This window comes from Antechinus flavipes, chromosome X (assembly GCF_016432865.1).
Source record: "Antechinus flavipes isolate AdamAnt ecotype Samford, QLD, Australia chromosome X, AdamAnt_v2, whole genome shotgun sequence".
NCBI lineage: Eukaryota > Metazoa > Chordata > Mammalia > Dasyuromorphia > Dasyuridae > Antechinus > Antechinus flavipes.
Genome location: NC_067404.1, coordinates 61,405,438 through 61,477,526, shown reverse-complemented (window position 1 = coordinate 61,477,526; position 72,089 = coordinate 61,405,438). Strand labels below are relative to the sequence as shown.

At 40.4% G+C, this 72,089-nt stretch overlaps 1 protein-coding gene across 1 annotated transcript; it reads right to left on the bottom strand.

Annotated features, from left to right (window-relative positions):
• Positions 1–14,722: 14,722 nt before the first annotated feature.
• Positions 14,723–68,617, bottom strand: LOC127543148 (sodium/hydrogen exchanger 2-like). The gene is made up of 7 exons (XM_051969168.1): positions 68,221–68,617; positions 64,567–65,030; positions 63,787–64,037; positions 32,558–32,775; positions 25,004–25,200; positions 19,314–19,403; positions 14,723–14,855 (listed from the first exon to the last, which is right to left on the bottom strand). Exons 1-7 carry the CDS (start codon positions 68,615–68,617, stop codon positions 14,781–14,783), a joined length of 1,692 nt encoding a protein of 563 aa, XP_051825128.1. The 3' UTR covers positions 14,723–14,780.
• Between the last annotated feature and the right edge of the window lie 3,472 nt (positions 68,618–72,089).

Here is a 72,089-nt window from a genome sequence, read left to right as displayed (position 1 = left end):
GCCCGTATGGAGCACTTTTTAAATAGTAGCGTTCCATCAGTAACTCTTCTAATACTTAGGATGGGCTACTGGTGCTTTCACCTTGGACCTGAATCATTTAGATTTGGGGCCTTAGTAAAAGTGAGGTCAACCATGTCCTTAAGCATAAGATATAAATCAATGGATATAAAGCATGGAATCAGTGAGAAGCAACGCACTCATACGAGGTACTCACTGGCTGACTGAGTGGAAGGAACCCAGCCATCACTATTGTCTGGTTGGCTAATACAGTCAGAAGCCAAAATTTTACCAGCATAGATACACTCACTCCACCAATACAGGCTGGCCCATCTCATGACAAGACTCTCTGCACTTAGCCCAAGACTGTATTCAAGGCCCTTCCAGCTTGATAGAACATACAAGAGGTTCTATTCCTCGGATATAATCTTTCACAACTGTGTATCATCTCTGGGCCACGATGGGCCTTTGGAGGAAGACTTTGCTAACTGCAAACCCCAAATTCTTCTCTAATCATTGACAAAAATTCCTTGAAACTTTTACCAAGAGGAAGAAAACCCAACCTCACAGCATCATAGGAGTACCACACTCCCAATTTAACGCACCTTCAATGTGAACTGCTCTGCAGAAGAATTCTTTCTTTTTCTCCTTTCTCTCTCCTCCAGTCCCACCATTTTCCCTTTTCATTTCTCTCTCCCTTAACCATCATCCAGAAAAAAAGAGTAAAGAAACCCTTGGTTCATCCATTATTTCTGTCCCCCTTCCCTGCCAAAAAAACATCAACAAACTTATAAAGTTCTAGTCATGTCTAGATGGAAGTAAAAAGTAACTTCATTTTTATTTTAATATAAAATTTTTTAAAAACATTAACAAAAATTTAAGTACATTTGGACAGTGAAAGAGATGGATTTTTAAAAGAATCTTTTGGAGACTTCTCCATATAGCTAAAGACCTCACAGCCCTTTTAGATGCTTAACAAGGAAGCTGAGGTAGGAGAGAAGGGCAACACAGCTCCCAAGAGACAACTTTCTGCCCTTTCTTTTAGTGGCTGGGTCTGTGGCTATTTCTATTTTTCCAAAGGCCAGGAGGCTGAGATCTTTGGTTGGCACCTGTGAGAAAACAACCCGAATCTTGAACAATACTTACCACTGAGGTACACTGGCTGGAGGATGGACCAGTTGGCCAGCTTCCACCAGTTCAATGGCGTGTTTCCTCTCTAGCTTTTCATACAGGAGCACGATGCTAGACTTGGGCTGGTCATAATCCCGCAGCAAAATCTTCTGCAGATATTGGCTATTGAAATACTCCAATCTGCTTACGCAGCAAAGAAAAAAATGCTAAGAATTCATTGGCCCCTGGCCCCAGAAAAGTCTTTTAGTTCAAGTCAAGTCAGTCCCCAAACATTTGTAAAGATCTACTGCGGGCATGAAGGGAAAAGGAGGTACAGTCTCTGACATCAAGGTAACATGGGCTAAGTGGAAAGGAGCAGAAGGCCTGGATTCAAGAGCCATCTCTGCCACTTCCTAAACAGCTACATGACTTTGGCCGAGTCACTGAATATCCCTTGGTCTCAAGTCCACATCTGCTAAATTAAGACTGATCTTAGCGAGGGGACACACCAATGACACATAGAAGGTGGCCACAGGAGAGGATTGTGGGATTGAAGAACATCTAATCCAACTCCCTCATTTCTGAGATGAAATAACACATTAGAAAGGGAAAGTGACTTGCCCAGAATCACTAAGTTGGGAAGAAGGAAAGCTGGGATTCAAACCCAGATCATCCTACTTCAAATTCAGTGGCCCCCACTACAACACTCTGTGGCTACTACCACGTCTGAGTTTTGTACTATCTCCTTACTGACACCCCCAGGGCTACTATAATGCTCTGCCAGGAGGATTACGTGCTTCTATTCTCTTCCTCATCCAAAATGTCTTTCAAACTGGTGTGAGAATATTTTTTCTCATGCATACAACTAGTTACTTCTCTGCTCAAAAATCTTTTTTTTTAATTTTTATTTAATAATTACTTTATATTGACACTCGCTTCTGTTCCGATTTTTTTTCCCTCCCTCCCTCTACCCCCTCCCCTAGATGGCAAGCAGTCCTTTATATGTTGGATATGTTGCAGTATATCCTAGATACAATATATGTTTGCAGAACCGAAGAGTTCTCTTGTTGCATAGGGAGAATTGGATTCAGAAGGTATAAATAACCCGGGAAGAAAAACAAAAATGCAGATAGTTCACATTCGTTTCCCAGTGTTCTTTCTTTGGGTGTAGCTGCTTTTGTCCGTCATTTATCAATTGAAACTCAGGTCTCTTTGTCAAAGAGATCCACTTCCATCAAAATATGTCCTCATACAATATCGTTGTCGAAGTGTATAATGATCTCCTGGTTCTGCTCATTTCACTTAGCATCAGTTCATGTAAGTCTCGCCAGTCCTCTCTGTATTCATCCTGCTGGTCATTTCTTACAGAACAATAATATTCCATAACATTCATATACCACAATTTACCCAGCCATTCCCCAATTGATGGGCATCCATTCATTTAAAAATCTTTTAACCCCTTATTACATCTGGAAGAAATATCAACTGCCCTCTGCACGGCATTCAAGGCCCTCTACAATCTGATACTACCTTCCCTTTCTAGTCTCAGCTCCTGGTACTCTCCTCTACACTCTCTACTCCTATTCAAAAGGCACCTCCCCCATGTAGCCTTCTCTAATGTCCCACTGTGCACCCCTGCCATGCACTTACCACATATCATTGTGGGTTGGGCTTATACTTGATGGTGCCTTATAACCTGCTAGACTGTGAACTTCATGAGAGAAGACCACATCTTTTAGAAACTGTGTATATTCCCTAGCTCCTAGAACAGTGATATTTGTGGAATAAAAAGCAAAACAGAGAAGATTTGGAGGATGAGACACTTGTGGGCTAGGCCCAGATAGCAAATTATCTTTAAATGTTCTAATTTGGCTAGTCAAGCTTCACAAGTACATACCTGAGAATTAAGCTGAAGTTCTAATTTTTAAAAAAATATATAAAAAAATAAAAATAAAAATAAAAAATAAATATGAGTTTGATTTTGAACACTGAACGACAACCCTGTCCCATGTGAAAAAGAGGTTTGGTATTGTGGTGGGAATAAGCATTTATTAAGCACCTGTTATGTACTAGACAGTATACTAACTGTGTTAAAGCATTATTTCATTGATCCTCACAATCCAGAGAGGTACTATTAATTCCCCCATTTTATAGTTAAGACAAATAGCAGCTCTGTGACGTGTTCATGGTCACACAAGCTAACACATATCTGAGCCAGGATTTGAACAAAAGTCCTCCTGACCCCAAAGCCACAATTCTATTTTTTATTTTTCTTAATATTTTTTATTTTCCCCGGTTACATATAAAACAATTTTTTTACATTTGTTTTTAAAACTTTTGAGTTCTAGATTCTCTCCCTTCCACCCTCCCCATTCATGTCCCATTGAGAAGGTTGAGGTGAAGTTAACATAAAACATTTCCATAAAAGTCATGCAGTGAAATAAAACATTGATCCCCTCCCCCCCAAAAAAATCCTCAAGAAAAATAAAGTAACACAAAGTATGCTTCAGTCTGTATTCAGACAGTCAGTTCTTTGGATATGGATAGGATTTTTATCTTAAGTCCTTTCAGAGTAATCTTGGATCATTATATTGCTGAGAATAGCAAAGTCATTCACAGCTGATCACCCTACAACATTGCTATTACTTTGTACACAGTACATTTCACTTTGCATGAACTCATGGAGGACTTTTTTTTTCTGAGAGGATCCTGCTCAGCATTTCTTAGAGAATAGTATTCCATCATAATCATAAACCAAAATTTATTCAGCCATTTCCCCAACTGATCGGTATTCTTTCAATTTCCAATTCTTTGCCCTAAGAAAAGATCTGCTATAAATATTTTTGTACATCTAAGTTCTTTTTTTAAAAAAATTTTCATTGTAGCTTTTTATTTACAAGATACAATGCATGGGTAATTTTTCAGCATTGACCCTTGCAAAACCTTCTGTTCCAACTTTTCCCCTCCTTCCCCCCACCACCTTCCCCAGATGGCAGGTAGTCCCATACATGTTCAATATGTTAAAGTATATGTTAAACACAATATATGTATACATATCCATACAGTTATTTTGCTGCACAGGAAAAAATTGGCTTAGAAATAAGGTAAAAATAACCTGAGAAGGAAATCAAAAATGCAGGCAGACATAAATAGAGGGATTGGAAATGCTATGTTGTGGTTCATACTCATTTCCCATAGTTCTTTCACTGGGTGTAGCAGATTCTCTTCATTACTGAACAAATGGAACTGATTTGGTTCATCACATTGTTGAAGAGGGCCGCGTCCATCAGAATTGATCATCATATACTATTGTTGTTTAGATCCTGCTCATTTCACTCAGCATCAGTTCATGTAAGTCTCTCTGGGCCTTTCTGAAATCATCCTGCTGGTCATTTCTTACAGAACAATAATACTCCATAACATTCATATACCACAATTTACTCAGCCATTCTCCAGTTGATGGGCATCCATTCATTTTCCAGTTTCTAGCCACTACAAACAGGGCTGCCACAAACATTTTGGCACATACAGGTCCCTTTCTTCTTTAGTATCTCTTTGGGGTATAAGCCCAGTAGTAGCCCTGCTGGATCAAAGGGTATGCACATTTTGATAACTTTTTGGGCATAATTCCAGATTGCTCTCCAGAATGACTGGATGCATTCACAACTCCACCAACAATGCATCAGTGTCCCAGTTTTCCCGCATCCCCTCCAACATTCATCATTATTGTTTTCTGCCATCTTAGCCAATCTGACAGGTATCTCAGAGTTGTCTTAATTTGCATTTCTCTGATTAATAATAATTTGGAGCATCTTTTCATATGGCTAGAAATAGTTTCCATTTCTTCATCTTTGACTATTTATCAATTGGAGAATGGCTTGATTTTTTTTATAAATTAGAGCCAATTTTCTATATATTTTGGAAATGAGGCTCAGAACCTTTGACTGCAAAAATGTTTCCCCAGTTTATCGTATCCCTTCTAATCTTGTCTGCATTAGTTTTGTTTGTACAAAAGCTTTTCAATTTGATATAATCAAAATTTTCTATTTTGTGATCAATAAGGCTCTCTAGTTCTGCTTTGGTCATAAATTGCTTGCTCTTCCATAGGTCTGAGAGGCAAACTATCCTATGTTCTTCTAATTTATTTATAATCTCATTCTTTATGCCTAAATCATGAACCCATTTTAACCTTATCTTGGTGTACATTGTTAATTGTGGGTCCATGCCTAGTTTCTGCCATACTAATTTACAATTTTCCCAGCAGTTTTTGTCAAACAGTAAATTCTTATCCCAAAAACTGTGGTCTTTGGGTTTGTCAAATACTCAGTTATTATAGTTATTGACTATTTTGTCCTGTGAACCTAATCTATTGCACTGATCAACTAGTCTATTTCTTAGCCAATACCAAATGGTTTTGGTGGCCGCTGCTTTATAATATAGTTTTAGATCTGGTACAGCTAGGCCACCTTCATTTAATTTTTTTCATTAGTTCCCTTGAATGTCCTGACCTTTTGTTCTTCCAGAGGAATTTTGTTGTTATTTTTCTAGGTCATTTTGTTGGTTTTTTCATAAAACCATAAAATCAACTCTTAGTTTTATTTATTAATTCAATAGTTTTTTTTTTACTTTCAATTTTATCAATTTATCCTTTTAATTTTAGAATTTGAAGTTTAGTATTTGATTGGGGGGTTTTAATTTGCTCTTTTTCTAGTTTTTTAAGTTGCAAACCCAATTCACTGATCCTCTCTTTCTCTATTTTATTCAAGTAGGTCTCTAGAGATATAAAATTTTCCCTTATTACCACTTTGGCTGCATCCCACAAATTTTGGTATATTGTCTCATTGTTTCATTCTCTTGGTGTAATTATTGTGTCTATGATTTGCTGTTTCACCCATTCATTCTTTAGGATGAGATTATTTTGTTTCCAATTACTTTTTGGTCTATTTACCCCTAGCTTTTTGCTGAATGTAGTTTTTATTGCATCGTGATCTGAAAAGAATGCATTTACTATTTCTGTCTTTCTGCATTTAATTTTGAGGTCTTTATGTCCTAATATATGGTCAATTTTTTATAGGTTCCACAAACTGCCAAGAAAAAAGTGTACTCCTTTCTATCTCCATTCAAATTTCTCCAAAGGTCTATTATACCTTGTGGTATTCTTCTTCTTTTGCTATAATATATGATCATTCTCTCTGGGAGCAGGTTTCTCAGGGAAGGTTCTCTGGAGGTAGCCTTAGTTTCAGTTTCAAGTAAGTATTACTTCAAAAACAGTTAGGAGTTAAAATTCAGTCCTTTATTGTGTCCTTCAAAGTTTTGAGCTTCAGCCCCTAGCTCCCTCCGAATGTCTCCAGCCAGCACAAAGGTGGACTATGGAATGAATCTGTCTCCGCCTCCAAGAGTGCAATGGCTTCTGTCCCTGGCCCTGAGAGCTTCTTGCTTATATGCTGTACACTGAGTACACACCAATCATTATTTCACAGGGAAATCATTATTTGTTGTAGGATTAAATCAATTCTAAACTAGATTTAAACAGTGTCTCCTCAATTCCACTTAGTACCTTGTTTCAAGTTCTGGCCCATAACATCTCCTTGTAGGATTGATCAATCATACTGAACCATGCTAAATTAGGTAATTATTGTCTCTATCAATTCTAATGACTTAACACTTTGTAAGGATTCCAATATCTCCCGCTTTCTTTTGATTTAGAACATAAGGTGGTCATGACCTCCCTGACTTCTCAAGGAGGTGAGAACCCCAAAAAGAAGGTGATCACGCTTTCCCTGACTGCTCAAAAAAGGAGTGGAAAATACCATAAAAAGAAGGTGGTCACACCCTCCCTGACATCTCAGGAAGGGAGATGAAAACACCAAAGGAAATGGGAAATCAAATCAGATTAGCGGGTTTCTGAAGGGGCTCATTTGAAATAGGTACACATAAATCCATCAATATGGGAGGCATTACACATAATTACATAAGCACATAGCAATACAACACAGGCTAGTAGTAATATAACAAATAACATGAATCAACATGAGAGTTTATACATATCTATAAGTCCTAGAAATAGTCCAAAAGGAATCCACTGTCTCTTAGTTCATGTGCCAGGAATCCAATAATTCCTGTAAGTTTTGAAGTACTACAATAGTCTTATCAACAATTTTTCATCTCAAGAAATCCAATGATTCCTGCTGGTTTTCAAGTCCTTGAAACAGTCTCATCTTGTGTTAGGGAATCCAATGATTCCTGAAGATTTTAAAGTTCTTTTAACAGTCTCATTGTCAGCCATGCTCTTTCAGTGTCGGATGTTTCTTAACTCTTCTCCTGTTTTGAGGTTTTTCTCTTTTTCTGTTTCTCTTGATGGACAAGGCGAATACGGCTCGTTGGCACCCATCTGATTCCTTCTCCATCTGTAGAAATGCAAACAAAACCTCTTCCCCAAGCAGTTAACCTATCTGGTCCCTTCCATTCACCACTTTATGGACCTCTCCACATCACCTGGCGATTATCTAAAGATAGTGGAGATGCTTGCAATGGACGCTGCTCTTCTGGTGGGTTATAAAACCTGTCTGCTGGAGCCAGTGCATCTTTATCAAAAATTTAAAAATTAATGGTATAGAGAACTAAATTTAGAAGTTCTCTAGGGTTACCTGTGGCTCCCCATATCTTTTGTTTTTGGAGGAGCGTCTTAATGTTTCTCTTTCTTCTCTCTACAGTTGCCTGACCTTGAGGATTAAAGGGTATGCCAGTGATGTGTAAACTCTTATACTGTGCACAAAAGTGTTCAAAATGTCTAGAAGTATATACAGGTCTATTATCTGTTTTTATTTCTTGTGGCACACCCATAATTGCAAATGCTTGGATGAGGAATTCAGTGATCACTCGGGCTGTCTCTTTTGCTGCTGGTACTGCAAAAGTGAATCCTGAAAAGGTACCTACCACAACGTGGATAAAAGACAGACAACCAAACCATGAGGGTTCTTCCCTGGAGGGAGGGTAGGAGCATGGAAAGGAAGGCAAGCTTTACAGCTTTTTACTATGCTCCTAGCTTCCTCTTTTGTTATCCCAAATTGTAAACGCAAAGCTTGAGCAGCCTGATGGTATTTAGAATGGGATTCCTGGGCCTCCTGAAATAAAGGAATACTGGCTAATGTAGTTAAAAGGCTATCTGCCCTTGAATTTCCATCAAAAATAGGACTTGGAAGTCCACTATGTGAGTGGACATGCAAGATATAAATCTTTCCTGGATGCTTTCTCACTTGCTCCTGAAGTTCCTTAAAGAGCTGATATATATTAGAAGCTGCAAATTTTATTTGGGCTGTGGCACTTCTTTGTATCACACCTACTGAATAGGCTGAATCAGATATTATATTTATATCTCCTTGATAATAAGTAAGAGCTAGCATGATTGCATATAATTCGTTCTGCTGAGTGGACTGAAAAGGAATTCTGACTACTCTCTTTATTGTTAAATCATGAGAGTATACAGCACAAATATTTTGTCGGGATGCGTCTATAAAGATAGTTGGTCCTTTAAGAGGAACCTTAGAAACCTTTTCCTCAAAAATCCATTGCCAATTATTTAACACTCTTGTTATCTTTAATGGAGACCCATGTGCAAAATTTGGAGCCATGGCCAATAAAATTTGCCATTCTGGGATGGTCTCGCAGCATACATTAATTTGTGCGTTAGTATAAAATGTGTATATTTTGTCAGGTCTTATCCCAGATAATTGTACTACTCGCTTAATAACCTTTAATAAAATTATTTAATAAAATTAATAAATTTAATAAAAATAAAAGGAGGCCCAGGAATCCCATTCTAAATACCACAAGTACTAGGTAAGGAATAAGGCTTTGTTCTGGTTGTGCCGGGAGGTTCACCCACTCTATCACACTGTCTCCTTGATGAAGGACTGCTGTGGGTGCCTCTTTTGTAGCAAAAACTGATATTTCCAAGGGTTTTTGAGTGACTCTTTCAACCACATTGGATAAAGCTAGTTCAACTTTTCTCAAAGCCTCTCGAGCTTCTTTTGTAAGCTGGCGTGGTGAATTTAAAACAGTGTCTCCTCTTAAAATGTCATATAGAGGTTGCAATTGATTGGTAGTTAAGCCTAACACTGGACGCATACATTGGTTATCTCCTATTAATTTTTGGAAATCATTTAAGGTGCTTAACTTCTCTGTTCTTAAAGAAAGCTTCTGTACTGTAAGTGCCTTAGGAAATACTTCATATCCTAAATATTGAAAAGGAGCATGTCTTTGAATTTTTTCTGTAGTGATATGAAGTTTGTAGTTTCTTAGTGTTTCTATGGTCTTTTGTAGATATGCTTCTAACATTTATTCCTCAGGTGCACACCCCAAAATATCATCCATATATTGTAACAATATTACTTTTGGAAATGCTTTTCTTACTGGAGTAAGAGCAGCAGCAACATACATTTGGCACATAGTAGGGCTATTTTTCTTTCCCCGTGGCAAAACTATCCATTCATATCTTTTATAAGGCTCAGCTAAATTAACGCTGGGCACTGAAAAGGCAAATCTTTTCATATCCTCCTTATCTAGAAAGATAGAATAGAAACAATCCTTAATGTTTATAACCCAAAGAGGCCATTTTCTAGGCAACTGAGTAGGAGATGGAAGTCCAGGCTGAAGAGTTCCTATAGTTTCCATCTATTCATTTACTTTTCTTAAATCAGTCAACGTCCTCCATTTTCCAGATTTCTTTTTTATAACAAATACTGGGGAATTCCAAGGACTTAGAGAAGGTTGTAAGTATCCTTGGTCAAGTTGCTCTTGCACGCTATCTACTAAGGCCTGAATTTTATCGCTTGTTAAGGGCCACTGTTCTACCCACACTGGTGTATCAGTTTTCCACTGAATAGAAACTGGTGAGAGTGCTGGCAGGCCTACAACAACAGCCCTGCCTAAAAAGCCGAAGTACTTAATTGTAATCCTATCTGCTATAAAATGTCTCTTCCCCACAGATTGATGGGGATTTTTTCAACCACAAAAGGAGTAAAAACTTCTGTTTCATTTTCAAACGTCCATTTCATAGGGGCAGCACTAACTTCTGCTGCTATTGATCCTCCTACACCAGACATGTAGGTGTCTGACTTAGTCTTTGGTCAGTGACTGGGCCAGCTGGCACCTCTAATGACTGTACAATCTGCACCTGTGTCTACCAATCCTTCTAACGGTATTCCATTCACATAAATAGTGAGCATAGATAGGTCAGCTGTCACAGCTACAGTCTAAAATATTCCTAGACTCTGCTACTTTAAGTGAGAATCTGGACAACTATCATCAGATTGTCTATTAGGGGTATCTAACAGTAAGCCTGATGCTACTACTTCTCCTGATTGATAAATCACAGGTTGTCTACCTGTGTTAGTAACTGGGATATTAGCTACAAATTCTCCAGTTTCCCATATAAGTGTATGGATGAACACTGTTTTGTAAGCACTCTCAGGAGGTAAAATGGTCAAGCCTACTGTGCCTGGAGGCAAGGGATCCATAGGCCGGACAGGAACAGATTTCACCTCTCCAGGGGATATCTCAGTAGTCTCTACTGCATACAACTCTGTTTTTTCTAATTGCAGTCCCTTTTCCCCTTCTGATTGCCTTTTGGCTGATTGATTGTGTAATCTCTTTCTTCTATTTACCTCTTTAACTTCATTCTTATTTGTTTTGTGGTTTGATTTATCTAATTCTGAGAGTGCAAGGTTGAGATCTCCCACTATTATAGTTTTGCTGTCTATTTCTTCTTGCAACTCTCTTAACTTCTCCTTTAGGAATTTAGATGCTATACCACTTGGTACATATATGTTTAGTATTGATATTGCTTCACTGTCTATGCTACCTTTAGCACGATACAGTACCCTTCCTTATCTCTTTTAATTAGATCTGGTTTTGCTTTTGCCTGATCTGAGATCAGGTTTGCTATCCCTGATTTTTTTTTATTTCACCTGAAGCATAATAGATTCTGCTCCAACCTTTTACCTTTACTCTCTATGTATCACCCTGCTTTAAATATGTTTCCTGTAAACAACATATTGTAGGATTCTGACTTTTGATCTAGTCTGCTATCCACCTCCTCTTTATGGGAGAGTTCATCCCATTCACATTTATGGTTAAAACTACTAATTCTGTATTTCCTGCCATCTTATTATCCCTAGATTTTACTTTTCTTTTTCTTTCTACCCTTACCCCCCCTCCCCAGTATTAAACTCAGGGGTACCACTTGCCTCACACAGCTCTCCTTCTTTAGAATCCTTCCCACCCGCTTTGAGTCCCTCCCCATTTCTTATACCTTTCTCTTTTTTTCTGTATTCCCTTCTATTTAGCCTACTCTTTTCCTTTTCCCTTTTCCTCTCCCACTTTTTAATTAGGTAAGAAAAGTTCCTCTGTAAACCAAATATGTCTAATATTTTCTCTTTGGGCCAAATCTGATGAGCGTAAGATTCACAAAATATTCTTCCCCCTCCCTTAATTCCCTCAGATATGATAGGTTTCCTTTACCTCTTTGTGAAATGTAATTTCCCTCTCTTTACTTCCACTTTTCCCTTTTTCTGATACAATCTCCTTTCCACTTCTAATTCCTTTTTTTAAATATTATAACAGTAAAATCAAATTCACATTCTTTATGTATGCCTGTAACAAAAATACAGTTCTCAAGATTTCTTTTTATCTTTTTGTGCTTCTCTTGAGTCTTATATTTGGAGGTCAAATTTTTTGTTTAGTTCTCATTTTTTTCATTAGGAATAAATGGAATTCACCTGTTTCATAGAATGTCCACTTTCTTCCCTGGAAGAAAATGCTCAATTTAGCTGGGTAGTTTATTCTTGGCTGCATTCCAAGTTCTTTTGCCTTTTGGAATATCAGATTCCAAGCCCCTCAATTCTTTAATATGGAAGCTGTTAGATCTTGAGTGATCCTTATTGTGGCTCCTCGGTATTAGAATTGTTTTTTTTTTTTTTCTGGATGTTTATAATATTTTTCCTTAGTCTGATAATTCTGAAATTTAGCCACAATATTCCTTAGAGTTTTGATTTTAAGGTCCCTTTCAGTAGATGATAGATGAATTCTTTCAATGTCTATTTTACCACTCTGTTTCTATAACATCTGGGCAGTTCTCTTTGAAAATTTCTTGGAAAATAGTGTCTAGGCTCTTTTTTTCATCATGGTTTTCAGGGAGTCCAATAATCCTTAGATTATCTCTCCTACATCTATTTTCCAGGTCTGTTGTTTTTCCAAGTAGATAGTTAACATTTTTTTCTATTCTTTCATTTTTCTGGTTTTGCTTGACTGATTCTTGATGTTTCAACAAATCATTCATTTCCATTTGTTCAGTTCTGATTTTTAATGAGTTATTTTCTTCATTAATTTTTTTTTACTTCTTTTTGTATATGTCCAATTGAGTTTTTAAATGAGTTTTTTTTGTTGTTGTTTTTTTTTTTTTTTTTTTTTTTTTGCTCTATGGAATTTTTTTTCCATTTCACTAATTTTTTTAATGAGTTATTTTCTTTTTCCAATTCACAAATCCTACTTTCCTGGGAGTTCTTTATCTTTTCCAATTTGTAAATTCTGTTTCCCTGGGAGTTCTTTACCTTTTCCAATGCACATTTCAGGAAGTCATTTTCTTTTTCCACTTTATCAAATCTTTCTTTTAATGAGTTATATGTCTTTTCCATACTCTCTTGCAAAGCTTCTCTTTCCTTTCCCCATTTTTCTTCTAGCTCTTTTTAAAGATCTTTTATAATTCTCCTAGGAGAGCCTTATGTGATGGGGACTAGGTTATATCCCCTTTTGGGGTTTTGTCCGGAGACTGTCTACTATTAGTCTCCTCAGGGTTGGAAATCTGCTCTCTTTCTGTATAGAAGCTATCTATAGTTAGAGCTCACTTTGCTTTTTTAATCATTTTTTTAAAAGCCCTTGGAGTCTGCCTCCAGGGCAAGGAGGTTCTCAGCTTCTTCTACAGAACAGGGACAGATGGACAGTAGCTGTCTTGCAAATGGGCTGCAAAGAGCGACCAAGCTATGGGAGTGTGACTGCCCTGGGCAGAACTCTGCTATGCAGAAATGTGACTGCCTTGAGCAGAGCCCCAACCCTACCCCTTCCTGCTGTGCAGAAGTGTGACTGCTCTGGGCAGAGCCCTATGCTGCAGAATGTGGTTATGCAGCTGGGCTGTGGTCATGCTGAGTAGGTGTGGCCAGGTCTGTGAAACTCTGTTGTTTTGGGGTACACTCTACCTTTATTAGCATTTGTGTAACTTCTCTGCTGATCTACTGTTTTGCAACCAAAGTAGAGCAGCCTATGTGTGGTAGAGTCTTCCCGGCAAATTCTCCACCTGCAGAGACTGCACCCCGCCCCGCATCTGCTCAGCCTGTGCTTGCTTCCGCATTCTGCCTCCCTGCCTGTGTTGACCTCTTCCCGCCCAATCAAGACAGACTTTTTCTGGCGATCTTCTAGATTATCTTCAGCTGGTAATTTGTTGTGCTCCCAACATTCATGGATTCTACCAGTTAAGCACTATTGTAGAGGCTGAATTTAATAATCAGTAGTGAGGGTAGAAGGGAGCTCAGAATGAAGCATGTTTCCTCTCCACCATCTTGGCTCCACCCCCTACATCTAAGTCCTTTTCCTTTTTTTAATATCTCTTTTCGGATTCATGCCTATTAGTGGTATTGTTATGTCTAAAGGTATACATGATTTTATAGCCCTTTGATCAAGTCCACCATCCTAGGCCCTGGACTACCCTTGAGATGCCTCAAGAAAAGGAGGGAAGGGCTTAGTAGATACTGTGGAAATAAAATACTTCTTCCTTAGCTATAAGGGGTGAGATGCCTTTTCATACCAATAAATGCAAGACATAATCTTCACACCCAAGAACTAAAGGTGGCCTAACTATTCTTTTTATTTCAGAAGAGGGCATGAAAGGGGGTGGGCAGGGGGTGGAAACATGATCTCAGAAAGCCACTGAACTTGAAACTGTCAACAGACCACTAACTTTACCCCTAAGAACATAACACTTTCTGCCTATTGCTTCAGGATGGGCACATGATAAAGAAAAAAGTGGCTCTGTCACTGGACTCAGGTTTGTAGATCTCCACTGTAATCTATAATACTTTTTAAGAATTCATATCTTCTGAGCAATGGAGATGTAGGTCCTGAAAAACTCAGAGGCTTATTAACCTCTCCTCTTCCGGCCAGCTCAGCTAGCTGGCCACATAAAGTCATAAAGAAGTGGATCAGAAGTAGCCAACATCTCCCTGCTGGCTAGGCCTCCTCAACCCAGAAGCTGTGCACATTGGGACCAGGCCACCAGCAAGCCCAGAGTAGACCAATAATGAAAACACTGCAGTAGGGTTTGGAATCCAGTGGAAAGTGGGTCTGGAAAGGGTCAAAAAGGCCTTGCTGAGAGTTTGTGTGGCAGCCTGTTGGGATTTGGTGGCCCAATTGGGTCACCAATCTGGTGACCATCATACCTTTGGGGATAAGGTAAAAAAAAAAAAAAACAAGAGAGTGCACTATCTTTGTTTGAGATTGTGACCTTCATAATACAGGAAAGGAATAATGCTCAGTCCACCCCAGTGGAAACAAAGAGAAATATTCCTAGGTTTCATCTTTTTTTACTTTCTATACATGTATACAATTGTATTTCTGGCAGCTTCTTACTTGTCTTTCCAGTAATACTGTCCCCAGTGTCCAGATATATCTTCAATGCCAGCCAGCAAGTGATCCAAGAACTGAAAAAGAAGAAAGACTCTATACACGCAGCATGAAGGAGGAAATTAACTAACAGTCAAAGAAAGGAGACTCTACCTTAGAGGCATGAAAGAGCACAATGCTTCATATCATCATTATCACCCCACCACCACCACAATCACCATATCATCATCATTGTCATCACCCCACCAGGATCATTATCATTATAAATAGATACTTGTAGAACACCTGAAAGTTAGCAATGGACTTACATACATTGCAGCCTCACAACCACCCTTTCTCTCTTGCCTATTTCCAAGCCCTACCCTATTATAAGGAATAGATAAGAAAAAAAGATGGGAATCTAGCTGTCAAAGGAAACGGAGCTCTAAGGAGTCACTAATCATCTGCAAAAAAGCAGAAAACCAAAACAGAAATGCCAGTTAGGCCAAAGTCGTAAAAGGAACCACTGTTGATCCAACCAGTTGGAACTAACTCTGTAATCATAAATAAAGATGGCACTAATGGTCATCCTGTGAGCATTACAGATCCTCCATTCTAAATATCAATGTGCATTCTGATCAGCAACATAAAACCAAAACATCAGTTCATCCACTCAAAATACACTGAGAACCTACTGTGCCAGCATTCTACCTAAAGGACTATGAGGTAAGGGACACAGTCCTTGCTTTTCGGGTGCTTAGAATCGAGTTGAAGAAGCTCATATATAATTTCAACTAGAGAACAAAAATAAGTGCACAACTGTGTACCACAAACTTTAATAGCTTACACTGAGCTCTCAGACGGTCTCCTTGATGTCAAAACTGCCTCTACTAGTACAAACAGTACTAGAACTAAAACATCCCATGTCAGTCTCTTCCACATCACAACTCAAATTCACCTCATGTGATCTAGTCAATATATGATGTGATACCATGTTGTCATAGATTCCAAATGGAAAAAGTCATTAAAGGCCATTTTATCTAACCTGTCATTCCACAGAGGAAAGCCCTGAGCACCAGAGAAGTCTGATGATTTGTCCAGCATTACTCAATAGTCATGCCAAAGGTGGGACTCAAATCCAGGTCTTCTAACACAAAATCTAGTGCAATTCCATGCTTTCCCACTGCCACCCCTGCTACATCAAATAATGGATGTCTTTTTTTGGTCCTTCCTCCTCCTTCAGTTGCTGCATTAAATCCACTCCCCCAACCTCACTCCTGTGTGTCCTCTTCTCTCCACTCACACATTGGATTCCTATGTAATTCTCTGTATTTCATATATGCATGTACAGGCATTATTCTGAGAAGGAGTTCCAAAGGCAGCATGATATTACAAAGGAAAACAAGCTCTGATCTAGGCAATCACTAAGGTTTCTTCCAGCTCTGAATGGATGGCCCCATGTCCCCACCTTTCAATGGGTTCCCACCATCTGTATGATCAAATACAAACTCCTCTGGAATTTAAAGCCCTTTCCAATGTGTCTTCTACAAACCTTTCCAACTTGATTATGTATCACTGCACTTCAATCCACTACATTATTCCACAACAATCTATGGTCTTGCCAAAGTGTGCTGGTAGCTATCCCCAATGTGGTGTGCCATCTTCTGTCTCTGGAACTATCCATCTTCTGGTTCTCAATGTTCATTCAAGAATCAGCCCAGGTGCTATCTCATCTTGGTAGCCTTTCTGGCCCCAAGCCCGCAAAACAGTCTTTCTCCTCCTTCAAATTTTCCCAGCATGCTTTGTCTAGATCGCTCCTCAATGCTAATCATCCTCATTTCTATACATGTTGTGTTCCATCAAGGAAACACAAGATACCAGAAAGCATCCTTCTTTCATCCTTCATCTCTGTGGCTTCACAATAGAAGCAAAGTAGACCAGAAGTTAGAGCCAGCCTGTGAGGCAGGGAGACGTGAGTTTAAGTGCCATGTCTTCTGACAAATGCTAGCTGTGGGATTTAGCTGACCCCTGAGTCCCTCTCGCAACAATCTAAAGTGCTAAGTTGTAGAATATTTCTGGTTTGCACAGATGGAAGTAACATCCCATCTGGGAGGTGCCTACACCTATGAAATCACAGACTTGAAGAAAACCCTCCACCCTTCACTGGCCTCCTGCCTTTTATGAGCATGCACATCCCTCTTAAGGTCCTTTCTTAGCCTTTTTGTCCTAAAAATGCATATGTGTATAAGCATATATGGATGTGCGTATATGTATGTGTGTGTGTGTGTGTGCATGTGCACATGCACATACGTGCTGAGGGAAAGCAGAGGAAGAGAATGAACTTCAAGACAGGGTCACAGGATCAAATAATCATCAAAAAATACTAGAAGAAAAAGGAAACTCAGAAGTCAGCTAATCCAACCTCTCATTTCAGAGATAAGGAAACAAACTCAGAGGGGCCAAGTTACTTACCCAGGTTCACTAGTATCTGAGGCAGGATTTGAACTCAGGTCTTCCTTACTCTAACCATTGCCCCCCTAGTGTCTCAAAAGAGATCTGTGTCCATCATGAGACACAATCCATGACGTGGAATTCAGAATTTCATGTTGTACCCACTGAACTAGCTAGGCATCTTGAAGGAAATGAATCTGAAGCTTGACCCTGAAATGAGTAGTAATCACAAAGAACGATGGTTTTGCAACAGAGCTGGATTCAAATCCTGACTCTGTTACTTACTACCTCTTGTACCCCTGTGCAATTCACCTCACTTCACTGAACCTCACTTTCCTCATCTCTAAAATGAGAGGGCTGGATTCTTAGATGAGCTCTCCATCTATACAGATGACCTCTATAGCTTTACACATGAGGTCTAAGGTATTCTACCTACAGGAAATAATATAAACAGAGGCGTAGAGAATGAGAATAAATAGGATCATAGGGCAGAAACCACGAGATGGACTCGGAGGCCAAGGATCATATGAAGGAGTAAGAAGACAAAATGTTGGATTGGCATGGGGGCAATGGGTGGAAATGAACTGGCTGAAGTTCTTGAACACCAGTGGAAGAATTCAGGCATGATCCTAAGGGCAAATTTTTTACTTTTGGTTATAGGAAAATGCTTCTTTGCCCTAACCTTTTGTTTTGAAACTTTTTTTCAATTTTTATTTGGGGTAGGGAGGAGAGGGCACTGTGGACCTGAGATTTCACCAGTCTGAGAGATTCCCAGGACAGAATGCAAATGCATTTGCCTTTGACTCTCAGAGAGTTCCCTGGGCTACTGAGAGGTTCATTGATTTGCCTGTGGTCAGAAGGCTAGTGCCAAAGGCTGAACTGCTAAGCCAAACAGTCCTGGCTCCAGGGCCACATTCTAACCACTAAGCCATACTGCTTGTCAAAACTGCCATATGGCAAAGTAAGGATAAAAATGACGAGGGGTCGCATACAGACAAGGATACAGAAGACTAGGTCACATTAGATCTACTATGCCTATAAATAAAAATGACTTTGATTATATCAAGTCATGAGATCAGGGCCACAGACAATCATATTGCAAATTCATCCATTATCAAGCACTGTTCATAAAGCATTCACTGTGGACCAAGTAATGTGCTTAAGTCCTGGAGAGACGAAGCCTTCAAAGGTTCTGAATGGACCAAAATAACAGAATGCATTGGGCTGTCTTCTACGTAGAAGATGCCTGTATCTCCCATCTAATCACTTCTAGACATCATTAAGTAATCAGCTGTCCTAACATTGCTAGTTATCAGAATTATATTAGTGAGACTTAACACTTGCATGTGTTGGGAAATACTATTATAGGACTGAAAATATGTCTAAAAACCCCAAAGGCTTCTAAAGTCTTTGAATAGAAGTCAGAAGGCAAGCTTCACACGTTTCAAGGGTGAGGGATTCCCTCTAAACCCCCAGGCTCTGCTTCAACAACCCAAGGAGGTCCTGAACTCATTCTTTGTATTTGATAACAGATAACCCATCTCCTATAAAATTCCACACATGAAATCCAATTTCTTTGAGGAACTAAAGTTAACTGTCATATATTGCCTGGCCTGAATATTCCCCGACACTTTCCCTGGGTTCAAGAGCAGACATGAAGCACGTGATATGATGCCAGAATCTTTTGTTGTTATAAAATAGCTCGCTCAGACAGCATATTTTGTAATCTTATTGCTTTAACCTTTCACTCTGTAGACATTATTAATAGCACAGAATATCAGCTCTGCCAAAACTTAAACACATTAAATAAAGTTTTCCAATTACACAAGGGCTAGATGGGTCAGCCTATAAGTGGATGATATTCCAGAGCAAATAGGAAATGATATTGAACCTCAAATCACAAAGAAGTCAAGGCTACCAAACTTCGTTCCCAGCTCAGCATGGCTGCGATAAACCCTAATGCACACGGCTTGGAAGGGGAGTTCCCCAATTTTGCAGAGTACAAATGGACTCCTGATAACAGCCACCCCTTCAGGGGCCCAAGACTTTTCCTAAGAGGAAAAAATCCAAGCACTTAGAACTCTTAAGTTGCACAAATCACTTACTCGAATATGAATCTGTTCACTCACAGTTGGAGAAGTTTCTCTTCCTCTGGTCACGTCTAGTAAGTCAACAAGAGGTCGGATGGTCATTCCCTGCAACATGATAGCATTTCAGTAAAATATGAGGTTGTCGAGGACAGGAGCAGCTTCATGTGCACAAGATCTGCCCTCCAGCAGGCCTGCTCACTCACACCCTCTGAGCTCCAGCCACACTGATCCCACTGGCTTTGCCCTGGATCCAACATTCTACACGCTGGCACCATGTCTTTACACAGGCTCAACCCCATGCATAGATTCCACTTCCCTTCCCTCTGCCTCATAGAATCTCTACGTCCTTTCAGAACTAAGCTCAAGTACCATGAAGCCTTTCCTGATCCCTCCCAATTGTGAGCATCTTCTCCCCCAAATCACTTAGCATTTGCTTTATGTACAATTTTTGCTTAGCTATGCATGTATGGCTTTCTTCCCAAAGAATCAAATGGTCACTGAGGGTAGGTATTGTATGTCTTTTCCTTGGCATCCCTAGTAACTAGGATAGTGCCTGGCATATGGTAGATGCTTGACAAATGCTTCTTGTATTGAACTGTGTTGATTAGGCAGTTAATGCCCACTTGTAAAACTATTGAATACACAAAGTCAAACATCTTTCACATGAATTGCCATTTTGAATTCCACCCTTTGTTGTACTTTCTCAAGCAGCATGTATGGCTATATGTATGTATGTGTGAGAAAGAGGGAGAGGAGAGGAGAGGAGAGGAGAGGAGGAGGAGAGGAGAGGAGAGGAGAGGAGAGGAGAGGAGAGGAGAGGAGAGGAGAGGAGAGGAGAGGAGAGGAGAGGAGAGGAGAGGAGAGGAGAAGGGAGGAGAGGAGAAGGGAGGAGAGGGGAGGGAAGGGGAGGGGAGGGGAGGGGAAAGGAGGGGAGGGGAGAGGAGGGGAGAGGGGAGGGGAGGGGAAGGGGAGGGGAGAGGGGAAGGGGAGGGGAGAGGGGAGGGGAGAGGAGAGGAGAGGAGGGGAGAAGGGAGAGGAGGGGAGAAGGGAGAGGAGGGTATGTGTGTGTGAGAGTGTGTGTTTTAGCTGCACCTTGAACAGAACCCTGGATATAGTCATCAAATCCAAGGATGGCATTTGGGGAATGGTGAGGGCACAAATGAATAACATGGAAAAACCCTGAGGTCTTTTTCCCCGGAAACGATGACATGTTAAGATATGGGAAGTAAGAGAAACCCATGAAAATTTGGTAAATATGACCTGCAGTTTATAGGACAAATGGAAATAATGAGGGCTTGAGAATATCAAGTCTTCTATTGTGGTTCAGTCATTTTCAGTCATTTCTGACTCTGGAAACCCTTTTGGAACTTTTTTTGGCAAAGATACTGAATGCTTTGTCATTTCCTTCTCCAGCCCATTTTACAGACAAAGAAATGAAGGCATATAAGGTGAAGTAATTTGCCCAGGATCACACAGCAAGGAAGCATCTGAGGCCAGATATGAACTCAGAGAGAGGAGTCTTCCTGACTCAGCAGGATGGCATCCTGACACCAGGACTACTCCAGCACCACCCACTTGCCCCCAAGAGGCTTCTGTCCTGATTCAAATTCTACCAGGGATGTTAGCAGGCAGGTGATTTTGTCATGGAATGACTCCCCTAGACCAGGCACCATTTTGGGTGGCAGGAGTCCAGCCCTGTGGTTAAAGGGAACTCTCAGTATGGGGACTACTCCCATCAAAGCAGAGAAGGAACTCCTCTAGAACCAAGTCTTGGAGAACTGTTTGGGACCCTGGAAGACCAAGCAACTCCTCCAACCAACATGTGTCAAGTGTAAGGCTTGGCTGCAGCCTTCCTAACACTCTACTAGTCCTTGCACACTGCCTCTCACCTACAAACCTATCACTGTGGTGGACTCTCAAGGGAACTGCTACCAAAAAACCCCACGAACTTGCAATTTTAACAATCACATGGGTCCAAGCCAAATCGTTGCCCCCGAGTCTGGGTGGGCACCAACTCTAAGTGTGAAAATCAAACTTTCTCAAAAAAAGAATGACATTAGAAACAAATGAAGACTTAGAATTTGTGCTGAAATGGCCAGATTTTTATTGGCAGCAGGGGGGCAAGGGCAGGGGTGTTTTAAAGTCTCTTTTCCTGAGCTTCTTGTGATAAAGTAGAAAGGCTATGAGTCTGGTCTCTAAACTGATATTCTTAAAAACTGACTTCCTAAGGACATACGCCTGACTGTTCCTATGCAATACTAATGAGATGGCAGCTGTCCAAACAGAACTAGGCTACAGGATGAGGGGCCCGTGAATTACAGTGATAAAAGAGCTCAAGAGTTAGAGGACTTGCATTTCAGCCTAAATTCTGCCTCTGACTTCCTGTGTGACCTTAGCCAAGTCACTTTGGCTGACTGTAAAATAAGGGGGCTGAGCTGGATGAACCCTGGATGATGAATTTGTATGTATCTGTAAATACTGAAGAATTAGTCAAAAGTATCAAGTCAAAATAACCACATAGAAGTATTAGGACAGTGATTCTGAGTAACTTGCAGGGGAAGGTGGGAACATTCTTTCAATTATGAGACCCTACTAAAATCATTTTGCAATTTGGAAAATTATTATATGCTCTTTTATTGTGGGAACAGCTGATTGTTAATGATGGCTGTCAAGGGCAGCTATGAAAAGTGCTCATGGCTTGAGAGAGGGAATTGGTGGAATGAGGGTGGGAACCACAGCAGATCTTCAATGAACAAAAAATTCTATCAGAAATACATCAAAAAGATGATTTCTGCATACAAAAGATTCTCAAATTCTCCGGATTCAGTAACAGGCAACTCCGAATTCAGCCTCATTTTTATGTTGGATACCACTGCACTCTGATCAGCAGAGGGCATGAAATGCTGTCAGTGGAGGTGACCAGCATGCTCCCTTTGGGTCTGGTCTGTCTCAGTTGGAGGCCGAAGTCACGGATTTCATCTGGGGAGGGAGCGATCGGTACTCCTCATTTTTACAAATTGGGAAACTGAGAACAATCTCTGAGGTGACCAGTTGTGATGCTCATAGCATTCCTTTGAGGTACGAGTTACAAGTATTACAAGCTTATAGGTTCAATTGGTAGGGTCCTAAAAACATCTTTCTCTTGTTAAAAGTCCTCATTGTACAGATGAGGAAACTGAGGCCCAGAGAGATAAAGTAACTTTTTCAAAGTCACAGAGACATCAAGTGGCTGAGGCAGGACTTGAATCCAGGTCATCTGGCTCTAACCCTGGGGGGGTCAAGCTTCCTTCCCATTTTAGATGGGGAAACTGAGTCACAATTGCTGAATGATGAGTTAGCTTCACTGGGTTCCATGGGCAAAACCTATATCCCTAACTCCTTTGCACTATCTATTAGGACATTTGTCAGAAAGACAAGAAGGCAAACAGGAAGTTACATCACCCTCTAGAAAACATGGAACCTGTGATATTATCAGTCATATTGCCAGGTATATGAACTTCCCCCATTGAGGGCAGATCACAAGCAGCCTAGGTCTTAGTGAGGAAGCCCTAGAGAAGGGCCTGAGGTTCAGAGAGGAGAGACCGCCCAGGCTGAGGGGTCCGATGCCAAGCTTCCTTGTGAGCCCAGATCATCAGGTCATCTGAAGCCGGGCTCTCCTTACTCCAAGCTCAGTGTTCTCTGTACTATGGCACATTTGCCACTCCCTACTTTTCCTGTGGGGCTTCCCAGCCCCTGCATTTCAATCTTGGGTAAAACAAATCCTAGGAATACTTTAGCCACTAGATGGTGGTGGAATGACATGGCAGGCTTTCCGCCTCCACGCCCGCCTTCAGCTGCTGCCAGCTCTACCTCAAGGCCAGAGAAAAGAAAAGGAGAGCAAAGAGACAGCAGCACAAGAAGAACAGGGATTGGAATGCCTTTCTTTCAGTGTTCTCAGGTCAATTTTAAACAAAAGAGCAGCTCTTATTGATGACACGGGGGAGAGGGGAAGACCTGAGATTTCAGCCGGGTTGGGCTGGCCCAGCAGAGCCTCTCCATGGATAACATATGGATGTGATTAAAGTTGCAAACGGGGAGAAGTGGAGCACATGTAGGCTATTTCACAGGAAATGGAAATGAATTCTTGAAAATCACGTTATATTTCAAACCAGCATTCTTCTGTTAAAAGCATCTATTAAAGTGAAAGCTGGGTAAAGCTTAGTTAAATCAAATGTGATTTTCTGAAGGCTTAATTAAAACTGATTTTTAAATGTTGGAGCTTAACCAAAACCATTAACCAAAAATAAAAATGGGGGCTTTTCAGAGAAGATGAGTGCAGCTGCTAAGTGGCAGAGCCAGGTTGGGAGCCAGGTCTGCTGACTCAAAATACGAGTGAGCATTTCCATGGGGCACTGTGTTCTGGAAAGTACTTTGAAAACATCGAGTCATTTGACTGTCACAATAACCCCGGAAGGTGACTGCTATCATGCTCTTCATTTTATAGATGAGGAAACTGAGGCTGACAGAGGTTAAAAGATTTGCCCACAGTCACACTGCTAGCAGATGTCTGAGGCAGGCTTTGAACTCGAGGCTTGATGGATGCAAGGCTAGCACTCATGCCCCTGTGCCATCTAGATGCCCCCAGACGAGCGTTCTTCTCACTGAACTCGGTGGTCATGAAGTCTTTAAGTGGAAGGTTTGGGGGAAAGTTGCAAAACAATGTTGCTTGGCAAATGAGGAAGATCGCTGCCGTTCCTCCCAGATATTTAGAACAACAGGCACCGTCTCCACTCAAGTGGCTTGAGCTGAAAATGACGTAGGGAACACAACTTAGAAAGCCAGACAAGGCAGGCCTTGCAACAGTTTTGAGTGTATTCTGTGTTAGTTAGGTGGCAGGCACAATGGCTGGAGCATCAGGCCTGAGGTCAGGAACTTTCATCTTCTTAAGTTTCAGTCCAGACTCAGACACTTCCCAGCTGTATGACTCTGGGTAAGTCAATTTACCCTGTTGCCTCAGTTTCCTCATCTGTAAAATGAGCTGAAGAAGGAAACGGCAAAGCGCTCCAGTGTCTCACTGCCAAGAAAACCCCAAAAGGGGACAGAAGGATCAGCCATCATTGAAAACGACTGAAGAACAACAGCAAAACACAAGCCCTTGTTCCCACTCCCCCAACGCTGTGCACATATCTTTTGTTTGAAGAAATTGAAATGGAAAGTTTGACGGCTAGCCATACCATACAATTCCACAAGGCCCATAGCCTCCTGCTTTTTGACTGCAGAGACATGCCTAGAATGGGCTGGCGGGCCCCTGGGGCCCAAGTTTAGTGGATCTCAACACCACTATTCCAGTGTGAACCTGCTCCTTAGCCATGGCCATGCTTCTCTGCACCCTGGCCAGCTTCCCTGGCTGCCTCCTAGGCCCAGGGCATGAATTTCCTGACCCTTCTCCCAGGCTCCCCTAGCACCATACAACTGCCCCACAACACTAGCCAGTCTTTCAGCAGATAGAAACCTGTGGCCTCTTAGGCTTGCAAAAGCCTAAAGTGAGATACCCTGCCATTCACAGCCCCTGTGCCAGGTGCAAAAATTCCTAGCTATGTCTCTGCCTGGCAGATTCACTAATGAGTCAGAGCCACCTCAGATTTGTTAGTGCATATCTTAACAGGCTGTTTTCATATATGGCTCAGTCACCACCCTCTCCTTCCCCCCAAAAAATATATATTTACCTGTATAAAAACTGTGAAGAGGATCACCACCGTGGTTGCTGCAATGAAGAGCTTCTTCCGGGGAAAGTCAGGGAGGAGAAAAACGAGGGAGAAACAGATGGCCCCCCTCAATCCACCATAGGCGATAATGAACTGATCCTTTCTGGTGACAGTGTTCACGTGACATTTATTCACAAAGAAGGTCAGCACGAGGACACCTACATTTCCAAAGGGGAAGGAAGACGAGGGGAAACAAAGGTAAGCATAAACAGTAATGACAGCACCATAAGGAGACGTAACTCTGAATGACATGAAAACCACAGTAGGCCCCGAGGAATGGACCTTTCTTCTTTCAGCAGAGGCACTGTCCTAAGGCAGTGCAATGAAGGCACTTTGTCTACACTGCTCTGGACTATACTGTCAGAAAAGGTGACTGAACTATTGCTTAACTGGTTTTCTCTGTTACAAAGGAATCTTTAAAGTTAGGGGAGGATTGTGTTTCAATCGTGCCCAAGACTGTGATGCAAAAGCAAAAGCAATCAATGAAACTTATTTTTCAAGGGAGTATAGAAAATTAGTATTAAACTAAATGAGAATTGTAAGGATTTGTGATAAATAATTTAAAAGCTAAGACTAATTAAATTCTTCGAGGCTTTGCTCATGAGGTCACGGCATTTTTTCAAGCTGGAAAGGACCCTTAATATCCTCCCATTTCAAATCTAAGAAAACAGACACAGAGAAGTCAAGTAGTCACCCTAGGTGACACAGTCCAGGCCCTATTCATTTTACCACAATCTGCTGCCTCTCCCCATCAGAGGGTTTTCTTTAAGAGGCTTTCCTTGGTTTTTGGTTTTTTGCTTTGCTTTGCTCCAAAGTTTGAAAATACCCCTAGAATTATACATGGTATATCTCTTGGGGCTTGGAATGGGAATTCTGGGTAACTGCAAAAGAAGACACAAAAACCAAAGAAAATAGTTCCATCCATCCATTCTCAGAAAATCTGACAATCCACATCCTGACTCCTAGTATGGAGGCAGCCACCTCTAAAAACCTGGGATGCTATACGTTGAAGGTATTGAAAGAGAGAGGTACCTCTCCTCTCACTCAAGGCCCACGTTCCAGGACTCTAAATGTAGGCCTAAAAGGAAGGGACTCCTGCAATCTTACTCCCGCTCAGCCCTGCCTGGAAACACAGAAGCAAACTCTGTTCCAAGAGTGGTTTTGCAAGCTTACCTGTCATGTGGCTAACAAGATGGAGGAAAATCCATTTTTTCTGAGTCCCATTACTTCTCAAACCTCTCCAAAATAGGAATAATGCAGCAAAGATAAAGCAAAGTCAGCTGTCTCCATAACCCAGGACATCCAGAATCCAAAACATCAAAAAACAATTCCATGAACTGACTCTTTCTGACTTTGAGATCATTCAGTACCTCTCCCCTAGCTCCTATGCTACTGGCAGCAAGGCTACACTAGCAGAAGCAAAAGTACAAGCTTACATCAAAACGCACCCCCACCCCTTGGACCTCCTCCCTCTTTCCAGGGCCTTGGAGGCCCCAGCTTCAGGCTGTAGAATTTCAGCCTGACAGACTTCAGCAGACAACCAGCATGGCCACAGCCCTTCAGGAGCCTACAACTCTGTAGCGCCAGTCAACTCTGAATACCAGCACCACAAAGCTCCAAATTGTCGGTGCCAGGCCAAAGAACTAAGGAGCAGAGGGAGTAGGGTAGGATACCAGGAAAGAATACTCTATGTGTGTACGGGGTGAAGGTTTGGAGAGGTATATGTGTCTGAGGGAATGGGGTGGGCGTGCATGTGTTGGGGGGAAGTAGGTAGCATTCCACTAAGCCAGAAAGAATACACATCCAGCTAGGGCCAATCCTAACCACTCAAAAGTAACTTGAAGCAGAGATCTAGACCAGTGAACTATGAATTGCCAAGCATGACAGGAGGCTGAGACACTCTGAGATGCAACCGCCAAGGAAACCACAATCAGGACAGAGTCAGAAAGTGAGCAACAGGGGAGAGAAAAAAAAACAATTGAAATTATCAAAGCCTTCTGGAAGAATAAAATTCAAAGACCTAGAACCTAAGCGGATAATTCAACAAGAAAATCAGTAACAACAAAAATAAACATGGCTTCCAGATCTAGTAAATTAGTTCATGCATCTAGAAATCAATATTGCAAAATAAAGGAAAATGTCTCAACAGTTGATAATACAGAGGACTCTGTGGAAGCTGTGGAGAACATGGAACTTCAACATTATGTTTCTCCTGAATGATTTAAAACAGAAAAATGAATAATGACCACAGAATTTATGGCCTATGTTGCAAAAATCATTAGCAGAATAGAAAAACTGGAATCTTCAATGGTAAAACTTACCAAAGAAAGAAAAGAGAAAACAATAGATTGTGAATGCAAAGACAAAGGAAAGGAAATTTAAATAATGCAAGATTGTTCTCTACCCATTAGAAAATATAGGAGGGAATGGAACAATGTGTTCTAAAGAAGAGCAATGGAATTCAGGATGCAGCCCATGGTGACCTACTCTGCAAATCTGAGCTTAACCATACATGAAGAAAGGTGAACATTCTATAATAAAGAGCTATTTGAAACATTTTTATAAGAAAACTATAACTGAAAGTATTATTTGCTCCTCAAACACCCCAAGCAACATGCGCGCAGGAGAGATGGATAAATTCAGCCTACAACAACAACAAAGTGACAACAAAGAGACTCTAAATGTACAGAAAGAGACAGGGATGAAGGTAGATCTTACAGAGGTAAAGGTGAAGGTGGACAGGGATCATCATTGATAAAACCTGGCTTTTTGTGAAGTGATGCTTTTTGTGGGACTACATTACAAATGGGAGGGTACATGAAAGAGGAGAGGGGAGCATGAGGATATCGAGGAGCATGCAATGTGTCAGGGTCAAATCAAGGGCTAACAATGAGGGAAAGATGACTCCTGTGGTCTCAAAAGGAGAACTTTCAGGGGAGTGAGTGATGAGGAGGGGAGAAGCATTAAAAAGAGAAAAGGAAGGAGACCTTACTGTGGTGGTATGAGGGGACTATGCTGATTGTTCCTACAGGTAAAGAGCAATGGTCTGGAAAGAGAAATGAGGGCTTATGTTGGGTATGACCTGGGGGAATTTGGTGCTTGGAAAGTCTACATCTGGGAACGGAAGAGTTGGAACCTTTAGGGGCAATTGCACTTGGCGATTTGAAAAAATAAGGATCCAGGGACTTAATTTTTGAAGAAAATGTGGGGGGAGGAAAGGTAGCCAAGAGAGGGTAGAAATCAGTGGTGGGTTCAATAATCAAGGACATGATGCAGGAGGAGCCCTCCCATGGTGTATCTTACTGGACCTTGACATAGTAGAAAGCAAGATGGACCACAGAGGTTATAGGAGGACACTAGTTCAAAACCTTATTTACTTACTTCTCTTACCCCCTGAGTAACCTTTGCCAATTCATACCCTGCCTGAGCCTCAGTTCCTAGACTATAAAAATGAAAAGATGAAGACAGTCTCAAGGCTCCTTCCAAACACTGATATGCTGGTAAATGTTTAACAATTAGCTTTCCAAGGAGAAAAAAAAGTAGGCATAACACATTTAAGTCTAATCTGTATTATCATCATTTTATCCATTACTTTCTTAGGTCTAGACAACCAACAAAATGATAAATCAAGGCCTCATTTGCAGATTTCTGCAGTGTAAATGCCCACACTGAAAATTTAACAATCGGCTCACAAGTAAACTTTTGCTTCCAACTCTACATCTCTGAAAAAAAGATCTCCTTAACTGCCTCCACTTTGCCTTTCCCTATCATTAATCTTAAGATTCATGGTCTGACTGTGGAAGAGGAAGGAATTTATGACCTAAAAAGAACTAGAGATCATTATTGATCACAAAACAGAAAATTTTGATTATATCAAATTGAAAAGTTTTTGTACAAACAAAACTAATATAAACAAGATTAGAAGGGAAGCAAAAAACTGGGAAAACATTTTTACAGTTAAAGGTTCTGATGAAGGCCTCATTTCTATAAGAAATCAAGCCATTCTCCAATTGGTAAATGGTCAAAGGATAAACAGACAATTCTCAGATGAAGAAATTGAAACTATTTCTAGCCATATGAAAAGATGCTCCAAGTCATTATTAATCAGAGAAATGCAAATTGAGACAACTCTGAGATACCACTACACACCTGTCAGACTGGCTAGAATGACAGGGAAAGATAATGAGGAATGTTGGAGGGGATGTGGGAAAACAGGGACACTGATACATTGTTGGTGGAATTGTGAACACATCCAGCCATTCTGGAGAGCGATTTGGAACTATGCTCAAAAAGTTATCAAATTGTGCATACCCTTTGATCCAGCAGTGCTACTATTGGGCCTATATCCCAAAGAGATACTAAAGAAGGGAAAGGGACCTGTATGTGCAAGAATGTTTGTGACAGCCCTGTTTGTAGTGGCTAGAAGCTGGAAAATGAATGGATGCCCATCAATTGGAGAATGGCTGGGTAAATTGTGGTATATGAATGTTATGGAATATTATTGTTTTGTAAGGAATGACCAGCGGGATGAATACAGAGAGGACTGGTGAGACTTACATGAACTGATGCTAAGTGAAATGAACAGGACCAGGAGATCATTATATACCTCAATAACGATACTGTATGAGGATGTATTCTGATGGAAGTGGATCTCTTCAACAAAGCGATCTAACTCAGTTCCAACTAATCAATGATGGACAGAAGCAGCTACACCCAAAGAAAGGACACTGGGAAATGAATATAAACTGCTTGCATTTTTGTTTTTCTTCCCGGGTTATTTCTACCTTCTGAATCCAATTCTTCTTGTGCACAAGAGAACTGTTCGGTTCTGCCCACATATACTGTATCTAGGATATACTGTGACATATTTAACATGTATAGGACTGCTTGCCATCTAGGGGAGGGGGTGGAGGAAGGGAGGGAGGGGAAACGTCGGAACAGAAATGAGTGCAAGGGATAATGTTGTAAAAAATTACCCAGGCATGGGTTCTGTCAATAAAAAATTATAATTAATAAAAAAAGGAAAAAAATTCTGAAAAAAAAAAGATTCATGGGCTAAGGAGGTTTGTTTTGCTATTTCATTAAAAAGTGATTTTATTTTAAAACAACAACATAGACATTTTCCAACCTTGGGGAGGCTTTACATTTTGCCTTAGAAGAGCAGGAAAAGGATTCTATGAACCTGAATGACATGTAGCTGCTGGCTTTCCCGGTAATAAGCACCCTACACACATGTTAATGGCTAATCAAGCAGCCCAGCCTGCCTTATGGCTCCTCCTCACACACCTGGGCAATTTGTGTAATGTGCCTCTCCATCTCCACAGGGGAAGTGTCTCGGCTCGCTGCAAAGGCTAACGGTGCAATGATGACTATTTGTTGGGAAGGAAAGGGGAGGGAAACATATAAATGTCAAGCAAAGATGATGAACTATAAACAGAATGCCGAGAGAAGCTATAAATTGTACGTGAAAGAGGAGGCCCCGTTTAGCTTGTAATGAAGCAATGAGGTTTGCAGGCTTACATGGCATGGCGCACGTGGGCACTACCCTTGTCTGCAGTCACGGCCTCATATGAGACAAGTGATGTGGAACACCAAGGATCCTCCATCAAGAGCACTGAAAACATGGCTCTCCTTCTGTCTTTCAGTCTCAGTTTTACCGTCTGTCAAATGGAGAGGAGTGACTTTGGACTAAATGCTCTCTCGGGGCCTTTCCTGGCCATAGTCCTATAAACGTGGGTAGAGTCCTAGGAGAAAATCTCAAGGTAGGAATGAAATGAGGGTGTAGAGCTGTGTCTGTGGTTCAGGGCCCCAAGGTTGCCCTATTCTACAGTACAAGTAGAAGATTCTGGAATAACAGAACTAGCAAAGCTCTACCTTAGAAGTTATCTAGCCTAGACCTAGTCAGCATTATTCCCAACTCCTACTTTACACAGGAGTAAATCAAGATAAAGACAGGTGAAGTGACTGGGCCATGTTCATACAGGATGTTCATAGCAGAGCTCTCCTGACTTTATAGCCAGCAAGATCTCTTCTGACCTACTCTCTCCTTCAATGTCAATAGCACCAAACATCCATGATGATATCTGAAGGTGGAAAAAGCAAGATAGGAATACAGAAATCACTCAAAATACAAGGCCCATATTTCTTGCATACTGCCAACAAAGGCCAAGCACGAGAGAGTGGTAGTCTGTCCTTCAAGGGCAATACATACGTAGAGCCACGGTGACTGGCTGAGTGTACTTAAGAGGAGGAGGGCACTCAACTCACCCAATGACAATATAACATTAATATACTTCTAACAGCTGCCAGAGCCATAGACTTAGAGCTGGAAGAACCTTAGCCACCATTTGGTCTAATCAGAAGGAAACTGGTACCCAGAAAAATCTGAGTCTCACAGAGCTGGAACATGAACTCAGGTCCCCCAAATCCTGCTTGCTTGCCATCGCACTACTCATCCTCCCTTATTCCACTGCTCTGAATGTTCCCTCCACCAACAAAATCACTACTGGGCAAGGACTAGCCCCCAAAAAAGGTATCCCCCTGCAGCCAAGCTGCTGAGGAGCCTTTCATCACTCATCTCCTTTTACGACGGACCTGCAAAACTAAGGTCCACATAGGTAAATGCTAACTGACATGGACAGCAAGCTTATGCTTTCATGTAAATATTGACAACCAACTTCAGAGAAGAAAATATTGTAATTCTTGGCAAGAAAACAAGATTCAGATTTAGGAAGTCTATGATCATATCCTGGCTCTGTTACCTTTGGGAAGTCTGTAGAAGCCTAGAGGTCTCAGTTTTCGCCTCTGTCAAAAGAGAAAATTAAACTAAGATAACTTTTGAAGTACTTTCTAGCCTGAAATTTGTGATTCCGAGACCACATTGGAAAGATATGTCTAATTTAGCCCAAAGTTCACCTCATTTGGGTCATACAAAAATACTCGTGACTGGGTGGCCCTCAGTTGCAGAATGGCCAAATAAGTTATGGTATATGAATGTAATGGAATATTATTATACGATAAGAAATGATGAGCAGGCTGATCTCAGGAAGGTCTGGAGAAACTTACATGAACTCATGCTGAGTGAAGTGAGCAGAACTAGGAGATCACTATACATAAGAAGAAGATTATGTGAGGATCACCTGTCATGGCCTTGGCTCTTGTGAACCATGCAATGATTCAAGGCAATTCCAACAGACTTGGGATGAAAAATATCATCCATATCCAGAGAGAGAAGTATGGGGGCTAAATGTGGATCAAAACATACTATTTTTACCTTATTTGTTTGTTTTTTTCTTTTTCATGGTTTTCCCCCCCTTTGGTCTGAGTTTTCTTATATAACATGAATATGTTTAAAAGTTTTTTGTACATGTATAGGTTATATCAGATTGCTTGCTGTCTTGGATAGGGAGAGGTAAGGGAGAGAAAGAGAAAAAATTCACAATACAAAATCTTATAAAATGAATGTTGAAAACTATCTTTACATGTATTTGGAAAAAAATACTCATGGTCCCATACCTAATGCTCTCCACACGAGGCAGAAAGTGATGGTGAAACAAATGTATGGCCAATTCCACTCATGGTTCTCGCCAATGGTTGAAACCCCCAGGAAGATGAAGATAAGCGTATCACTCACACTGCTCCACATCTTCATAAAGTACTTGATGGTGGTATGAGACTTCTGGGAAATGTTGGCCTCTACATAGCGCTTCATACTCATGGCACAGGCAATGATGCTAGAGCAGAAAAAAACAGTACCATTAAGGGGAAAGGAGTGCACAAACTCTCTTTGGGCTGATGTCTAGTTTATTCTGGAACATGAGAAACATATCATCCCCTCTGACCCAGGGAATCTATCTAGAAGAATGACAAAAAGCCAAGTACTAAAATATACCAAAACATTCATAGCAGCTTTTATGTGGATCCAAAGATCTGGAAACATTTTATCCAGTGACTATAGTACTGTAGACAAAAAAAAAGAGAACTGTTGTTTTTGTTATTATTGTTCAATTGTGTCCCAACTCTTCATGACCTTGTATGGAGTTTTCTTGGCAAAGATACTGGAGTGGTTTGTCATTGTCTTCTCCAGTGGGTTAAGGAAAACAGAGTTGAAGTGGCTTAGCCAGAGTCACACAGCAAGTCAAAGAGGTTAAATAATTTGTCCATGACCACATAGCTGGTGAAAGTCTCAAGGTGAATCTGAATTTAAGTCTTCCTGATTCCAAGATTGAAAAAAGGAGTAAGACAAAACTGCATGTTGTCATCTTATTTAACTTATATACAGAGTACAACATGTGAAATGCCGGGCTAGATGAATCAAAACCTGGAATTAAGGTTGCCGGGAGAAATCTCAACAATCTCAGTTACACAGATGATACCACTGTGATGGCAGAAAGTGAAGAAGAATGAAGAAGTCTCTTGATGACAGTGATAAAGGAGAATGTACAAGATGGTTTGAAGTTTAACATAAAAAACTAAGCTCTTGGCAGGTGGTCCCATCACTTCCTGGCACATAAAGGAAAAGAAATAGAAGCAGTGTCAGATTTTATATTCTTGGACTCAAAGATCACTGCAGATGGTGATGGCAACCATGAAATTAAAGATGCTTGCTGCTTGGAAAGAAAGCTCTGGCAAATCTGGAGAGCATACTGAAAAGCAGAGCTGTCACCTTGACAATAAAGGTCTATATAGTCAAGACTATGGTTTTTCCAGTAGCAATATATGACTATAAGAGTTGGACTATGAGAAAAGCTGAGTGCCACAGAATCGGTGCTTTCAAATCATGGTGGTGGAAAAGACTTTTGAGAGTCCTTTGGACATCAAGAAGATCAAATCAGTCAATACTTAAAGAAATCAATTCAGGCTATTCACTGGAAGGTCAAATATTGAAGACAAAGCTTAAATACTTTGGCCACATAACAAGAACACAGGACTCGCTGAAAAAGACATCTGCTATTGAGAAAGGCCTAAGACAAAAGAAATAGTGGATGGCAAATTATGAGACGGATAGATAATGTCACAGAAATAATAAACAGGAACTTGGACAGACTTCAAGAGATAGTGAAGGATAGAAGGGCCTGAAATGCTATGGTCTACGGAGTCATAAAGAGTCAGCTACAATCAGACAAATTGAACAACAACCTCCTCACCCCAGGCCTTGTACTCTATCCACTGAGCAATGTAGCTGAACTCCCATAAACTATAATGGCCAATGTTAATCCCGAAGAAGGAATGATGAAGCACATCTCCTTATGTATTGTAAGGAGATAAGGGACAATATGAGCATAATGTGGCATATGCCATCACAAATGGTCACTACATTGGTTAGTTTTCCCTGTATGATTTTTTCATTATATGGAAAGGCTGAATTCATGATGGGGGGAGGGCAAAGAGGGAGAAATTAGTGTAAAACAAAAGGCATCAAGCCAACTTAACAACAACCATCACTGAGCTGTTCTACTTGCACTCTTACTTTCCATCCACTTTCTAGGTGATTAAATGTTTTGTCTCCTGAATCAGTGGCACTTTTTGACATCCTTTTGTGCAATGAGAACTACCTGACTATTTTAGCATCCTTAACTTCGCCTAATCTGTCGTCCTTAAAGCAGACTAGCGTTGACAAAGCCTAATCACTGGCTGGCAATAAATCAGTGAGAAGCAGGTGCTAAAGATGAGAAATCTATTTCCTGTGTTCTCCAAAGCACTGCTGTTTTATTAATGAAACCAATTTCTGAAGTGCGGGAAGCTTTTTAGTGGCTTACCCGTTTCACTCTGTTTTTCATTCATTCATATTCATATTTGAATCTGTCACCACTCAGTGCAGAGCTACTGCACACCAGAATTAATGGCCACGCGCTCACAGCCTCCAACTCTTTCCAAATAGCATGCTGCTTGGCTTAACCCATCAAGGTCTTGGCCTGTTGGGCAGCCATTTGTGGTCCCAGGGAAACCAGTCTGTTCTCTTCTGGCCCTCCTATTGAGCAGTCCTTTCTCAAGCTTCACTGATCATTTGAAAACACCTCTCGAGTTGCAAATGTAATTCTTGGACAGCAAATTTTTCCAGCTGTCTTTCATACCCAAAGCCATGTAGGGTTGGACAACTCTACCAGGCAATTGGGCACTTTTCCAAAGGCCTTGTGGCAGGAGCAGGACCCTGAGGAAGCATAACAAATCTATATGTATTTCTTCCCTTCTCAGAACAGAAAACAAGGAAGGAGAGATGGTGACCATCTACAGACTGTGCCTATGAAGCCACTTCAGAAGGAGGCTTTTTTCCAATCTCAAGAGTCACTATTAAAAATGCAGACCCTCTTGAATAGGCATAGAGGCACTGTGGGAGAGAGGGAGGAAGACAGAAGAACATCATGAAGAGAGGGGAAGTGAGTGGGAGGAGGAAGCTTATTTCACAATTTTGTTGAGAACTGGTCCTGGCCATATCACTCAAAATGGAGACCATGTCATCTTAGGCATACAAGACCTTACCTGTGCTGGTTCAATCCAAGAAGAGACAAATGGAGAAGAGATGTAGCTTGCATAGTAGCCACTAGTAGCTAGAAATAGCAGACCCACAAGAGTTTTGTACCAGTGATAATTTGAGAACAGTCTAGACTATTCTCTAGCAATGCCCTCCTTCAAGGGCATTGTCCACAGGAGTCAGGATGAATCTAAAAGAACCCTGGGATCAGTAAGATGTATAGTGAGTAAGGGAACCACTGGATACCTATAGGGTGGGAACCAGGGCTCTGATTAAACTAATATAGGGAACTTCTGAAGGAGGAAAGTCCCTCTCCCAATGCAGCTCAGAAACTTCTCTGCAAGTACAAACTTGGAAAGTCACCTAAGTGATTTGCCCACACTGGCCCAGCCAAAATGCTTCAATAGTGGGACTGACCACCTCCATTCCCCCTTTAACACAATGCAATACAATGCCTTGGAGAACAAATTCCAATTGTTCTATCACTATCTGGCTCCTCCATTGAAGACAAGGCTGGCCCATTTGCTGTTCCCCATGAAGGACATTCCACGTCCCACCCTTGCGGTTTGACAATACATTCCAGGAAGCTGCTTCACCTCACCTCCCACTCACAGTCTTCCCAGCCTCCTTCAAGGTTCAGCTCAATGCCACCAATCCCACAAGACCTTTCCAGATGCCTCCCATGGTTATTGAAGCCATCAAAATGACCTTATACTTATTCAGCATATACTTTGTATTTATTTGTACAAATGTTGCCCGCCCTCCATAGAACATAAGTTCTTTAAGGGAAAGATCTGTTTTGTTCCTGCCTGCATATACCTGGTGCCCAGCACAATGCCTGGTACACAATCACTATACTTATAAATGCTTGTCAAACTGAGATGGAGTTCTTGTTGAGCAATTTTCAGAAGGCGGAGTAAGAAATACACAGTGCCTTGTTTCTGTGCCAACATTGGCTTGTGCTTTGCAGGTGTCCAAAATCTGAGAAGGTTATAAGCTTTTAGAAGCACAGGGGATTCTCCTCACTCCCATCAAAGCAATGGAACCCATCTCTGACTTAGGAGATGAATCTTAAAAAGTTGTTTGTTGCTTGAAACAGAGCTTAATTTGTCCAAATTCAAATGACTAGTACATATTAGAGGTGACATATAGACTCTGGTCTTCTCCACAGCCAGAACTCTATCCACTGAATTAGGTCAAATCCTTTGCAGGTTTTACATATTCCAAAATCATGTTCTTTTCTTTGGATTAAACCAAAGAATCAGAGTAGGGAAGGATTTCTGGGAGCATCCAGGCAACTCATGCCTAAGCAATAATGCCTTCAAATACTTTACGATAAATATCCTGTCCCTTGTTTGTCTTCTCCTCTCCAGGTGAAATATGCCCAGAGCCTTTAAATGAATTCCCTAAGTCATGGACTTCCCAATTATCCTCCTCTGGACACCAACTCATTAACAGCTTTAAACAGCAGATCCCTGAACTGAACACAGAGCTCCAAATGTGGCCTACACCACACCAGAAGAACCAGAGCAGGGCACTAGTATCCTGCCTTTGTTCTTTCTGTGATTAGGAGAAGGCTGTAGGTTAAGATATTCCTAGGATACTGCCTCACTGTGAAACAAAACTTTTTGCTTCTATGACATAAATGAATTTGATCTTCTCTGGAAGGAAGAAGAACAAAACAACAGAAGCCCATCCTTTTGATAGAAGAAAAAACAACAACAATGTACACTGTGACCTTTTCTAGTGACTATTTTAAGTTCCTCTGAAGGTATAAATGCCAAGTCCTCCTTAGCCTAGGAATTCAGTATGGTAGCCAATGTGTATTGCCTTCTTTGTTAAATTTTGCTCATCTCCTGAGACATCAAAAGAGTTGCCTCTTCTGTCTTTGATATAAAGCGTTGCTTCTTTGTCCTTTAAATAGATTGGGATTTCTTCCAGCTATGAAGAGTGTTTCTTGATCAGATTCAGTGGTACAGGCCAGTTTTTTTAATCACTTTTTCCCTTTAGGCTCAGCAACTTGAAGTAGGTGAACTTCTTTCCAAAGTGTGATCAGTGACCATCTGTTTCCAATCTGTCACTGACTTTTCACCTCTGTGTAGAATGGACAAGTTGTGAATGAGAAACGCAAGTTCCTATTATGACGGTGGGTATCTCAGCAGCAGCAAAACTAATCTGACTCCACAGACCATCCATTCTATATTTATTATTTTTTCAATCAATAAGCACTTATTAAATACTTATCATGGGCTGAACACTGTGCTCAGCATGTTACATACAAATACAAAGTATAAAACAATTATTCTTTGCATTCATATTGCTTAAAATTAATTTTTTTTCCAATTTTCAAGCATTTATTTTTCTCCCTCCTATCTTGCTAGATCCCACCCACACAAAAAGAGATACAAAAACCAGGTAGTAAATATGTATAATCAAGCAAAACAAATTCCCATCTTCATCATGTCCCAAAAATGTACATCATATTCTGCACCTGGAATTCATCACTTCATTTTTAGAAGGTGGGTAGCATGCTTTATCATTAGATCTCTGGAATTGTGGCTGATCATCCCAATGACTGGAGATCTTGAGTCTTTCAGAATTTTTTTTTTTACACCATATCCATGCTCTAGTACAAACTGTTCTGACTTCACTCTGCACTAATTCATAAAGTCTTCCCAGGTTTCACTAAAACCATTTTATTTTCTTATAGCACAAGAAGATTCCATTACATCCATATGCCATAACTAGTTTAGATATTTTCCAACTGAAGAGTTAACTCCTTACTTTCCAGTTCTTTGTTACTATAAAAAGAGCTACTATAAACTTTTTGTAGATTTGGTTCCTTTCCCCCTTTCTGAGGTCTCTTTGAGGGCATAGGCCTACTAGTGATATCACTGGGTCAAAGGACATGCCCTATAACTATGGAGACAATGTTCCAAATTACTTTTCAAAATGGCTGAACCAATTCACAGCTCCTCCAACAGTACATCAATGTGCCCATTTCCTCTCAGTCCTTCCAACATTGGTCATTTTTATTTTTGTCTCATATCTATTCTTCAGTACTTCTGACACTTTGAAGATCTGTGATTTTGTCATCATGGGGCCTACGCAGACAAAGGTCACTCTTCTCTTTACCTGCTTCCTCATGCAGCTATTGCTGCTGCTTCTACTACAGTGTTACAGCTCTTGTTCAGTGAAAAAGCCCACAAGGTTTTTTTTATTAGTCAGGCCCACAGAACTTATCCGTTTACACCCACATCCATGAGTAAGCCGTGCAAATTACCCTGAGGGTCCAGAAAACCTCCAAAAATACACTAAAAATACCAGAAAGGAAAAAGACACAGCTAGTCATGCTACTATCAGCCTTTCAAATACCTAACAAATCAGCTAGCAATGAAACCCTCTAAAAATAATCCAAGCACCATAAGGACTTTGGGAGTTTCCATCTAGTATATCATACAGATGGTGATACTAAAGCCTTCCAGAGGTTAGAGGTTTTATCACAACAACTTTGCAAAGTAGAGAGTTCAAATACTATCATTATATACAGATACAAAAACTAGAGCTCAGAAATTATCAGGAAAAATAAGACAGAGAAGTAGTGGGCTGTGGATATGGAGAGAAACAAACATTTTCAAACATGGATTTTCTTCTTTCTTTGTTTTCCCCCCTATCAACTCTACTTATACAAGGAAGGGTTCCTGGAGGGGGAAAGGGAAGAAGAATACAAGAATCTCTGGGAAGTAATAGTGACATATAAAAGAAAAGCACACAGTTAAACCTCAGGTTTTTAAAATATTGGCTAGTCACAAAGCAAGATCAAGGGACAACGAACGAAGAGTCCAAGTACTCAACTAGCATTCATGCAATATTCTGAGATCTCTAGGAAAGACTTCTCCACCTTAAGTGGACCTCCTTCAGATAAGCTAAGGGAGGCCTGGACAAGAGCTCCAGAGTTGTATAAGATGAGAAGGTGTAAAGAGGCCAGGATCTGCACAGCCAAAGGCCACCTGCCACAAAGACTTGTAGTGTAACCTCTGGCAGTTACTTCCCCTCTCTGTGACTCAGCTTCACCATCTGTAAAATGAAATACACACTTCCTCTAGTCACTAGTTCGCTGTGTTTTTATGATATCCCAGTGATATCATATGAGGAAAATGCTTTATAGATTTCCATGTCCTACATATGTGACATTTATATAAAATACCGTTATTATTATCCAACTTAATAAGACCATGGGTCCATCAAAGTATTGAAATTTGAGCTCCCTAAATAATGGCTTTAGAATACCACAAGGATGAATCAGAGGGAAATGCCCAAGATCTGAAAGCAAACCACAAGGAAGGCCTGAGTCCTGTCCCTAAGAAGTTAACCTCACAGGTAGATGCAACAGGATGGTCCAAACAGCATAAGGTCCTAGAGAGCTACAGCCAATAAGAACTTCCATGGGTTACTTTGTGAGCTCCTCCACACCAAATGGGAGAGTGCATCTTGTAAAATGTCATGGGACTCATGAGCCTCAAACTCCATTTCTTCTAGATTAAGTTAACTTGGACATCACAGCCTGCACTCACTTGGAGAAAGTCTCAAAGCAAAAGGCTGGGTGCCAGGGAAATCAGCAGCCATAGTTCCTAAGGACATCAACTGCAAACTGCATGAAGCTAAATATGGTTCCTGACAGGTCAGCACCTGCCATGCACTAATCTGGAGAGCTTCTCAGCTCCTTGATAAAGTTCCCTGGCTCTCCCTCCTTCATTCCATTCTCCTTCACTATCAGAGATCACTCTCCACCAAGTGCCTAACATGGTAGACAATTTTTTTTATTTATCAGACACTATGACCTTTAACTCCCCTACTTCTTTTTTATTCTTTCCACATTCACTATGAGATTTCAAAATCTCATTTCACCCTTCATTGAAAATTAGAAAATTATGCTATTTTTAAAAGCACAAAACCATTTTAGTTGAATTGTAAAAGTATACAGAGGTTAAGGAAATCTAACATTTATAAACATCTTACTTTATAAGTGATGTCTTAAGAGATTTGAACAATGTATTCCCTCTTCACATTACTTAAATAAGTGACACATTAATGTCACCTCAAGTTGTAAGCTTCTAGACTACAGACAACACATCTAATCCAATTCTTTTCATAGAGTATCTAGTACAGTAAGTTACAGGACTGCAGAATCAATGAACTAATCAATCAACAAGAATTTATTAAGTCAGCCTTTCATATCCACCAGGCATTGTACTCAATGGTAACATACAAAGAAGAGTAGAAACAGTCAGTCCCAAGATTCAAGGACCTCAAGGTCTGCTGAATACAACACACAAACAACAATGTACATAAGAGAGAGATACAGAACAGATGGCAGGCACTATCAGAGGGAAGGCTGGGAAGCCAGGGAAAGACCTCTTACAGAAAGTGGGATTTGAGCTGAATCTTAGAGGAAGCCAGGGAAACTCAGAGGCAGGGATAAAGAAGCTGTCCATCGAAGCAGCTACACCCAAAGAAAGAATACTGGGAAATGAATGTAAACTATTTGCATTTTTGTTTTTCTTCCCGGGTTATTTTTACCTTCTGAATCCAATTCTCCCTGTGCAACAAGAGAACTGTTCGGTTCTGCAAACATATATTGTATCTAGGATATACTGCAACATATCTAACATATATAGGACTGCTTGCCATCTAGGGGAGGGGGTGGAGGGAGGGAGAGGAAAAATCGGAACAGAAGCGAGTGCAAGGGATAATGTTGTAAAAAAAAATTACCCTGGCATAGGTTCTGTCAATAAAAAGTTATTATAAAAAAAATTTTTTTAAAGAAGCTGTCCATCCCAGGCTGCGGGGAAAAGATGGTGGAAGATGAACAGTATCTTGCAAAGAAATAGCAAATAGGCCAGTGTAGATGGATCTTAGAATTTGTGGAGAGTAAAACATAGGAAGACCAGTTAAAGGATATGATACTGGTGATGATCCAGAAGAGGAGGAGAAGGAAAGGAGAGAGCAGAGCCACAAAAACCCTGAGAGGTCAGATTATCCAGGTAAAGAAGGTTATAGCCATAGTCATATGTTGTAAAGAAGTGCAAAAAGAAGAGGACTGAGAAAAGGACATTAGATTTGGTAAATGCATTTAAAGCATCATAAAGAATTAGACTGAGGCCAGAAGTCAAATTAAAGCAGATCTAGAAGAGAATCAACAGAGAGAAAGTATAAATACTTACTCTAGACAGATTTGTCAGGAATTGTGAAGAGAAAAGAAGAGAAATATGGGACTCTGACTACTGGAGATGATGGGATCAAGTGAGGGGTTTTTTTTAAGATGGAGAAGTCTTGGGCATATTTGGAGGCAGCATCTGAAGAGCCAGTATACTAAGAAGGGATTAAAGATAAGAGAGAAAGTGGGGATGACCAAGGTAGTATCAAACTGCTGGAGATTTCAGCAGAGGAACAGATGAAGGTTGTATGCAGAGGAGTTTGCCTAGGGAAGGAGAGGAGCCATCTCTTTATTCAAGATCAGAATGGAGGAGGAGATGGGAGGAGAAGAGTCTGGATGAGACGTGATGAGGAGATTCTTGGCAAACACCCTCAATTGCTTTTCCATGACGTCTTCAAATCTTTTCCAGACAAGGTCTTCAAAAGAGAACACAGGAGAGGGGTGCTGTGGAAGGTAGGAGGAAAGAGAATGTTTGGAGCAGTGACAGAGGGTGGGGGTGGGAGAGTAAACTGAGTAAGGAGGAATAGAAAGATTGCTGCAGTAGATTAGATTATATATTAGGTAAAGTCAATTTGTGCTAAGTCCAGCCAGCAAAGTGTCATGGTATCTTCCAGTTATAAAAACAAAGAAGGCACATGGTGAGAGTAATTTAGGGCTGGGATTGAAGTGTAGTAATTAGGATGTAGGTAAACTGGTTCACCAAAGGCTGGAGATGGACAAGAGAGGAGAGTTTAGCAGGGATGATTGCCTGGGAAAAGAACTGGGAGGATGAAGGAACTAAAGGTCACAATGAAGTCAAAGAAGAGGGTTAGGGATTAGAAGGCATGAGGAAAGATGGACTGTTTAAAAAAGGATAATAACATAAAAGAATTTCAGAGTTCTTAAACACCCAAGAGTAACACCTGTGTGATGGTAAAATCAAGGGTATGACCATTTCTGTGTGGAGCTGAGGAGGGGTAGACATGAAAGCCATGAGGAATGGATGCACTGAGAAACTGAAAAGTTAAGATTAATTGAGGGAGCACTGATATTCAAGCAAAAATCTTCTAGTACAAAGGTAGGAAGTAAGGAAGAGAGACTGTGAGTCAGGAACCCAGAAAAAAAAAGAATATCCTGCAAGCTGCTAGATAATGGTCACAGCAATCTAGCTTGGGTGATAAATCCTATGCCATAGATCTCAAAGAAGGAGAGGTTGTTCAGTGATAATGGTGGATGTAGAGTCTAGAAGTAGCATTAAAGAGCAAGGCATATTCTAACTATCCAACATCAACCAATGAGTCAGCAGGTATTACTGCAAGTTTAGCCAGTACTAGAAATGGCAGAGAGGGAAGCAATATCATCAGGAGGGAGCCAATCTCAATGAATACCAGAAGAAGGAAAAAGTTTAAGTTGGCAGCAAACTTGTCCATTATGGAGCAAGCATTCCAAAAGGCATGGTAAAAGGAGCAGACAGATGTGGAATGGGATGTGAGGATGGGGGCACCAGTTGGTTGGGAAGGTGAATTGAAATAAAAAAGCAGACAGTTGGAGATGGGCAAGTTGCTTTATATATCAGCAGTTGGGGAGACAGAAGTGTAAAGGGTTAAGATAATGCTAACTGTTAAGGAGAGAGTATGGGCAGAATGCTGGTGCTTGGAAAGAGGATCACTGAAGAAGAAACACAGATTATTCAATATCCTCCATCAAGGTCCAACTCAGAAGCCATACAGTATATCCCCAATCTCATCACGAATTCCCCATACAGTTTACCTGACAGTCATCTAGCCTTTGCATGAAGACCTCCAGTAATGTAGAACCCAGTACCCTTCATAGCAGGCTATTCCATTTGGGGAAAATGTGAAAAAGTTTTTCTATCAAATTTCTCATGTGTTTGGAACCCAAGAAGTCATGAAAGAATGCTCCCAATTACCAACAATAAGAAAAATGCAAATCAAAACAACCCCAAGGTTTCTAATTAGCAAAGATAAAAAAAATGGGTTCAGTCAATTTGAGAAATCTAGTGGGAAGATAGGCATACTGGTACATTGTTGATAGAGATGTGAATCAATAAAACTACTTTAGAAAGCAATATAGAACTATGCAAAAACATAACTAAAATGGCCATATCCTTTGACCTAGAGATTCTGCTCCAAGTTTGATAACTCCAAGCGTGGAAAAAAAGATTCCTATATACATCCAAATATTTTTAGCAGCACTTTCTGTGGTAGCAAAGAACTGGAAACAAAGTAGATGCCCATCAATTGGAGAATGGCTAAACAAATTGTGCTGTGTGAAATGAATAGAATATTACTGTGATATAGGAAAATGATGATCAGAGAGGAATGTGTAAAAATTTACATAATCTGATACAAAGTGAAATATGTAAAGGCAAAAAACCCCAATCTATATGACAAAAAGAAAGACTAGGTATGAAACATTCAAATGTGAATGCTGCAAAATCACAAAAGTAAAAATGTGAATGAGCCCCCCAATTCTACCTCACTTATAGAAATGAGAGTCCAGAGAATGGAAAATTACATATATTTTCAGATTTCTTTCAATCTATTGATCAGCTTTACTGATTTTTTTCTCTTCTTTTTTTTCTTTTTCTTAAAAAAAATTAGTTATATGGAATGGCTCACTGAGAAAGGGGAAAGAAGGGGGATAATGAGAGAGATTCTGGTGGTATAAAAAAGACCCAAATCAATAAAATTTATTTTTTAAAAGGGTAAGCTGATTTTAAATGGTTTTTAAAAGGTTAAAAATATAAAGATACGAATAGGCAAAAAACAGAATTCAGATACTCTTATTTCCTCTTTGTATGATGAAAAGGCAGGAGGACATAGAGTACATCGAGCAGATAGAATCCCACAATCATGAAATTTCAAAGTGGGAGCCAAAAAAAAAAATGAAAGGCTCTCCATTAAGATAGAAAAACAAATTCACCTTAGGGTTATTTTCATTTTAATTTATGCCAGTGTTTCCTTTTTATTTTTTCTTTTTCTCAACTGTACATAAAGATAGTTTTCAACATTCATTTTTATAAGACTTGGTGTTCCAAATTTTTCTCCCTTCCTCCCTTATCTCCCCCATCCCCAAGGGAGCAAGCAATCTAACATAGGTTAAATATGTACTACCCTTTTAAAGATATTTCCATATTTGTCATGAAAATGACAGACCAAAAAAGGAAAAAAACATGTGTCTCTTTGTTTTAAGTTTTTCTTCTCTCCAGTCTAGCCTTCAGACAGCTTCTAAAATAAATTTCCTAAAGCATGGGTCTAACTATGTCACTCCTCCACTTAAAAAACTTTCAATAATTCCCTGTCAATTGTTACATAAAATGCAGACTCCTCAGCCCAGCATATAAGGCCCTCCACAGTTGAACACAAGTGCCCTTCTCTGCCTTCTGACACAGTGACCCACCTCCAGGCATTTATGCAGATCACCCTATATCCCTAAAACACTCCTTTATCATATGAGACTGTCAAAACCCTTTTCTTCCTTCATGGACTAAGTCACATGTTAGTCTCTACATAAAGTATTCACAGTGCCCCACCCACCCACCCAAAAGCTCTCTCTCATTCTCAGATTTTTCTAAAGCTTTTTACCCGGATCACTTCTTTCTCTCTACCATGCTATACTTATCATTATACTTATGTTTTCAGGTATGTGCATATGTGGGCATGGGCATGTGTGGTGTGCGTGACTAGTGTGTGTATATGTGTGGTATATGCAGGATGCATATTGTTGTTTATTGTGGATTGTGTGTGTAAAAGTGGTGTGTGTACATGTTTGGTGTTTGTATGTAGAATTTGCCTGTGTTTGTATATGTATGTGTAAGGGGTATGTTTTGTGTAGTATATGTCTGTCTGGGGTATATATGTTTGGTGTGTTATATATGTGAGTTGTATACCTATGTGCGCATGGGGGTGTGAGTGTACAAGTGTGAGCACATGTGTAGGGCCCATACATGTGTGTGTACCCCACCCCAGGAGATCTTTCAAGTCAAGGATTCATTTTTTTCACCTCTGATTCCCTGGAGCCCAGCACAGCACTTTGCACAGAGAACACTTAATTAATGAAAGTTTGTTTTGGTGAATTAATAACCAACCAAAACTTGATGAAACAAAAGAATTCAATTTTCAATGAGAAAAACAATATATGCAGGATGTGCAGAGAATGTCACCCTTTTGTCTTATTGTACTGAAGCAAAAACAAAATCAAGGCCTGTTCCAGTCATGTGGCTGCAACATTCCTGCAGCCATTCTCCCCTTTGCCTTTGAAATGTAATTGCATTTTATTATTTGATGGGATTTAATGTTCTGTAACAGTTACAAATTTATCAGCCTTCCTCTGTCCTTATCATCCCAACAGTACAAGTCCTTTCCAAAGAGCAAGATGGTGTTAGCTTATTTCCCTTTCTGGGAATGACCTTAGCTTCTACACCCTGCTGCCCCCCAGCCCATTCCAAAACAAAGTGTGACTGGGAAACAGGTTAAAGCACTCATAGGTGATAGGGATTTGGAGGATCTGAGGCATTTTCAGAAACTAAGAGTGCCTCTTATCTGCTTGAGACCATTTGCAAAGAGTTTTGCCTGAAAGGAGGAGCTAGCCTTTCTGTCCTGGTTCTCCATGTTTCTAGATGTATATATGAGTCAAGGGAAAACTGCCTGCTTTTAGACAAAGGACCAAGGTTCTTCTCCATTGCAATCAGGGAGCCGAAGGCCCACAAACTCCCCTATTGTCCAAAAGTAACATAAGGCTCAACAAATCCCCCTGACGTAACTCTAGAATCTTTTCTTTACAAGAAGCGGTTGGATGTGCTCACCGGCCAATTCAGTTTCCATTTCACTGAGTCATTTATGTGTAGTTGAAGAAGGGGTAATGGGAATATAAAATGTTGATCTTTACATTGATCTGGACTCTTCTAATCTTGTGCTGACCTGAAGTCAATAAATTTCATTTGAAATATACTGGTGCTCTCCTAATCTAAACTTAGAGAGAAAATGAAGACCAAAAAAAAGAGTTCATCATGAAGCAGCACAGTATGGTGAAAAGAACACAGGAGGGAATAAGCAAAACACTCACCGGCCACATATGACCCTGCGCAATTCCCGCTGCTTCTCTGAACATCAACCTCATTACATCTAGAAAATGGAAATCATAAGGCCTCTAATACCCCTCTCACCAGATTGTTTTAAGGAAAAAAATTACAAAATAAATCTAACACAACTGGGGAGGGAGAGAGGGGCTCGAGCCAATGGCATTAGAAAAGAGATATCCCTAACTCCTTAGAGTCACCCCCTAGAAACCTGAGGGGAAAATGTAGCAGACTGGCTCTGGAAGGGTAGATTAGAGAGTACCCATTATACATATAAAATGCTTTATCAACCTTAAAGAACCATGTTATCATTCAGTCATCTCAATCACATCTGATTTTTCATAACCCTATTTGGAGTTCTCTTGGCAAAGATCATGGAGTTGTTTGCCATTTCCTTCTCCAGCTCATTTTACAGATGAGGAAGCTGAGACAACCAGAGTGAATTGAGTCACCCAAGGTCACACAGTATATGTCTGAGACTATATTTAAATTCAGGTCTCCCTGACTCTAGGCCCGGTACTCTATCTACCATGCCACCTAACTACCCCCAAGGAATCATATAAATGGCCGCTATTTTATTACACAATTCATCTTTCTATGAGAAAATTGGCCAAGATGAATTCCCAAAATCCCCTGTGGGCCTAGATCCTATGAAATGCTAGCATCTAAAGGAGCTGACCCTCTGACAAACTGCATGCTGCAGTTCTTAGGTGACTCATGAACAATTTAATCAAATTAAAAACAAAATTGAGGAACTTGTCCTGGTAGAACAAATAACAACGAAGCCACTTATAACCTTACCATGGGCACTATAATGAAAGAAATGGCCCTCACAAGTTCATGCAATGAAAAGACAAGCCACATCAACTCTCTGAGGCTCCAAAAAAAGTCTGGACTCTAGTATGGTTCTTTGAATTCCTACCAAATTCTGGAAAGTGGCAAAACCACATAGGTCTCCAGCCTTGTACAAATCAAGCCCGAAGGACAAATCTAAGCAACAGAAAAATATGAGTGATTTTTTTCCTGATGTGTGAGGGAACATACAATGCTTGGCTAGAAGAGTATTGAAACTCTCTGTACTCTCTGACCCAGCTCATCACTGTGCATCACTGCCCAAGAACAACAGAGGAAAAGGTCCCATAATACCAAATGTTTAAGGAGGCATTATCTGTGGTAGCAAAGAATTAGAAATAAACTGGTGTCTATCAATTAGGGAATAGCTGAATAAAATGCGATATATATATATATATATATGTATAAATACAATGAAATATTATTGTGATCCCAGTCCCAGTGGTGGGATTAAGTGAAGTTGACAGAAGCAGCAACAGCTTTGGGAACTCTCAAGTCAGAGATTGGAAGGGAACTTGGCAACTAATCAGAAAGCAATTACAAGGTACCCTGTGCTAACATTGAATACAGGACAAGATGCTGTTTGGCAACTCCATTGCTTATACCCACTTCTGTGTCACAGTTCAAGGACAGAGAGGAACATTTTTGGTCAATAGAGAAGGGGAGGAAGAGCCAAGATGGCAGAGTAAAGGCGGGGACTCCCCTGACTTCTGCCAAATTCCCCTCCACACAACTTTAAAATAACCCCTCAAAATGAATTCTGAGCAGCAGAAACAACAAATGGACAAAGTGAAACAATTTCCTGATCCAAAATAAGTTAGGTCAATAGGAAAGTTTTCTCCACAGGAGTTAGAGAGGAGGAATACAGTCCAGTGCAAGTGGTATCACATTCAATTAAGGGCCATGGAAACAGATTAAAAATAAATTCCCAACCAAATAATCTAATACCAAAGAATGAGTGGGTTAAAGAACAAATTGTAGTTATCAAACTGTGCATACCCTTTGATCCAGCAGTGTTTCTACTGGGCTTATACCCCAAAGAGATACTAAAGAAGGGAAAGGGACCTGTATGTGCCAAAATGTTTGTGGCCGCCCTATTTGTAGTGGCTAGAAGCTGGAAAATGAATGGATGCCCATCAATTGGAGAATGGCTGGGTAAATTGTGGTATATGAATGTTATGGAATATTATTGTTCTGTAAGGAATGACCAGCGGGATGAATACAGAGAGGACTGGCGAGACTTAGACGAACTAATACTAAGTGAAATGAGCAGAACCAGGAGATCATTATATACCTCAACAATGATACTGTTTGAGGATGTATTCTGATGGAAGTGGATCTCTTCGATAAAGAGAGCTAATTCAGTTTCAATTGATCAAAGATGGGCAGAAGCAGCTACACAAAAAGAAAGAACACTGGGAGATGAATATAAACTGCTTGCATTTTTGTTTTTCTTCCCGGATTATTTATACCTTCTGAATTCAATTCTCCCTGTGCAACAAGAGAACTGTTCGGTTCTGCACACATATATTGTATCCAGGATATACTGTAACCTGTTCAACATGTAAAGGACTGCTTGCCATCTGGGGGAGGGGGTGGAGGGAGGGAGGGGAAAAATCGGAACAGAAGTGAATGCAAGGGATAATGCTGTAAAAAATTACCCTGGCTTGAGTTCTATCAATAAAAAGTTATTTAAAAAAAAAAGAACAAATTGTAGAAGAAATCTTCACTAAAGATAATGATAACAATGAGACAACATACCAAAATTTATGGGATCTAGTCAAAACAGTATTTATGGGAAATTTTATATCTCTAAATGCTTACATCAATAAAATAGAGTAAGAAAAGATCAATCAATTGGCCATGCAACTGAAAAAAAATAGAAAAAGAACAAATTTTAAATTCCCAATTAAATACCAAATTGAGAGTTCTGAAAATCAAAGGACAGATTAATAAAATTGAAAGTAGAAAACCATTGAACTAATAAATATAACTAAGTGATAGTTTATGAAAAAAACTAATAAAATAATCATTGGTCAATTTGATTTTTAAAAAAGAAAAAAAATCAAATCGCCACTCTCAAAAATGAAAAGAGTGAATTCACCACCAATTAAAAGGTAATGAAAGCAATTATTAGGAGTTATTTTGACCAATTATAAGCCAATAAATCCAACAATCTAAGCAAAATGGATAAATATTTACAAAAATAAAAATTGTTGAGATTAATGGAAGAAGACCTAGAATATTTAAATAACCCTATCTTGGAAAAAAAATTGAAGAAATCATTAATGAACTCCCTGAGGAAAAAAAACTCCAGGGTCAGATAGATTCACAAGTGAATTCTACCAAACATTTAAAAGACAATTAATTCCATTACTCACTAAACTATTTGGGAAAACAGGCAAAGAATTTCTATCAAATTCCTTTTATGACACAAATATGGAGGAGATACCTAAAGCAGGAAGAGCAAAAACAGAAAGAATACTATAGACCAATTTCTTTAATGAATAGTGATACAAAAATTTTAAATAAAATTCTAGCAAGGAGATTACAGCAATATATCACAAGGATCAAGCACTATGACTAGGTGGGATTTATGCAAGTAAAAGAGGAGTGGTTCAATATCTGGGAAACTATCAGCATAAGAGACCATATCAATAAGAAAACTAACAGAAATCACAGTATTTTGATAAGATCATTTCAAGAGATACAAAAAAAAAGATTTTGACAAAATGCAACATGCATTTCTATTAGAACAAAAAACACTAGATGACATGGGAATCAATGTAACTTTCCTTAAAATGATAAATAATATAGATAATACCTAAAACCATCAGCAAAGATAATCTGTAATTGGGGATAAGCTAGAAGCCTTTCCAATAAGGATACCCACTGTCACCATTATTATTCAATAGTGTACTAGAAATGTTAGCTATAGCAATAAGAGAAGAAAAAGAAATCAAAGGACTTAGAGTAGGCAATGAGAAAACAAAACTATGATTCTTTGCAGATGATAATAATGAAATACTTGGAGAATCCTAGATAATCAACTTAAAACTAGTTGAAATAATTAACAACTTTAGCTAAGTTGCAGGATACAAAATAAACCAACAGAAATCATATATATATATGTGTACCCATATACATATACATATATATATATATATATATATATACATATATATATATATATATATATATATATATATATATAACTACTAACAATACCCAGGAGGAAGAGACAGAAAGAGAAATTCTATTTAAAATAATTGCAGACAATATAAAATACCTGAAGATCCATCTACCTTGACAAATCCAGGAACTGTATGAACACAACTACACAACACTTTTCATACAAATAAAGTCAGATCTAAACAACTGGAAAAACCAATCATTCAAGGATAGGTCAAGCCAATATAATGAAAATGACAATTCTACCAAAATTAATTTACTTATTCAATGCCATACCAATTAAATTAGCAAAGAAGTATTTTAGAATTAGAAAAAATAACAAAACTCATTTAAAAGAACAAACTATCAAGAATATCAAGGGAACTGACTAAAAAATGTGAAGAAATGTGGCTCAAATGCATCAGATCTCAAACTGTATTATACAATAGTAAATCAACAAAACACTGATATTGGCTAAAGAATAGAAGAATATACAGTGCACAGTAGTAAATGACCATCGGAATCTAGTGTTTGATAAATCCAAAAACCCAAGCTTTTAGGATAAGCTTTATTTGACAAAAACTGTTAGGAAAACTGAAAAAAATTACAGCAGAAACTAGTATATACCAACATCTTACACCACATACCAAGATAAGGTCAAAATGGGTACATGATTTAGACATAAAGTGTGATACAATGAACAAATTAAGAGAGCAAGGAATAGCTTACCCATCAGATCTATGGAAAAAGGAAGTATTTATGATCAAGCAAGAGATAGAGAGCATTATGAGATATAAAATAGATAATTTTGATTATAATAAATTAGAAAGGATTAACACAAACAAACCCAATGCAACCAAGATTAGAAGGAAAGCAGAAATCTGGGTAAAATTTTTAACAGAAAGTACTTCTGATAAAAGCCTCATTTCTCAAAAAAATAGATAACTGAGTAAATTTATAAGAACACAAATCATTTGCCAATTGATATATGATCAAAGAATATGAACAGATAGTTTTCAGATGAAGAAATCAAAGTTATCCAATGAGGTGATTCAGGTTAATTCCAATATACTTGTGAAGAAGAGAGACATCTGCATCCAGAAAGAGGAGTGTGGGGACTCAATACAGATCACAACATAGTATTTTTACCATTTTTGTGGTACTTTGCTTTTTTTCTTTCTCATTTTTTTCCTTTTTGATCTGATTTTACTTGTGTAGTGTGATAACCGTGAAAATACGAAGAGAAAAAAATGCATATGTTCAACATACAATGGATTATTTGCTGTCTAGGGGAGGGGATGAGGGAACAGGGGGAGAAAATTTGGAACACAAGGTTTTGCAAGGGTGGATGTTGAAAATTATCTTTGCATGCATTTTAAAAATAAAAAGTTATATTAAAAAAGAAATCAAAGTTATCTGTAGTCAAATTTTAAAATGCTCTAAATCACTACTGATTAGAGAAATGCAAATTAAAAACAACTCTGAGATACCACTTCATATTGGTATCAGATTGGATAATGTGATAGAAAAGGAAAATGAGATATGCTGCAGGGGATGTGTGAAAACTGGGACTCTAATGCACCAAAATGGAACACCAACTAATGTTGCTGGAGTTGTGAACTGATCTAACTATTCTGGAGAGCAATCTGGAGCTAAGCCCAAAGGGCTATAAAACTGTAAATACCCTTTAATCCAACAATAACACTACTAGATGTGTATTCAAAAGATATCAAAAGAAGGGAAAGGATCTACTTGTACAAAAACAATTACAGAAGCTCTTTCTATGGTGGCCCCAAAAAAAGGAAATTAGGGATATCCATCAATTGGGAAAGAGCTGAACAAGTTGTGGTGTATGATTGTAATGGAATATCATTGTGCTATTATAAGAAATGAGAAGTAGGATAATTTCAGAAAAACCTGAACTTTACATAGAATGGTACAAAGTGACATGAGAAGAAGCAGGATAACAAAGTACACAGTAATAGCAATATTATATGATGATCAATTGTGAATGACTTAGCTATTCTCAGCAATACAATGATCTAGACAATTCCAAAGGTCTCATGGGGGAAAATGCTATTCACATCTAGAGAAAGAATTGATGGGTCTGAATGCAGATCAAAGTCTATATTTTCACTTTAATTTTTTTCGTGGTATTTTTTTTCTTCTGGTTGGTTTCTTCTTTCACAACAGAATTAACACAGAAATACGTTTTATGGGATTGCACATATATAACCTATAGCAGTGGTTCTCAAACTTTTGTTCTCAGTATCTTCATGTTGGTAAAAAAAAAAAAAACTATCGAGGATCTGTTCAAAGAGTTTTTGTTCACATGGGTTATATTTATAGCTATTTATTATATTAGAAATAAAAAATAATTTTGAATTTTAGACCCTCTGAAAGGGTTTCAGAGACCCCAACAATTCTTTGGACTACACTTTGAGGACCACTGACCTATATCCCTATAGGGGAATTGGGGAAAGTAGGAAAAATTTGGAACTTGAAAATTTTCAATTAATGCTAAAATGTGTTTTTACATGGAATTAGTAAAAAGTACTATTAAAAAAGATATCAGAACTCAGTTCAATATAACAAACATTCCTGACTCACTCCAGAGAATGAAACCTACTTCTGTCCTCTTAGTAAAGAAATAATGGATTAAAAGTGAAGAATGAGGCATGCACTGTCACTCATGGTTAATAGGGCAATTTTTTTCTTAACTGTTCCTTCATACACAACAAGGGAGAAATAATTGGGAAGTTATGGTGATTTTTTAAAAAAACACAATAAATTTTTTTAAGGGAAGCATAGTGTTCAAAAAGAATTCAGAATTCTAACAGTCAAATGCTCCAAAATAACATGGTCAAATATTAGAATTTTGATATTTGTAATTAAGCAACATCTATTTGTGTCCCCGTAGCCAAATAAAAGCACTTACATCTTACAATGCCTTTCTTTGGCCCCTAAGGACATATCAAAATGAGGGAAGGAAAGGAATGGATGAAAGTAATAACAAAGAAATTAAATGATTAATGAATGTTCATGAACCTGTAATGTGTCCCCATTTCAATGGAAAACCAGACATTTCTTCCTGCTACACCCTTTCATCTCTTGGTACCCCACATCCAAGGTCAATTTCAAAATGCAAAGTGTTCGTTTAAACTTTTGCCCTTTGATTCCTCTTGAATAACTGGTTCTTTAACCAAAAAGGACATATGTGGTTAACCTAACAGATTAGCTCTCAAGATTCCCTTTCTTCCTAGCAGAATGCTTGATCTGGAGTCCAAGAACCTAAATTTGAATTCTGGCTCTAACCTCCTTTGCAACACTGAGCAACTCCTTCATTTCTCCTAGTTTGGGATTCCTAATCTATAAGGGGACAGAGTTTGGCACCATGACCCTGAACTGTAAAGAGTCTCTTTAAGAGAGAGACTATTTCCCAGGTCGCTTTGATCCCTACTCCACTACCAGAATAGATACAGGTCTTTATCATCTCCCATGCTAACAATATCAACTAAGAATAATAAAATAGAAAGTGAAAATTAAAAATCCAGCCAAAGGACAATGGAGAGAAGCATGGTGAGGACCAGGATGCTGCAGCTTATATCCTGTGATAAACTCAACTCAAAAAGTGGCAGAAGAAACATGAGGGAAGAAGAAATGAAGGTTTACAAAAGGAGGTGGGCTAGTCATGGGATCCGAGGCAGGGTTAACACACGTATGGCTCAGTGCTTAACATTTATAAATGTATAAATAAAAAACATTTAACAATCCAAGCTGTCAGCTGCATTCTTTCATAGAGCAGTTATACAGGAGCACAGAGAAGAGTCCACGAGGATGAGAAGTGAATGGGCCTCATTTGGTACCAGTGAAGGGTTGAAGGGCTTTCCAATGCACTGGGATGCTGACGGAGAAGAACACGCAAAGCATCCCTGATGTCTGAGTTCTTCTCTTTTCTTCTATGAGAGAAATGTCCTGCTTGCATTATTTTTTCAATTTCTTCTGTGTGTAACTCCTGATAAGGTCAATAAGGTGGCTAATGGTATTTAAGACCAGACCTTGGATTTTCCTTAAAGGTTCAAGTACTGATTATGGTATGAGGATAGGAGTGTATTAATTATTAGAGGCTAACTTAGAAGGTCAAGTTTGTAAGTGACTCATTAGTGAACCATGGCAAACTCACTCCACCTTTCCTTTCTAATACTGCACACAGAATGCCATCAAAGTCAGGACATTTCAAAGCCAGAAGGAGTTTAGAGATCACCAAGTCCTTCTTTTTTTTCAGACCACAGACCCATTTTTTAAGCAGGGCTGTGAGTAGAAAAGGCGTTAGGGACCAAGTAATCCAATGAGTAGCTCCACCAAGCCCCCCACAACAACAACAAAAAAAGCACAAGTCTGGAAAGCAGTGACCTCACCCTGATTTTGGTTCATCAGTCATCTTGAATTCCACCAAAGAAATATTTGTATCAATAAGACCATGATGCCCTCCTCTCATTCATTCATTCCACAAATTTCCACCAAGCTCCCCTCCAGGGTACAGAACATGCTAAATAAGGACCCGAACAGCCAATTTGTGTTTTCTTTGTCAATATCAGTATTTTTAAGTTTGGGGCCAGTTTAAGCTACAGGAACTTTGGCTAAAGACCAAGTCAGCAGGGCAGAAATGACTACAGTAGCCTCTCCCCCAGCCCAGCACTTTCTGGGAGCCTGTCTGGCCATCCCTCCTTTCTACTATACTTACATATTGGGACTAAGACAGACAGCTGCCTTCAAAGACCCAGTGGTCTGACATATGGAAAAGAAATAATTTTTTCAGTGATAACTGAAAAAATGCTATCCTGCTCTATTGACATAAGTAATGCCTTTGACCCTTTTCTTTCAGTCCTATTCAACTGCACAGACATTCACTAAGCCCTACAATACCAGATATTGTGCCCGGCACAAGAAAAACAACATAATGAGAAAGGTCTAGAGTGCTCATTTCTGATAAATTTAGAATTTCAGAAGTCTAATTAGATTTTAAGCTCAACAAACACCTCCTATCTCAAAGCTAAAGATAGGCAAGGAAACACTGCCAGCTGAAAGCATAAGAGTATGGGATGGAAAACAGACCCCTTTAAAATGGACACGCAATGGGCACCACCCTCTTGGGTTACAGGATTAACAGAGCAAAGATTTAGAGTTATAAGGGAGTTTCAAGGCCACTGAATCTCATTTTACACATCAGGAAACTAAGGGGAAGAGAGCTGAGATGACTTGCCCAAGGTCACAAAGCTAGGAAGTGACCAGATGGGACTTCAGTCCTGTTCTTTCTGACTGCAAATTTGCAGCACTGTCTCCACAATTCAGGAAAATTGCTGTGATGTTCATCCTAAGATGATGAGCTGGCTCTTCACCAGCTCATTGTAGAACTTAGAATTGAAATCAGAAATCACCAAATTCTAGGCCCAGGGCCCAATCGGCATATTTGGCAAATCACTCAAAAGATTCATACCACAAGGAGAGATGCTTTAGTACACCACAGAGGTCACACAATTAAAATTTCAGACAATGCCCTGCCCCCCAAATCCCAATTTTTAAACAAGCTTTATGGTAAGGAAAAAAACCATGACTCAGAAAATTCAACTCTTTCCTACTTGCCATATCCAAAGGTTTTTTTTTAATCTCAGTTCTCACCTTCCTTGATCTTTCTGCAGCATTAATCAGTACACACTATCCCTTTCTCTCTGAAACTCTACTCCTTTCCTCCTGCAGAGCAGCTAAAAATTGGCCATATGTACATGCCAAAGACAGTTATGTGACTAATCTTGAGAAAGAGATGAACTCGTCCTCTGACCTTGGTTTTTATGCATGGATAATAGACACAAAACATCTTGGGTCCCCTCAAGAATGGCTTTTGTAACATAGCATTCCCATAAGGAAATTAATCAGAAAAATTAAGAAACTTTTAATGTCAAGATAAAGTTTCTGACAGACCCCATCCCCTCCTGCCCTTGAAGAACATTAAGTCAAGGGATAAAAAAAATTCATGCTTTCTGGCATTAGCTAGAAGTGGCTGTTCTGTATCCTGAAAAGCCTGGCCCCTGGAAAGAGTCTCCTTTTGGAAAGTAAATAATTTTACCATCAAGGCTCTCCCTATGGGACTGAAAACCTCTGAGAGTTACTTTCCCTTGTCCAATAGCTAGCTGTAGAAGGATTTATCTTTCTTAAAAGGCTATTGCATGAGATGAACCAAATCAGTTCCAATGGAGCAGTAATGAACTGAACCAGTTACACCCAGTGAAAGAACTCTGGGAGATGACTAAGAACCATTACATTGAATTCCCAATCCCTCTATTTTTGTCCGCCTGCATTTTTGATTTCCTTCACAGGCTAATTGTACAATATTTCAGAGTCTGATTCTTTTTGTACAGCAAAATAACAGTTAGGTCATGTATACTTATTTTGTATTTAATTTATACTTTAATATATTTAACATCTACTGGTCATCCTGCCATCTAAGGGAGAGGGTGGGGGGAAGGAGGGGAAAAATTGGAACAAAAGGTTTGGTAATTGTCAATGCTGTAAAATTACCCATGCATATAACTTGTAAATAAAAAGCTATTTAAAAAAAAAAAGGCTATTGCCAAAGGCCTTTGAGCTTTAAGTCACAAGAAAGAGGGGCCAGCTCGATCTTTCTCTTACAAAGAAAGTAAGAAGCAGAAAGACTTCCCACATCCTCTCACTGAAATGATATCTAGCAGCAGCCACAGAGCCAGTGGGATAGCAGCCATGTGAGATCAACAGAGGACATGGCCGGACTGGGCAAATGAGGAAGGGACCAATGGATACAGACTAGAAAAAGCTCCAATCCCCCTTGCAATACATGGATTTCCCCCACTGATATGATGAGCCCATCTTTTGCTACTGGATTCAGGGGCAAGTTCAATTTATATCCTCATCGGTCTGTAATAAAACTGTTATAAAGGGCAATCCATTACAGCATTATGCCAATAAGTTTGCTACTCAGCAGCCAGCCAAGTGACATGACCTCAAGAATTTTCAACATTATGTTGAATTATCAATTACATTTTCTGGGTCCAGGTCTGTGATTTCATCAGTATAGGAGAATTCCTGCTATGAAAATGCCTTTCACCAACCCAGGTCAGTATCTTGCCTGTGGTGTCAGTTTTCTAATGGTCTGGTGGCATTCAATAATTACTGCCAAAGGATGGTGGTCTAAGCAACATTCGATAGCATCCGCTTCTACCTGGAAAACAAGCTAGCAGCAACTTTTGTTCTCTGTACTGAGAATGACACAAGGCAAAACAAGTTGTTCTCCTGCCTCCTCTGCCAAGTGGCATTAGCCTGACATTTAATTACAATGGCTGCTATTTTCTAAGAGCCTCAAAAGTCAGATCAGGAACTATCAGACCTAAGCAGAGTTAATTAACAGATGCCACTCTCAAACCTACACTAATAGGGGGAATGCAAAAATTGGGCCAATACATTAAAACGATTCTGAGAAGGATTGGGCCATCTGGTTGCAAACTCAGGGAAGATAAATTTGTACCTGCTGAGCTCAAAAAGAATGAATGCAAGGGAAAGAATGCTACTGTTATGGCCAAAAGCTTGAGGTCAAGTCCCAGCTCTGTGCTTTTACTATCTGAGTGATTGACTACCTTGACAAAGTCTCTAGCCTCCTCACCTGGAAAACTGGAGACTAGATTAGATGAGTTCTAAAGTCCCTTTTATCTAACTAGATAATCTGCTAAGGTGCTACTACTAGGCTTATACCCCAAAGAGATACTAAAGATGGGAAAGGGACCTTTCCCCATGTGCCAAAATGTTTGTGGCAGCCCTGTTTGTAGTGGCTAGAAACTGGAAATTGAATGGATGCCCATCAGTTGGAGAATGGCTGGGTAAATTGTGGTATATGAATGTTATGGAATATTATTGTTCTGTAAGAAATGACCAGCAGGATGAATACAAAGAGGCTTGGAGAGACCTACATGAACTGATGCTGAGTGAAATGAACAGAACCAGGAGATCATTATACACCTCAACAATGATACTGTATGAGGATATATTCTGATGGAAGTGGATTTCTTCAGCAAAGAGACCTAATTCAGTTTCAATTGATCAATGATGGACAGAAGCAGCTACACCCAAAGAAAGAACACTGGGAAATGAATACAAACGGTTTGCATTTTTGTTTTTCTTCCCGGGTTATTTCTACCTTCTGAATCCAATTCTCCCTGTGCAACAAGAAAACTGTTCGGTTCTGCACACATTTATTGTATCTAGGATATACTATGACATATTTAACATGTATAGGACTGCTTGCCATCTGGGGGAGGGGGTGGAGGGAGGGAGGGGAAAAATCGGAACAGAAGTGAGTGCAAGGGATAATGTTGTAAAAAATTACCCTGGCATGGATTCTGTCAATAAAAAGTTATTATAAAAAAAATAAATTTAAAAAATTTTTAAAAAGATAATCTGCTAAGATAGGAAAGTACGATTTTTGTTTTTAAAAGTTCATAAATTTCTATATTGAAATCTCACTCTAGATACTAAAAAAAAGAGAGTAAGATGCCATAAAAATAGGCCAAAAACGTTTGAAGCTTTTAACTCATAGTAGTGAGGCCCATTGGATACCTAAAAGACACTCTCAGAAAACAGAGGTGTGAGGGGAGGCCTGGCATCCAAGCATTAACTTAGCTCAGGGAAGACACCCTCAGCACCAGAAGCTTGGACATGACAGGACAAATTTTGTTTGGCAGCAGCAACCTGTGAAATTATCCAGTAAGATCTGACTAGGTGACCCTACATAAGTCCCTTAACATCTCAAGGCCACAGATACCTCAATAAGATAGATGTCTTAAAGCTCTCATGCTGCCTGAGGACTCTGGAGTCGTTATGTGGAACAACAAATACCAGAGGAAGACAACATGAAATGGAAGGTATCAGAGTGCCAGGAAACAGAAAAATATGGAATGGTGGCATTGGCAAGGACCTTGGAAGTTGTCATCCACAGCCCATTTCACAGATGAGGAAGCTGAACACCGGGAGGGGTTTTGCAAATCTCAAGCATTGCCGAGATCCGAGCTGGCATTCTGAAGTGACTTCCCCAAGATCACGCAGCCTCTTGACTTCAGAAACCACACCAACATAGGCTGCTTTCCAGAGCCTGCACTACAATGCTAAAGGCAACTCTCATTAAGACTGGATGCAACATGGGGGGGTTCAGGGTCCAAGGTCCAATGATCCCAGTGCAGTTGTCCCTAGAAGAGGAAGGCTGGCCAAAGTCATTCTTGCAGAAGCTGGTTCTTTTGAGGGGCAGCCCTGGGGTAGAAGGCCTAGGTTTGATGTATTGAGAGGCAGATTTCAGCCTTATATCAGAGAAAATTCCCTTATGAGGGAAATTGTCCCAAAAGGAAGGGGCTGCTGCGGTAGGGGGTGGGGAGGCTCTGTGGGGAGATAGGCTTCCCCCATCCCTGGAGAGCTCTACATAAGGGCTAGATGACCAACTTTGCAAATGTTAGTGCAAAGAGTCCTCCAGCAACTTAGCAGACCAAATGATCACTTTAATCTTTTCCAGTTCTCAAATTGTATGATCCATCCCTCTGGAGCCCTAGCTCGCTAACTTATCTGTCCTTCCTCAGTCTACCGAGCCCCTTCTGGCTTTACCTGTTCACCCACCCTGACCCAACCTAAACCTCACATTCGATCTGTTCAACAACTTGCCAACAGCTCAGAATCCCTTGTCTCCTTGACTTTCCATTGTGTCCATCCTACAGACCATCTCCAACCTAAGGTAAAACCTGCCAGTAGCCTTCTCTGTTCCTGTGCTCACTCTTGCTTCCTCCAAAGTTTCCTAGTCTAGAGGATCAATGTGACACCCAGCTGATCGGCCACATCACAAAAACATTCTAGCTAACATTAGCACGACTCTCAGAGTTGCTCAGAAAGCTTTTGATCATGTCTACCTGATTCCCCCATTCACCACAGAAAGTGTTCTAAACTGTTTATTCTCTCTTCAAGCCCCAAAGCCCAACCCTGTCCCTTTACTCTCTGCAAACTAATTCACCTTCTCTTTTATCATAAGGAAAGAGGTCATCTGAGATGATCTCCAGCTATTTCTCTTCCGTCAACCTCAAAATTTCTTGATCTCTTCACTCCATCCATCCTCCTACACTTTCGCTTCAAAGTGACGACGTCCTTTCCAGAGGGATCCTTTCTGCTGATCTCCACTTCTTTCTACTGCATCTTCCAGCTCTCCTTTCATTCGAGCCCCTTTCTCCATGTTCTGTTCTTCCCTAACCTAAAAAAAAAAAAAAAAAAAAAACACCTTTGCCTAGAATTCCCTTGGAACACTGTCTTCTTTGCTCTTATCTTCCTAATCATACTGACTCCCGTGTCCTGCTCCATACCTGGCTGATGAAGCCCAGAAACCTGCCTGCTTCCTTGACCCTGCATTAGAACGGTTCTCTCCCAGCACATCCACAGCCTGCTACTGGCCAAATCCAATGACCTTTTCTTACAAAAACAAGTCCAAAGTGTTTGCCTTAAGTCAGAAAGGAACCCAAATTGTTGGGGAAATTTGAGAAAAATTGAAGGGAAAAAATGGTGCAATCTTTGGCTATAAAGAGAACTGGACACAGACTTCCAAAGAACCAGGCTTCCAAAGAGATACTCTGTGGGAAATCTTTAAAAATCCCCTGAACTAGATCAGCTCAATATAAAATGTCAGAGGAGACCAACGTGAGATTGGATTGGCTCTCTCTATCTTTCTGATGATAGCTAATATTGACTGGTAACATCAGGGGCGATTTAATCATGGAATTCATTCCCTTGCCAAGGCAGAAGACAATTTTCGGGGCTCAGAATGGAATCCTTGAGCTTAGCCAAGCCAACATGCAGTTCAAGCAAACTAATTCCAACCATTGCATAGTGGCATTTATTATTTCAAGTTAAATCCCTTTAGAGCTTTGAATCACCTAGGAAGTCAAATGGCATTAGTTTCTGAAACTCAACAGTAATTCCTGCTTTGTCTTTTTAAGCTTTTGGTAGCTGTGACTTGAGTACATTGAGTAAGGAGCATGTTCTCATTTTAGTAGCACACAAGAATGGGAGGCTAACTTAAAATCCAAATGCCAACAGAGTAAGACAGCCATTTCCTTTAGTCTATCATGTAAATATTTAGCAGCTACTAAATAGTAGATATTTACTGTTGAATGCCAGCCAGCTATAGAGGGGAAGTTCTCTCCACCAATACAAATCACCAAGACGTATGTGCAACTTCCCATTCAGAGAATCACCAGGAAGAACTGCCATGTCCACAGTTACACAAGCCATTATGTGCCAGAGACAAGACTTGACTTCGGATCTTCCTGACTCCAAGCCTGGCTCCCCATCAAATTTATCATGATGTCTCTCAAAAGCACAATGTATTTTTTAATGTATAGTAACTTCATTTTTTAGATGTTATTCACTTTTATGTGTTCATTTGGAGTCCAGACCTGAGATTTCATTGGCATGGGGAATTCTCAGGATTGAAATTCGTTCCATCAATGCTGATCAGTAATTCTTCTACAACTTATAGTCACAGAGAGTTACATGGACAAATTTGAGATTAAGTGACTTGCCCAGGGTCACACAGCTGCTATATGTCAAAGGTGGGCCTTGAATCAGGTCTTCTTAACTCCAAAGCCAACCCTCCATTTGCTATGCTAGATTGTCCTGAAGGTTTGTTAAACCCTTCAATTGTTAAACCCTATAATTGTTAAATTATAAACCTAGACTATAATTATGTAGTAAAAAACATGATTGTCTGAATAAGAATCCACATTAACATTATTGAAATGTCTCATGCCACTCCTTATCATAAGTATTTCTAGACTCAAGACACATTATACTAGGAGATGATTTGTCTTCCACCATATATGGGTCAGAAGTTTGCATGTTCTAGATGTACAATAGGGAAGACCAATAAGGGAACCCTGGACAAAGCTTCCAGGGCTTTTAGGAGGAAAGCTGAAGGGAAGGTCAGATATGATCAACTCCAGCTCCAAACTTCTCCAAGGAGCCAGTGTTAAGGGTCACCTTCCAGCTGGTAATGCTTCGATGGAAATTCTGGAGGGAAAGAAAAGGGAATACTTCCTTCATCCACAAGGTACTATCATTTCATATTTCTAGAGGCCTTCATTTCATAGTGGCATAAAACTGGAAATGAAGGGGTGTCCATTAATTGAGGAATGGCAACACAAATTATTTTACCTGAAGATTATTGAATACTTCCATGCCATAAGAAATGACAAAGTGAAAAGTTTCAGAAGAAACTGGGAAGACATCTACGAACTACCATAGAGTGAAGTGAACTAGGAGAACAAAGACAACATTATAAAGAAAAACAACTTGGGAAATCTTAAGTCTGGCTCAATGACAAACCACAATGCCAGAAGACTGAAGATAAAGCATGCCATTTGCCTCCTAGAAAGGTGATGGACTCAGGATGATGAAGGAGACGTGAATTTGTTTGGACATGGTCAGTTAACACAGGAGTTTGTTTTGTTGAACTATGCCTATGTTAAGAGAGTTTGTTGTTGTCCAAGGGACTGGAATTCAATGGAGCAAAATGGAAAAAAATGATTGCTTAAAATTAATAACTTCATTTTAAATTTTTATAGAACTCTTTAAGGATACAGAGCACTTTTGTATTCATTCTCAAATTTGGGCCTTATCTCAGTTGTGTGAAGTATGTAGTATTGGTTTCATCCCCATTATACAAGGGAAGAAACTAAGGTTCCAAGAGAAAAAAACTTGCTCCAGTTTCCATGGCTAGGAAGAGAGAGCAAATGTGCTTTCCATCTTATGTACTTCATCAGAGGCACCTCCTGAGTTCGCTGGGCAGAATTAAAGCACAAAATCTGAAGCTTGCCTGAGTCATTGAGGGTGTCTGGGGTACTTACGCCACAATCCCAGACAGGTGAAACATTTCTGCGCTGAGGTAGGAAAGGTAGCTATACAAGAAGACAAAGAGGGGTTCGATGACACGGGTGGCCTTGGTAAAGCGAGTGGTAAAGGCAGCAACCATTCCAAACAGGAGACCGATGAAGATTCCTCCAATGCCAACCACAAAGAACTTTCCCATTCCAGCCAAAATGTCCAGTGTCGTGATAGATGGCATTTCACTGAAAGACTGAAATAATTTATAGAGCACCTGGAAGAGAAAGGATTAGAAGAAACTGTCATTAGAAAAGGCCAAAATGATGGCCCAAGTCATTCAATGGATCCAAGCCCAATCAGAAAATGTGGCACAGTGAACAGAATGCTAAACTTGGAATCCAGAGCAAGGTTCAAATATTCCCCTAAGCATCTGCTGTATGAACCTGGGCAAGTCATGTAATTTCTCAGAGCTTCAGTGTCCTCACAGTGAGTCTCAAAGCACTATATAAATATCAGCAGTTATACACAACTTCTCAAACTTTGGGTTTCCCAAAAAAATGTGAGCTTTGCCCTTGGTTCTCAGGCCTCTTCCCTTCTGAAATCCTTCAGTGTTTACTGTGCCATTACTTTGTTCACTTATCCATGACTCGAGCAGAGAGACTACCCCTACAGCAGCTCACAGTGGGGGTATTGTTTGGCCACTAGTGGACTGAATCCAGTTTCTGGAATTCTCTAGTTCCCTTTAAGGTAGAGGCCAAGCTGGCTCATCAGCTGAGACACCCCAGGCAAACAACAATACTCACAACAATCACAGCATCATTGAGGAGAGACTCTCCAAAAACCAAAATGTGAAGCTTCTCATTCACGTGCATCTCTGCAAACACAGACAGCACAGCCACGGGATCCACAGCGGCAATCAGGGTCCCAAACCAGAGGTTATGGAGCAAGGAAACATCACGCAGGCTGAAGTATTCCACCTGGCAGATACCATAGAGGGAAAAGCCAATCCCAAGCACATTCCACAGAGTGCCCACAACTGCATACAGAAGGATGGTGCCAATGTTCTCAAAAAAGGGCCGGCTGGGCATAAAGTAGCCCGCGTCAAGGACGATCGGGGGGAGCAAGTAGAGAAAGAATATGTCGCTGTCCATGACAGGTGGGGATTTATCATTTAAGCCATAAATGATGCCTCCCATGACGAGCCCCACAAAAATTAACAAGCAGCTTTCTGGAACAACTGAGGGCAGTTTGCTGTAAAGGTGAAACCCTGAAAGAGAAAAAAACGTTGGGGACGGTTGAGGAGAGTGTGGCATCTCTCTTCTGAGTAACTTCTTTTTGGAGAGACAAAGTGTGACTTGGAGAGCCAGATCTTTGAAACCCAGCTCTGACACTTCCCAACTATGTGACTTTGAGGACAAGCCAATTAACATCTCTGAGACTCAGTTTCCCCATCTGTAAAGTTGAGACAATAACATTTATGGTACCTTCCCTCACAGGGTTCTGTCATATGATTTGAATTAGTTACCTTCCCCCCCACCCCCCAGACTTGTGGTTTCACTGATGTGGTAAATTCCCATAGCAAAAACTCCCTTCACTGCTACCAAACAGTAACTCCTCTATAAACATGTTAGAGTTGCCTGAAAAATTGAGAGACTGGCCATAGTCACAGCTAGGATATGTCATAGGTAGAATTTGAACTCCAGTCTTCCCGATTCCAAGGCCAGCCCTCAATACACAATACCATGCAGTCGCTCAAAAGAAAAATAACTTCAATACATCAAGAAGTTGTAGTTTTACCAGAATAGAAACTCTCCACTGATTCAGATTACAACCCCTCCAGAATATCATACTTGACAAAGTTCCAGAATTCATCCCAAAGCTGCCAGCTTCCAGACAAGCTATCCAAAACTAGTCCGGCTGGTCCTAGAGACAGAGACCAGCTATGAAAAGGTTGACATGGGACCTGTGTAGCCCGGTAGGCCCTGTTGGCATAACCTTGAAGAACCCAGGGTCACTCCTACTATAAAGTAGAACTCTGGACATAGTAAAGTGCCGTGAAAAGGGCTTTATTGTTCCATAGTCCCGCATCATCAATGAGCCTCACAATTTACCAAAAAAAAAAAAAAAGGATTCGAGTTCAGATGTCCCAATTTCATAATGATGTAGTTAAGATTCAGGGGCACAGACAAAGGGATTTTTCCTCTCTGGTGAAGACAATGTTGACTCATAAACCCTATCCAACTAACATCAGCAGGATTATTCATATGTATCCACTGAATTCTTTATAAAGAGATAGAGACATTTTGAAACATTAAATGATGTAATTATCAGCTTGCAATATTTCCACTGGTGCTTCTTATCATCAGAATGATAAGAAATTTAGTGGCAGTGGGTCTTAATAACCTGAAAAGGCACAGTACCATGCTGGAGGTTAGAGTTAAGACTGGCATTCAATTCTTATTTAAAATAGATTTAGAAGGAACCTCAGATGTCATCTAATCCATGTCACTTCCACTATCTTCCATTTATAATATGAGAGAATTAAGGCTTGGTCAGGAGAAGGAACTTGTCCAAGGCTATACAACTGGTTAATGGCAAAACCAGATTATAACGTGGGTCTCCTGTCTCTGTCACCTCATTCCTCTCTTCTGTTATGGGCTCTCCTCTGGGGGCTTTCCTCCACTGAGCCAGTGAAAGGTGGGCATCTCATATGGGAGCCACTGGCAATGGTTCTTGATCTGCCCCATGCACAGATCCCCATCATTTAGAGCTTTACTTGGCACATATCCAATCATGTACTTGCTTAGATGGTGTCCTATCACTGTCTGCTTGAATACAGAAGTCTAATCTCTCCAGTCTTACGGACTTTTATCCTCCCTGAAGCACCAGATGCCCTTGAGTAGAGCATCGAGTGGGTCCATGGGACATCATTAAAGAAGGAGGGTCCGAGAAGCAGTCCAACAGACCCCGTCTGAGAAGCACCTCCCTAGGCGATGCAGCTGCAAAGTAACTAGAAGGGAGCCACTGCTCCCCCCGGAGAGTTTTACTGAGGCCACTCCAAGGACGTGTCAGTCACATGATCTATATCTGGCTCTGTATTGGAGCAGTCCCATCTAGAAATACAGGGATGGATACTTTCTTCAGATTCCTCCTAGATCCGTAATCCCGATGTTACAATCTCATCCAGGCACTGAAATCAGCATTTCCAGTATAGACAATAAGTATCGGGAAAGCCCAATTATCTACAGGCACTAAGCTTCAGAAGTGCAATCTCTCCCACTAACACTGCCGAGTGCTTTTGCATCCCCATGTCCTCGAGCTCTGGGTAGTGAGACAGCTGGGGCAAGGGTCATGACCCAAACCAGTTTGTTTATACACATGAGGAAAGCAAGGTTCAGGGATTGGGATTGCCCTCACCCATAACGTTGGCAAGCTCATTTACTGAAGCAGCAGTATTTGCAAGGGCCTTTTTTTTTTAACTAAAGACCCTGCATGGCACAGCAAAGTCATTTTCACAAAATGGGGACTAGAACCACTTCTCTAAGTGACTGTTCTTTGTCTCCCAGCCAAGAGAAATTGTCCTGAAGACTCCAATAAACAAAATCTCAACCCAGTGCCTCTCCACATTCTGCAGCCATTTCCTGGGTAATCACTGCATGTAAGACCTAAGGTTACAAACACACAGCCCAACTTCATATGAGGCTGTTGATATGTTTTGACACAAAAACGGCCATACAACTGATAAAATGCAGCTCCTTCCCTTCTTCGCTACCTCTGATACACACTTCACTGCGTGATCCATCTGATCTAGAGCTGGAAGAGAATTTGCAGCCCAGCCTCCCTCACTTTACAGCTCAGGAAACTGAGGCCTGGACACGTATCCAAAATCATCCAAGTAGGAAGTAGCAGGGGGTTTAGATTTGAAGTTCAGGGTCCTTTCTATTGTATCTGCCTGCGTTTCCTATCTGTAAAACAGAAATAATAACGGTCCTTTAAGTCTCATAGGGTTCTTGTGTGACTCCAATGAGACTATGTATGTAAAGCTGACTACAAACCTTAAAGTATGACATACATGTCAGTTTTGACTCCTCAAGGATTTGGGAGAGTCCCTACAAGCCAAAGATTGAAATGTGAAGGCAGATACACTTCTAATACTAGAGTACTGTTTTCCCCGATGCCCGAGCAGGTCTCAGCATCTTGCTTTCAGTACTCGTCAGACAAACACAGAGAAATGTCTAGGAGCTGGGGGTAGCTCATTCAGAGGTGCATAAAGTGAGGGCAGACCTGGAAGAGTCCTGAGCCTTCTGGTCCCCTCCAGGAAAACCCCTCCCCAGGACTACAGCTCCCACCACCACTCTGGGGTGCCCCCCACTTCTACTCTCTATGCGTCAAGAGGACAGGCTGGTGCACAAAAAGGGCCCAGGGAGGGCTGAGCAAGTCTAGGTCTCCCAACTCACCAATTTTGGCCAGTGAGGCCAGCATGATCCACAGTGTGATCTCGAAGGGCACCTGCACGTGCTGGTAATCCAGGGAGAAGAAGAGTGGGTGTATGGGCTCTGAGCCCTTGGTGTCAGCGGGGCTGCCCGAGGGTCCCTGACCGCTGCCGTAGTCAGGGCCTTCCGGGAGCCCCCAGTCACTATTGCCATCTGGCTCGGCTGAAGAGTCCCGGCCACTGCCAGTGCTCTGGACCTCCTGGGGTCCCCAGCCACTGCCAGAGGCTGAGCCTCCTAGTGGGCCCCAGAAGCTGCCAGTACCTTGGTCAGGGCTACCTGGGGGTCCCCAGGGCACAGCATCATTGCTGACCTGGGAGGCAGCCAGGAGCAGGGTGCAGATCACAGCCAGCCCCACGCCCATGGCAGAGTATTTTGCCCTAGCTCAGCCTAGTCTGCTTCAACCTTCCAACTCCCAGCTGGCTCAGGTCCTGAGCCACAGCTTCTAGTCTCCGCCTCTGCTCTCAGAAGCCTCAAGCCAGATGCGCCCTAGTCTCTGTGAGCTGCCTGCACCCGTGGGGCTGCAGAGGGATGGGGTGGGAGGAGGAAATAGGAGGAGGGAATGGGGGAGGTAGAGAGGGAGCAGGGACCAGAAGGCTGGGGCACTAGCTCTCTTGGGAGGGCAAACTTTTGGGAGCCTGTTGAGCTTCCCACAGAATCTCATTTCCTGCCAGAGCTCACAAGTTACAATTCACAGCAACCCAGGTTTGGAAGGGACCTCAAAGACCACGTACACAGGCATTCCTGATCATTCCATTTTTAGAAAGCTCTGACTGCTGGGAAGTGCTAGCATCAAGCAGAATCCTTGCTCCCCATTCTGTTGTTGAGTCAAGATTAGAGGCTCCAGGAACTAAAGCTGAAAGGTGAATTAGGGACTATCTGATTCAGCCTTCTCCTTATTCAGAGAAAGCAACTGAGGCTTAAGGATATTAGGTGCATATATGAGAAGCCTATTTTGAACCCAGAGCCGAGTGCAGGACTCTCTCCTCCTGTTTTGCCTCTCTCACCTTAACAGCCTAAGAGTAGGCAGGTCAGGTCTTGGAGGTTTCCAGCATCTCTTTGGGGGTCCTGGGGCTTTTGGTGGCCACTCTCACTTCCAGACCCTGTTCCTGCCCAGCACTCATTCAAAAGTGTGTATGGCCTACCACTAGAATAACAAACCACTGTCCCATCTGCATTGTTATTCTCATTTTTCAGAAAAGGAAACTGAGTCCCAGAAAAGCTGACTCCCTTGGGAGGGAGGGAGGGTTGGCAAACCTTGGCAAATGTGCATTCCAGGATAGAGCAGGGCAGAGTCCAAGCAATCTTTCAGCATTACAGACCCAGTGTGTCATCCTTCAATGAGGCTCTTCCAAAGGACCCTGGACAAATGATACATTTTCATTTCCTTTTCAAGTGATCCAGACGGGCTAGAAGTGAGATGAAGCCGGACATACAAAGCGAGGCGATGGCAATTCTGCTTGCCAGAGGATCTCTTTTCATCTTTGATTTCTCTCACCTTGAGGGAGGAAGTCAAGTGTGTTTGTATTTTCCAATTATCCAGCTCATTCACTTATGCCCCCGGCTCCAGGGGCACTAAAAATGAACAACGTGGAGAAAATGTTCAGCAGCTAAGGCAAGCTGAAGAGACCATGCACGTGTGTGTCACAGGCAGAACTGAGAGACCTGGGGTCCAGACCTGCCCTAGATGCATATAAGCTGTGGGACCCCTGGAAAGTCCCTCAGATTTCTCCTCAGTTTCCTCATCTAGACTATGGGCGTAACATACTTGCTATGCCCTCTCACAGGGTAGTTGAGAGGAAAGACTTTTGCCAGACAAGTGGGACTTAGTAACTTTGATTCCTCCTAAAAAATCCCCAAACAGTGAAGCTGTGAGGAAAGCTCAAGATCATCCAAGACAAGCGTTTTTAACTTTGTACCCAGACAGTGCAGTGAAGCCCGGGGACCCCTTCTCAGAATGCCTAAAACAAAATACACGGAGGAAATCAATTATGTTGAAATAAAGAAGTATTTTTCCCATCCAAGTTCACAGATGTTCAAAAATCTAGCCACGGACCTTTGAGGGGTCTTCAAACTTAGAATTCCAAACTTAGTCTGAGACCTCCGGGCTGGCAGTAGCAAAGTCAAGGACAAAGTCAGGAAAACAGGGACCACCAAAGCTCACCTAAGTATTCATGGGATCTAAGTTTTAAAACCTGCTCTGCCACCAACTTAACTAGCCGGGTGACCTCTTACATAGGAGATGAATGAAGCCCAGGGCTTGGCCAAAAGCCACACAGCTAATAAAGAACAGAGTCACACCAATGGATTATGGATCAATGGCTATTTTGGTCCACGAATTGACAACATGAAATTATTAGATATGATTTGGGCATAACTATAGGAGAAGAGAAAAGCAAAAAACAGATGGGTTGGGCAACTGGAAACCAGGGAGAGAGAGTACAGTCAATCATCGAAAAATGACAAAAAAGTCCTGACTCTATTCCCATGCTTTTCTTCCCTGGTTCTGCCTTGTCACACGACCTATCCAGAGGCCGCATCTGGGCACCTAGAGACAAAAAAAGTCTAGGCTGAAGGTACGGGATTTTTAAAACTGAAATTTTCTCCCCCCACCTCAGTTTTAAAACACCATTTTCTCCCCTTCTTTCAGAGATTTGTCTTTTTATCTTCTGAAATGATACATACTAAACTGAATAGTATTTGTCAAGGAAAAAAATTAATATTACATATAACTTCTAGAATAGCATTCATATGAGGTAGCCCATGAAGACTTGGGGATGTGGGGGATATGGCTTAGAAAGACTGTGATAGATAGATACAATTAACTATGAGGCCAAGAAAAGGGTTATACTGTTTCTTTGTGCAGATACTACAGACAATAAAAATAAAGGGAAAAAAGTTATCCTGGAAATACCTTGATTCCATTTCTTAATTCTAACTTAACTGTTTTGTTGGGAGAGAGATAGGCCAGGAGGAAGAAAAAAAAGCAGAAGGGGAAGAGAGGAGGGAGTGGGGAGGGGGGAGACAAGAACAAGGATTTCACATAGCAGGATGTCCCGAACATTAGCAACATGACTGACTAATCACAGAGAACATGGGTAATTAAAACATGGAGGCCCAAGGCTATTAGATAAATCCATAACCCATTTTTCCTTAGCTGTCCAAACACCATCCGACCAACCACTAATGACAAATCAATGACCCATTTTTCAGCAAATTGGGACTAGTTTGGAGATGCAGAATCACCAATGCATGGGCCTTTCATTTGTCAACAACAAGTCTGTCCTAAAAAGAAATTAAATGAAAAAGCAAGGCATTAGCTGAAAAGTACAAGGAAAAGTTTCAAGTTGGATTTTCACATAAACTTGGGACTTTTGCCTTTTCCTTCTACTTTTTCGTTTCCCAGTATCTTTTACTGGGCATTTAACTATTTTGCTTTCAGCGAGTGCTAATTGGATTCTACAAACTTCAGTCAGGCCACAGAATTCTGGAAATTAATTTTTAAATATTCAGCATTCATATAAATGATGAAAGGTATTGAAGGAAGAAATCAATGCACCAATGCAAACATATAAAGTTGTTAAACTGCATTGCTAGAACCATATCCCCAAAATGTCATAAAAGGGAAATACTCATATTCCCATTCAAAGTTCATATCAATAGCTGCTCAATTTGTAAGAGCAAGAAACTGGAAACAACATATATGTCCAACAATTGGAGAATGACTGAATCGATTGTGGTCTAGTAACAGAATATGTTATTGCTGTTTTTAAAATATATATATAACTATGACACATAAAAATATGGAAATCAGCAGAATCAGAGCTGGACTTACA

Bases quoted from the DNA above. Each gene is read 5' to 3' on its own strand.
- LOC127543148 (XM_051969168.1), bottom strand. From the start codon at position 68,617: ATGGGCGTGGGGCTGGCTGTGATCTGCACCCTGCTCCTGGCTGCCTCC. The intron at 25,201-32,557 runs GTATGGGACCAT...TTGGAAATGTAG, and splicing joins CCTCGTGTGGAGAGCATTAG to GTGTCCTCGTGCTGACCTTC. The intron at 14,856-19,313 runs GTAAGTGATTTG...CTTCTTTTTCAG, and splicing joins GTGAACAGATTCATATTCGA to TTCTTGGATCACTTGCTGGC.